Source organism: Cupressus sempervirens, chromosome 10 (assembly GCF_028749045.1).
Source record: "Cupressus sempervirens isolate cs-2001-9-10 chromosome 10, ASM2874904v1, whole genome shotgun sequence".
Taxonomy (NCBI): domain Eukaryota; kingdom Viridiplantae; phylum Streptophyta; class Pinopsida; order Cupressales; family Cupressaceae; genus Cupressus; species Cupressus sempervirens.
Genome location: NC_143127.1, coordinates 376,208,692 through 376,280,780, shown reverse-complemented (window position 1 = coordinate 376,280,780; position 72,089 = coordinate 376,208,692). Strand labels below are relative to the sequence as shown.

Here is a 72,089-nt window from a genome sequence, read left to right as displayed (position 1 = left end):
GTCAGAACTATCAAAGTGAATTTTTAGGATTGTATAAACACAATTAGAAAATGGATTAAGAAGATTTCATGTCTTTCTCATGGCAACTTTGGTTATTATGTGTAAAATTGGCCTCATTCTTTTAACAATTATTTTCATGTTATCCATAGAATTTTTTTTTTTCATTTAAGTTTCTTGTTCTTGCAAGATGAACTACGAGCTGCAATGTTATTGGTGTTTGCAAATAAGTAGGATATTCTCAATGCAATGAATGCTGCAGAGATCATGATAAACTTGGGTTGCATTCTCTTAGGCAATGACACTTGTGAGTATTACATTCTTTATAATTTTCAGTATTAAAAATCATAGATACTAATCATCTATTATGCTACAATATCTCTACTTTGCATATAGTTTATCATCACTCTAGTAAACAAGAAAAAAATTGGAATGTTTAGTGTTGCTTGTGAAACAGCTTGTATCATGTCCTAAGGTATATACAAAGAATCTATGATAGTTTGTTAGAAATAAATTCTTTTATTTTATTTCTTATGGCTTTTTTTTTATTTTGCAAGTTTGAAAGATTACAGTTGAATAGGGTTCAAGAATTTTGTATTACTAAAATGTCTTATTTCTTTATTGATACAGATAGATTCAGGAGGTAAAAATTCAATTTTGATGCATACTCATATGTAGGATGAAAACTTATTTTGATGTGACATTATGTGTGTTCTCTTTCACATTTTACTATCAATTTTCTATCCAATTTAATGACCCAAAACTACTGAGAAAAACTGTGAAGGTCACAATTGCTATTAAAATCTTGTCCTACCTTTTTATGTTTATTTCTTACCTATCTGCAACTCCACAATTGATATTGACAGTCTCTTGCCCTCACCGTGCAACTGAATTACTTTAGTTTTATTGGTGCAACTAAACTATGAATGCCTTTTGTGTTCTTGACAAATCGTAAGCTTTCAACTTTTGTGAAGCCATTACGGATGCAAATGAACAACTGGTGAGGTTTCAATTTTAAGGCAATTTTTTGTTTCTATAATGTATAGTTCAATTGCTAGAAATATTTCATCTAGATTCTTAATTGATAGATTGTTAGTGTTTCATGTCATTTTCTACTTGGGTTGGGTAGGTTCTCCTTGCATTTTTAAATCATAAATCTTGTTGTAGTCTTTAGCCTAATGACAATTTGGTATTACATCCAAGGTGATAACATAGTTGACTCAAAAATTTGCATTAAAGAAAACATCAAAGGATAATATTTGAATTGTGGATATTTGTAAATTATGTTGGTTTTAGACATAGTTATAGTTATATATGTGCTCTTGTGATGATGTGATTGAGACTGTAAGTTTTTTTGTCACATTTATCTGTTTGAAAAATAGATGAAATTATTGGCTTTCATTCCTGATAAATAATTTTTTCCTAATTTTATTCTTCCCTGCAGGAACCAAAATTTAGACGTGTTGTGCCAATTATTGCAAAGGCTTTGCTCTCATAGGAGCCTTTTAAACTACACAAAATTTGAGTTGTAAAGCATAATTGCTCAGTGGAGACTCAGGATATTGTGCACATTTCTTCCTCCTTCTCATTTTTTTGTATGAAATAAATCATGTGACAAACGAAACAATGGTGTGGAGGTAGAAATGTGCATGATACCCTAACTCTCATGCACCGAGCAATTATGCTTTAGAATCAAGTTTTCTGCAGTTTAGAAGGCTCTTATGAGAGCAAAGCTTTTACAATAAATGGGATAGCTCATCAAAATTTCTATATATCTTGGTCTCAATTTCGACACAAATGCAATATTTTTGTCAAAATTTTGACGCAAAATTGGTCCACTTTGGCGTTGCTTGTATGGCATCGGTAGAGAAATGTAAATTGCTTTCATCGCAATTTCGACGCAAATGCAATATTTTGGTTGAAATTTTGACACAAAATTGGTCCACTTTGGCGTCGCATGTATGCCACCGGTGGAGAAATGTAAGTTAGATTCATCACAATTTTGATGCAAAATTATGAAGGTTTACGTCAAAATTTTGACGAGCACCGCTAGCAAATGAGGAAATACCACTTCAGCTTGGACTAGGGAATCGACAAAATTTGTGTCGGTAAGTCCACCTTTATGTAGTCAAAATTTCGATGTAGAATGTATGTGGAAAAAAATTGACCAAAAAAGATCGACAACAAGCTTGGTCACCTTATCGACCTACTCTCGTCAAAATTTTGACCTTTTTGCGTTGAAATTTAAGCCTAAATTTACTAGTGTAAATAGTTTGAAAAGAAGTTGATATTTAAGAATTGTAAGCTATTAAATTATTTTTGATATAAATCTATAGATAATGATTGTGTAAGTTTGAACTAACTAAAAGCCTATTTATATCAGGTTGTTAAATTATTAAATTCATCCATGAAATACAATTAATTTAAATTATTAAATTATATATATTTTTAATAAACTAATGATAACTAAGAACTTATGATCGTACAATTCAAAACACATTTAATTCAAGATGAAATTCAATAGTTTGAAAAGAAGTTGATATTTAAGAATTGTAAAATATTAAATTATTTTTGATACATATCTATCTAGATAATGAAATTGTGTAAGTTTGAACTAACTTCTAGCATATTTAAATATCACTTATTGTTAAATTATTAAATTCATCCATAGTACAATTAATATTATAGTTTTCTAATAAACTAATGATAACTAAGACTATGATCATACAATTAAAAACACATTTCATCAAAGTTGATATTTAGATTATTATAAAATAAATCTCAAAGGTCTAATCAACCATGATGTACACTTATAACATGTAATATATTTTCATGATCTTCACTATCTAGTCTCCGCTTGCGATGTACATGCTTAAGTTTGATTGGATGTAGACAGAGCGTAGTAGTAATGACCAAGCAGCTGTATTGTAAAACCTTGTTGTCAGGTTGATAATCAACAAAGTGTATTCCATGTTGGACTATTTTTTCTTGCTTCAAATATGTTCCCTCTATCACAATAGAACCTGCAACACAAATTTAAGTATTTTAAAATTTGATAGATATAAAGTTACCTAGATATATATTTATTTATTTAAATATGTATGTGCATACATGTATGTGTATAATTTACCTATGGGGAACAACATTCCATCACTTTCTTCAAGGTCATATAACTTTGTCCTCTCTGCAGTACATTGCAATAAATAATAACTGACACCTTCATGATTTCCAATCTCAGCAATCACTGCAAAGACATCTCCTACATAAAAAGTATACATGAATGTACATGTACAATATATATAACACAATTGAAATCAATTGATAATTAATTAACAAGTTGAGATTTTTTTTATGATACTCACCCACTTTTACCAATCCAGAGATATGATTATAATCATCAGAAATCAATGGAATATCATCAAAATTTTCATCATCTTTATCAAATGTGTCGATAACATCAAGTGGTACTGAAATCCATGCACCTGTATATCCACGTGTTTGATTGATGCATTTTTCATAATCTTCATCAATGCAACTGTCACAAAAACATGAGTATTCTCTTGTCTTCAATGTCCAATTGCAATTATGTATACTCGTGACTGAATGTAAGGAACGTGTCTTTTCTATCCTCTTGCAACCATGCATGTTTTTTCTATTAACACCTAAAAGTTTGAATTAAATTGAAAATATAGAAAAATTGAATTTAAACTTCAACAAATTGAAAAATAAAACTTAACAATAAAATTTAATAACTTAATTGCATAAAATTTAAATGGACCATACATCCATACCTGTTATCTCCCAGAAGACTCTATATGATACCTATCAACTCGTGGTTTATGATGTCCCAACCTCATCTAATGTAAAATGAGTCTTACACCATTCAACAACATCATGTGCATCATTTACATGAACTCTCTTATAATTCATTTGATACTTTAACAAAGCACGTTTGATGCAAGCTCCAGCACCATCATGTTCACCTTTTCCATGGCCACTCTCGAAGAAATTCCATATGTATTTTATATTCTCATTGTGATGATATCTACACAATGCATAAAATGGTCTAGATGATTTAAATAGTGCGGCACATCCATCAAACCAAACATAATGTTTATCAACATTTATGTTTCTTTCATTCAAATAAGAAAAGAACATATTGAAGCAATGTTCTACATAGTGAATGTCATGTTCTTTATCATCACTTATATAAAAATTATATTCCTTTATATAAAAATTATATTCCTTTATAATTACTTGTGCTTGAACTGTACTCTGAACACCATCCAAATCTAACTGTGCATGTCTATAACAAACATGTACCATAATAGGACTTGGTTATTAAAGTAATAATCTAATTGAATTTCTTTCTGATGAATGAAGGAATAGTTCTCTGAAAATCAACAACTGATACAATTGTTCCAAGTGGGAAATTATCTCTCAGAGTTTGAAACTGTTGTGCTTTCCACTTTGCAAAAAATGCGTGACGAATATAAGGTTGAATTCATTTCTTAAATCTGTCCATAAATGTTAGAATAGGCAACTCCTCTTCAACATATTCAAACATTTTTGTTTCTTTCCCCAACTTTGTTTCATTCTTGACATACTTTCAACTTTTGCAATTCAATATTTTTGTTAAATTCAATATTTTCAGTTTTCAAAGGAAATAGAGCCAATTCACCACATGTTTCACATAATCCTTTGATGCAATTTATTTGACCAGCTGGATCATCTATGTTTTCACACAAAATGGATGATATAAACTCACTTCTCCTACTAGGAGGAGCAGCATGAAAACCATATGTGTCTTCTACAAACTTTTGAAATACCTGATAGTGGAGATCAAACTCAATATGATGATGACAACAATAAGTTTCAAACACTTTGTTTGACCTCACAAAGTATGGCTTCAATTTTTCAAACAATGTTTTCCCAACTTTTACATTAGGATGTTCACTGCAAAATGACACATATATCTCATGTTGTCTTGTGTCCAACCAATGTTTTGTATGATGTTCATATTGACCAGGTGCAATCCTATGCCTGATAACATCTCTACTATTTGATGAAGGAAGAGTGTTATCAATCCAAAATGATATGACTATATTTTTTAATAACTCTTCAATCCTATCAGAACGAGGTGCTCTACACATGATTTCCCAATTTCCCTCCATAGTACTATCATCCACAATTAATCTTCTCTTAACATATTCTCTCATTGTTTTCCAACTAAAACCCATTTCAGACGAAATTGAAGATATTTGTCTATTTTGGGTCATATTCTTACTTACAATAGACATCAACATCACTTTTCTTGCTGCAGACTTATCTTTAGTTCGAGAGTGTTTTCCTATATTTCTCAAACCTTGTTTAACATTTTCAATCAGATCAGTTTGGATGTTAGAAAATCTTCTCTTTTTTGATGTTGTGTCTACACCTAAGATATTCAATACCTCTTGCAACTTCTTTTGTGTAAGAAAATGTGAAAGCAACTAAGCTTGTTCAAGTGTTTCAGTGTTATCAAATTGAGTCATAATTTCTCTTATCTTCTTATTCATTGACCTTTTCTTAGACAAACTTAATGATTGAGCACTAGCTGCAAGTTTTCTCAATTTATCCACATCCATTTTAAGTAAATGATCTAAATTCTTATGAGAAATACTATTCTTTATAGATTGGGCAATATTTAAGATTTCATCCATACCAATTCCTACACTTGATCCTGACCCTTCTCTGAATTCTGTTACTGGAATTTCTACAGGGACCGATCTTGAGCCTTCTCCAACATCCATTGTTTGAGATTCTGTAGGGAAAGATTCTAACCCTTTTCTGACTTCTGTTATTTGAACCTCTATAGGGAGTGATCTTGAGCCTTCTTCAATATTCATTGTTTGAGATTTCGTAGGGAGTGTTCCTAAGCTCTCTCCAATATGCACTGCTTCTACTTATATTGAGCCTTCTTCAACATTTCCTTCACCTTGTTTAATTCGATGATAACGTGTCGTAGTCTTCTGAATATGTCTTTGTTTTGCTACATCAAATATTTTCCTTGCATTTTTTTTTCCTTCCTCTCTTGTTTCCCATTATAAAATCAAAAAATAAAATAAAATAAAATAATCCCTTGCCTCAAGATAAATTTTGAGCAATAACTAGATTCAAAAATCATTGTACAGATTTGTTTCACTATCAGTACTTTTAAATTGTTTGATAGAAATCAAAAGAATGCAGTCATCTACAACAAGGCATAAATATTCTTCATTATATGACTAAAATTTGTGAGCCGCATTCTTTACAAGTGGCAAAGCACCAAATCCTTCTTAAGCCATCATTGAATCACAAACAAATAACAGGGTATGAATACTAGAATGTTTCTCCTAAAAAATAATTTTTTCTTTCTTATAAAATATATAATTGTTCTGTCTCTTTAATTTTTTTGTTCTTATTGTAAGACTAGAAAAATGGGTTAAATGCATAACATACTATGAGAAATCACAAAACTCAATCAACATACATTAACACCCACTAGTCTACCATGAAAGCCAAACTAATCAAAAGAAGCAAACACAAGGTTAGAAACCCCCTCTTTTGTTTGTATCTCCAATTTCCTTCTTTCTTCTCCAAATGATGTAGCTCCAAGGTTGCCTAAAATGCAAATTTTGAGTGTTTTGAGTGATTTAGAGTGTTTCCTAAGATCTTGGGATGCAATGCAAGGTGTGGAATTATAGATTAGGGTTCTGGAACCTAGAATGAAACACCTAATTGCCTAGTGCACCCTAAAACTACCAAGTGCACCCTGAAACTACAAATTGCACCCATGAAGTGTGAAGTTGGTAAAACAAGGTTGCAGTTGGTAAAAGAGGTCAAAAGTTGATAATTAAGATGTGGGTATGCAAGATATGAGTGTTTTTGGGATTTTTAAGTGTTTAGGGATGTTATGCAATGTGAGGAAATGCTAAATGACCTAGGGTTTTGATATTCAAAGTGAAAATGTCCTAGGGATGTTATGCAAGTGCAAATCCAAGGTGTCATTTTGAAGATATGCAAGATGAAGATTATGATATGAAAAATGAAGGTTAGGGTTATGTTTTGGACTTGGTAAGGATGCTAAAGGTAGGTGTATGAAAAGTGGACTATGCAAGGGATGGTTTCCTTAAATTTAATAATGACATTTAAGCTATGCAAAATGAGGATAGGTGATCAAGAAGACAAGTTGGTTCATGGACAATTTGATAGGATTTGATAGTGAAAATGATGCTAGGGTTTGAACAATGTAATATGAGGGTGATATACCACTAGGGTAAGTCAAAAATGACATTTAGGAATATGATTATGCTAATGATAGCTCGATATACATAAGGTTTTTTGAACTTAGGTGAAATCTTTTCAAGGTATTAACCTAAGAGTTTAACGTTATGACAATAGACTTTGGATCTTGACCAAAATAATGACAAAAAAAGATAAGATCAAAATGACAAAGCCAAATCTACCTTGACCATGATTAGTTTGGCTTTCATGGTAGACTAGTGACACAAAAAAATGATAAAAGAAAATGATAAAATGACATGACAAAAGAAAATGATAAAATGACCATGATCAAGATCCATCATCTGTTGACACAATGTAATACTCTAGAGTTCATACTTTTGTGTAGATTTTTGACTAAGTTCAAAGGTTATGGGGTTCAAAATGATGTTAAGGCAACTCAAAATGGTGATGATGTTGAGCAGATATGTGATATGCAAAGGTCCTAAGGTGCAAAATGAGATTTTGGGTGCAAGATGCAGTTTTGGGTCAAGTGCGGAATGAGGAGGTGCAGAGGCTTTCTAGATGCAGTTTTGGGGTCCTAAAGTGCAGTTTGGTGGCCCAAAATGGTCATGCAGGTGCCTAAATGTATTTTGGAAGTACCAAGTGCACTCCAATAGTACCAAGTATGCCCATGGTGTAGTTGGGGCTCAGAAGGGCACAGTTAGTAGTTTTTGGGCACAGTTAGGAAGCTAGGATGAATGTCTACTAATTCAGAATGGTATGGTTGCCAAGTTGATATGCCAAGAAGCTAAGATGCTAGGGTTGATGTTATGATGGGTTGGAAGATGTAGAAAAAATTTTATGACCTAAGGAATGATGTCCTAAGTGAAGACAATGAAGACCAGGAGGTGCAGAATGCAAATCAGGGCATGTTGATGCAAGGGGACCTATCTAGATACCTAAGGACACTTCTGAAGCCTCAAAATGTTGTCTGGAAGCCCAAACTAGGTTCTCAAACTACCAAGTGCACTCAAAAAGTACCATCTATGCCCATGGAGTAGTTGGGGCTCAGAAGGGCACAGTTGGTAGTTTCAGAGCGCAATTGGGAAGCTGGGCTAAAACTAAGGCAATTCTAAGAGCTATGTTTTCCAAATTGATGCCACAGTGAGGTAAAAGATAGAGGAAAATGCTCAGACCAGAATGAATGCTCAAAACGATGTGTAGGACATCAAAAATGATGGTTAAAGTGGTCAAGATGAGGGTAGGGTATGCAAAGATGCAAGATGGAAGATGCAAAGTGATGATTTTGGAGGTGAAATGTAAAGGATGCAAGCTTAAATGCTAATGATTGCAATGTGAATATGAGGGATACTAAAAAGGTGCAATATGAAGTCTATATGATGCAAGTATGAGGCTCAAACTATGGAGAATGCAAGTGGATGCTATGCAAGAGTGAAATCTATGTTTTGTCAAGCACATTTAGGAGCACAAGTTGCCATGTTTTCCAAGGTTTAAATGTATTGAACCAAAGTTTGTGATGTTTTGACAAGGTTTTGACAATGTTTGATGTTTTGACAAGGTTTTGCAAGTTTCCAAGGTGTAAATTTGAATGTTAGCTTTTCTCTTGATTATGTTTTACACACACGCAAGACACATTAAGAAAAGAATAGCTGTTGTTAAAAGTGAATAGTCACACCACAACCTAGGCTTTAGGACTGTATCCATTGAATTCCCACTTGAACCAAAGTTAATTCATGCTTATCCAAAGCAAACAAATTACGACCTTGGCACCACAAGCTCCCCCTTACAGCACACTCACTTCTCAAGGCTACCAAGATCCGCTTCCCAAGGGGCATGACTTCCCAAGGGACTGTTGTCTCTACTAAGGACTACGAGAATGTAGGATGTCTTCACGGGCATGGGTGACCCCTTGAGCCAGTGGATAGAAAGGATTTTGGCCACTAAAACATGGTTTTTAATGAGGGAATTTTGTTTAGCAAGTGAGTGATAAACTTCCTCAGAAGGTCTCCCAGCCTCGAGAATCGAGGTTTGATGCACCACAAGGGTACTAGAGGAGAGCTATCACTCAGCAATACTGCCAACACGACTTTCACCATAATTGAGTTTTATATAGTGGCTGGAACATTGACCTGGCTTTTGGCCCGTTACCCCTCTAAGGTCATCCCCTGGCATACCCAATATCAAGTATCTTGGTCCAAGGCAGGCCTCTTATAGAAGTTACATGGATTTCTGTTACACCCAAGATCCACGAATGGCGAGGGGAGAGGACATGTCCAATGCAACTCCTAGGGATTTAAACACTGTAGACATGCCAGGCAAAAAAATGAAAAGTTCATTTTAAGCACCAAACGAAGTGTTATTTAATCTAATAAATCCACACACATGGTTTTTGACAAACATACAATGGTCTTCAACAACGTCCTACAAAGCAAGCATTAGTAGTTTGTTATGATCATGTCTTCATCCCATGATTGCCACATGTTGCAAGGAGACCATTAGTAACACAAAATCATCTAATCTATGTTCTAGAAGAAAATGAAAACCTTAGATGCAGATTCTATGTTATGTATGTGCTCACTGTGAACTAGGTGTTACACCCCAAAAGGCCAAAATGGCTTAGAACACCCCCAAGTGTGCCCAGACAGTGCAGACTGCATCAATGACATAGTTGGGGCCTAGTTGGGCATAGTTGGTAATGTGAGATGCTAAGTTATTTAATATTCAAATAAAAGAAATGTACTTATAAAAAATCAATTAAAAGGAAATATAGGTTTACATTTGATCTTCCTCCAAAGAAAACTTATATTACAAAATTTGAAACATTAAATTAGTTTAAGTTCATTATTTTTTTTTAAATATATATATATATATATATTTTAAATGAACCTTCTAAAATATAACACCACATATAAATACATACGTAGCATTTTTTCCTAAAAGAAACCTTACAAAATTTAATTGAAAAATAGTTATCTCTTACAAATATGTTACTTTTCATTTCTTATAAACACATAATTGAGTAAGGATTGTGTTTATATCCTTTAAATTCTCTCTTTTTAAAAAAAATATGTTTATTTCTATCAAGATTTTTTCTTTATAAAGATTATTTCTTTATAGAAATTGAGAATTCATAAAGAGTTATGGCACATTTATTTTTATTGAATGAATTTGATTTGAAAATAAAATTAAATACTTTTCATTAATTCAAGTTGTAAATTAAAAAATTCAGTTGAATGTAACTACCAAGATAATTAAAGTGAGATAAGTAAAACTAACATGTAACCACACTTTAAAAGTATCTAGTTTGAATCTATTTAACTCCAATGTATGCTTTAAACAATTTCACTAATGAAAGAACGAAAGAAATTATTTAGATGTTCAATTTTTTTTTAACAAATTCAATATTTTAAAAAATGAAAACATCAATAAGAATATACATTTCTTAACACAATGAATGTGTTACTAATTTTTAATTTAACTTCAATGCATCCATTAAACAGCTTCACTAATGAAAGAAATAAATAAATAATTTAGATCTACAATTTTTTTACCAAATTGTGAACGAAGATAGGAAATATTGATGGAAGCGTGAACAAAGATAGGAAGATCATTAATTTGTAGATATTGAGAAATCTCTCAGTTGCCTTTGATTTGACTTCTGTGAATGAAATTTCTGGCAAAGATAGGCAATGCACTACCAAGTTCATGGAAAATAGCTTTACAAATTGATCTTTTAAAGGTTTTTTCACTATTCACACAAATACAATGGATCTAGGAATGTTCGCCCGAACTAACCCTTTAAATTTCTCAGTGGCCATGAAATTTTAATGGGCATGTTCGCATGAACATATGTTCACACGAACATGCCTAATATGTTTTCACGAACACCTTGTTTGGGCGAATGCGTAAAATTAAGAAAATTTTAACCCTTTTTTCATTTTATTTTTTGGCTCTTTTAACTCCCATAATTGCAGGAGAGTGATCTCCTACTATAAAATAAAAAATGTCAAAATGTGCTGCTCAGAGCAAGCTTTCCAACGACTATAATTGTAATACATATTTTAGTCATTAAGACTTTCAAATATGAGTTTGACTCATTATAGGTTCATTACCAGTTCATTACCGATTGAACATCAACTGACTTCAACACCTAGGGAGAATTAGTAAATCAAGTTAATTTTTTTTTGAAAAATATGTAGGAGCTAGATTATTGAGATACCTTTCTATTCAAAAAGGAAAAAAGGTTTATGATAAATTGACTTCAAATTATCTATGTCAAATGGAATGTATGTCTGAATTATGATTTGTATCACTTCAAAACTTCATAAAATATACAATATTCAACCAAAATAAATCAAACCAAATGCATCCTCTAGATATTGATGTTACAAATCTAACGCTGAAAGAATTACTTCATTATCATTTCTAAAAAAAAAGTTATGTGTGTCAAACAGACTATCACTCTTCAAAAATATTGAATTTTATTATGTACCACTTTTCAGAGGAGATAAAAAGAAATTGATATAAATAATTCTTTTTTTAGATTAAAAAATATGGTTACAAAGTAGGAACAAAGTACTCAAAATCACTAGTTTATGTCATCTTGAAAGTATTTATAGTTTTGGAGATATAGTCACTTGAACATGACGTTTGTTGCAAAAATATTGATTTCAGTGTCAAAATTGGTCAAAAAGTGGAACCCATTATTGTGGGATCACCCCAAGGCTGAAATCAAGTGCACCTCTCTTGTTAACTGAGGGAAAAGGTGATGATGTTGAGGAAGTAGAGGATGAGGAAGAATCTAAGAAAGAAGAACCTTTGAAGAAGAAGGGCAAGGTGATCATCACCAAGCCATCCACTACAGTCTTCATAAGGAGGTCATGAAAGAAAGCTGAATAGGAAGGAGGTGACATTATATTCAAGAGATCCCTACCCACCTTCCAGGACAGGCTGAAGGAATTGAAAGATGGAGCCAATATAACAAACTTCAAGGCATTGAAATATGAGATTAGAACTAAGGCTAAGCAAAAAAAAATAGAAGATTTGGTCATGGATAATATGGGACAATGGAAGTACTCCCTTGACTAGCTAGCTTCTTAGATTCCTAGTGTCTTATTGGATAAAATTAGGCCAAGATGGGAACATGCCAAACAAACACTCAAAGACATATATGCACAAACCTTGAGACAACTATTACTGAGCATATCAGATGTAGAGGTAAAAGAGTCACTGAATAAAAATGAAGATAAGATGACTCTCAAATTCAATACCTGTTTGATTTTAATGAAAGATATTGAGTATGTTGTGAAGAATGCAACAAATACTTGGAAAAATGTCTATCATCTTCACAAACCAAGTGAATTTCTAGTTGAAGTAAAGTATGATGATGATGATGATGATGAAGACAATGATGGAGAGGATGATGAAGGATCAACTCAATTTGTTACAATTGATTATGAAGAATACAAGGAGAAAGAGGCTATCGAGGAAGAAAAGCAAGATGATGAGGAGATTGACCCAAACAAAATAGCTATAGTAGTCATTGCCTCTCTTCCTCACTCCTCGAGCAAACCATTGACTACATCAAGTATGGAGATAGCTTCAACAAGTTTGATTGTGACCACTAGTGATATATCAAATGTCCAATCACTCTTTACCCTTACTTAGCTTAGCACATCATTGATAGAAGTAACATCCACTTCATCTACTAAGTTGCAAACTCCTCCTTCATCAACTGAGTTGGCATCGTCAACTATGGATACACTAACTACTTTAGTTTTGAGTACATGAGTGGTAAGCACACCAACTTTAACTACTTCAATTTTGGGTACTACAATTTTGGCTTCATCAATTTTGGATTCTTCAAGTATTTCTATAAGTATTCCCTTAGTGCAGTATCAATTTTTACTGCAACCCCAAGTATGTCTACCGTTGTTTGTATTTTGAATATAAAAGCAATAAGTGCAAGGATAGTTGAGCCTAAGGTTCAACCGAGAACAAAATTTTTGGGGAAAGGACATGAGATGGAGAAAGACATTGATTTAGATGAGGAAATAGTAATCCCTAATTGGGATATTTAGAAGCTTGCTCTAGACCAAATGCAGACATTTAGTGAACTCCAGAAAAAGGCTAAATGACAAAGACTAAGAGAGGAGAGAGATAAAGAGTATAAGATAATTGAAGATGTCAAGAACATTTTGACAAAGGAAATAGGAATTGAAATTGATTCTTCTCAACCTATTTTGTATCAGCTACCAAAAGTAGTCTAAAAATTCAATGAGGAAACTGATGGATAAGATAAGCCAGTGTAACGCCCCGCTCGGGAACCCACGAGAATTAAACCTAACATGTTACAATGTTTACTGAACTATTTTTTTTTTTTTTTTAAATTTTAAACAACATCAAGATAACATTAATATCAAATACACATTTGCAATTACAAATATAGCTTCAATTCCTCAAGAGTTCCTTTACGTTGAGTCACATTTAATAATTTTAAATTAATTAGTTTAAGTTCCAAGTACAATGTCTCAAGATCATAAAGAAATAACAGATACATAATCGCATAAGCAAAGAATAAGTATATCTAATACAATGAAAGTACATCCAATAAAAACATCCACTGCACATGTTGCAGGGTATGTGAGAATAGATACAATACATCATGATACATGATAACGTATATACATTATTTGAAAAGAAGTCTTTGAGATAAGAAATAAGAATGATAAAGTTACATCTTCTGCAACGAACATCCAACAGCTAGCAATGTGAAGGGGGACCCAAATGGTAAGAAGGCACTACCTCCCAACCGTGTGGTTACCTAGTCAGGCTTCCACTCTCATCGTGCAGGGAAGATAATGAATGATCCACATATGGCTAATCAAACATAAAAAATTCCTAGGAAAGGTACCCCTAATAGCCAAAACTACCTCAAAGGTAACACATCCTACTCAAGAAGATAAAATAATCCAAAAGTAAGAACACTCAATCCAATATCGATACCACATAACCAAACATCATTCACAAACCAAGTATAAACCAAATACCAAGATCACAAGATAAAGTCAACAAAAGATAATCATCTCAAGTCAAAAGCCACATGTCCAAAGTACAACATCCATGAATCACCAATCATCATCAAGGAAAGTAAATAGCCATAATGAACATATCCAACAATAAATACACCACTAGATGTACACATAATCTACAGAGGAGACTCAGGCTACATATTAGGGAGTGTCATCACATGGCTGCTTGAGTTACCTTGGACTGATCTCTTAAGAGACCTTGGACCCTCAAGCGTTGAGTTACCCAGGACTGGTTACTCTGAACCCCAGACCCTCAACATCACACATATGGAAAACTAGAAAGCCCTCTCAAGAAGATGAGGCACTCATCTCATTCCCATCCTTAGTCTATAAAAGCACTAAAGGCATGGGTAGATCAAATATCTCTAACTTATCTTTTTAGTGTGTTTCCCCCCATAAATTTTAATTACTAGATTATCACTTAATACATAACTTGCATTAGGTTACCCTGGTACTGACCACTTTGGGTCCCGGACCCCTATGCAAGCCACTCCCAAGTCACGTACCTAGACAACCTCTCCTAAGCACATAAAAACACACAGTTGTGTCCCATACCACAACACCCATAAAAATCAAACTCGGTTCCTTAACAGGCAACCTGATAGTAAGATGGTTCTCCCATCCAAGAACACATAAATGCTTCTAAAAGTAAACCTCATAAATATAATCTCCAATATGAATCAAAAAACACATCATGACATCCAGCCACATAAATGGTATAAATAAAATTCGACAAAGCCTCTGGTGTACATCCTAGATTGGTCAACATCTAATTGACTCCAAAATTCAAAAGCATAGACAATACATGCAAAACAATATAGTCTCGTAGTTTGGATTTGATTTGAAAGCATATAATTGAGTTGAAGTAAGGTTTTATTTTCCAGTGTTTGTGTTCAAGTATTAAGTTTTCGCAATTAACCCTTACAATTGACCTATTTTATAATCGAATAAAAAGTACAACTACCTTACTTTTGATTTTAAGCCAAATAAATCAATATAACCATAAAGGGTAATTATTTATTTAATTATCAAAATAATACCTAATGATTTTTAATTAAAATAATTACCTCTTTATTTAAACCCATAATAATACAATAACTGATAATCTTTATTATTACACCTAATTGAACTAATTTTAATTACAAACAATTAAAATTATAAAATTATCTATATTAATATATAAAATATTCATCCCAAATCTAAATTCATTACTTTATTAATAATTTAATTAAGAATTAAATTAAACATTATCATAATTTAAATCAATTAATTATATTAATAATAATAATTTATTACAACATAACTTAAATGATTAATAATAATAAATCATTAACATTTTTATAAATGAAAAACTAATTAATAGTTAACACATATTAAATAACATTTAAAATTTAATAAAAACATATACTAATACTAATTAACAAATATATATATTATAAAACTATGATTAAAACTTTATTTAAAACTTTATAAATGTCCATCAACCTGCAAGTGAATTTAAATCGTTGTAGGGCGCCACTTTACTGGCCACTTTATTTAAATCGCTGTAGGGTGCCACTTTACTTGGCCATTTTACTACAAGTGAATTTAGCCAAGATGCCATGCGGCCACTTTACTGCCCCCCCTGATCGTAGTACCCTATGACTTCACAGTGCACGTATACGTGAATGCCGCTTGTCGAACAGGTAAGTGGGGGTAAGTTTGTTTGATTTAATTTTTATTTTTTTATTTTTATTTCATTTTAAAATTTAATACAGATTTTATTAAAACAAATTTAAAATTATTAAATATAAAGATAAGAATTGTTTTATAATATTATAATTTTTATTTGTTAAAATTCATTATATTCATTTCAACAAATTTCACAATTATATAATTTTATGTGTGTGTGTGTGTGTGTGTGTGTGTGTGTGTGTGTGTGTGTGTGTGTGTGTGTGTATCACATTATTAATCTGATAGGAAAACTAAGTTTAATTATTCGAATTTATAATTCAAAATTTTCTTTTTATTTCAAACCCTTTTCTCAGATTAATATCGTTCTTAAAGTCTATTAGAAAAAGGACAACATTTATCTTCTAAAACTCAAACCCGATTTCAAAATCCAATAGATTATTGTATTTGTTGGATTTCTTATTAAATCTTATTCTTATTAAAAATACAACCCTCTAAAGTAAACTCAGCGATGTATCCATCTAAGTCCATGTACAGATATTTCTCAATCAAGAACAAATATTTGCATACCAGGAAAACAACACATGCAAAAGACACAGAGCAAACAGAAACTTGAAGGGTGAAAACCACTATACAGTCAAGCCACGAGATCCTACCTGGATCTTATGCTAACCTCTGACAACTAGATGCAAAATCCTACCGCAAGCAAAATCTTTCAAGCCATGTAAAATTCCTTCCTTTCCAAACCCTTCGAGTTGCTCTCCATAAACCTGTGTGCGCCCTGAAACTTGTGTCTAAAAATTTGTGTCCCCAATAATGACCCGAAAACCCTCTAATATAGAATCTAATTACCTTTTAGGGTTTCTGTCTCCACAACTCTAAAATTATAATTATTTAATTTAATTAATTCTTTCATGCACAATTAATTTTCTTTTTAATTAAAATATTCTTTTATTATTCCTTCATGCACCTTAAGTGAATTGTTAAATTACTTTATTTAACTTTCCACTTTACTTTACTTTAATAAATTTATAACTTTAATCTCATGCGCACTTTAATAAAATATCTTAATCAAGTTCACATATTTTATCTTTTAAATTAATCTCTTATATTTTAAACTCATTCATGCGAACTTAAATCTTTTTCATAATTTAATATCTTTCTCCTTTTAATATATTTTTGAACATTTAATTTGATAATATTTATTAACTTAAATAACAATAATATTTAGCATTTATTTAAAAATGAACTCTAAATATATTATTATTAAATTAAATAAATATTATCACGTTCTAAATTTAATCTTAAAACTTTTATCTTCAATTTAATTCTTTATATTTAATTAATTTCTCAATTAATTAAATATAATTAAATATTTAAAATATCATAATAATTTTCCATTAAATTAAATTATTAATTTAATCTATTAATTAGACTTAATTAATAGAAATTCATCAAAGACTCACAAAACAACATACGCACAAAATACTCACGGGTTTAAAAAGGGTAGACAGTCTATTACGAGTCCTCCTTGCAAGACAAGTATTTTAGGTTATGGCTAGGATTGGACCTGATCATTACCTTCCCATTCTCACCATTTGAGTATTTCTAATAGGGCACGCTCATCCTGGCAATTCAGGGAAGTCGATGCCCAGTACCTGCATCCTACAATAAAGACGAGCATGTACATGTATATAATATATCTAAACTAAACAGGCAATGGCAGGGAGTGGTGCATCGTGTAGATTCCGACTAGCAGGTGACTACGACTCCCTCCCTTAACCACATCAAACACTTCAGACAGAAAGATAAAATAAACACGCGCACCATACACATGCAAGTATGGGGTAAGCATCGTAGAAATCACAAGTTTAATATCAAATGCATACATATAATAATGCATCTCTATCAATACAACATAATCATTATTAAAGACATCCTGTTAACATTTTTATAAAAGAAATCACATTTACTAACTAGGATCATTAAAATATCATTAACAACACATGAATGAAATCAACTAAGCAACAATAACTGATACATTTGTGATCAAATTCATGAAATAATATCATAATATTACAAATCTAGTATCTCTAAAACTAACCAATGCATAAAATCAACCTAAAGAAAATTGACAATGATAACAAAAATGCAAACTAGGGGCAGGCACTACAGCTAGTGGAAAAGGCTGAAAAAAAATTTAATAATAAAGTGTTGGAGCACATTGCTCAGCAAATAGCCATTCATCAAGTAGAGCTTTCTACAATTTTCGTCAATCTTGAAATGTCCTATTCAAATGTGTCATCACTTTTTGGGAAACTATGTGATGTCTTTGAGTTTACAAAGGAAATAAAGGACAAATTGTCCAAAATAGATATAGATCTAAAGGCTAGTGCTTAGCTACTACAAGTTGAACCTAGTTCAAGCTCTACACAATTCAAGAAAATTAATATTTTTTCAGACATGCAAGTTGAATTTCTAAGAGAAGAAGCAAGGTTTAGATCAACATTAATGACACACAAAATATGATCCTTCCAAACATGGATGCAATGCAAAAACATATTGTATATTTAAAAACTCTAATCCATGATAATAACTTCTTTATTGCAGACCATATGAATGAACTATCAGCAAAGGCACAAATTGCACTTCATGCATGCAAGGTCTTGCAAGAAAGTTGGGATAAAACCTTGGAAATCATTCTCAAGGTACATTCTAAATTCTTATCACATTTTGGTGTTTCTCTGTAAATAATGTAGAATAAATATTTGACATTACTATCAAAAAGGGGGATTGACACATAGTATGAGGATAAAGATAGAAGACAATATGGGGAAGAAATATGCTATGGGGGAGGACTTGTAACAAGTGTGAAATGATTAGTAAGACATACTGTATATAGCAAAAGATGTATAGTAAACTATATATACCTTACAAAATAAATTTTGAAAAATATCAAAAAAATATAGTATACTCTACAAAGCTAGTATCACGTGGTGATGAATACAAGGTATTAAATTTTGGCTAATAAATGTTTTTGTCACTAATGCCAAAGGGGGAGATTGTTGACATATCAGTCAAGTTTATTATTAGTGACACACACTTATTCAGATTGTGTATAGCTACTGAGCTTATTGAATAGTTTATAGTGTTTGCCAAGTATTTTAATTGTTACCAAGTTCTACTGTTGCTACCGAGTCTTTTGGACAAATCCCAGTGGTTCCTAAGTAGATTCAGTCAGTGTAAAGTCCAAAATTTTAAACTGTGCATTTTAGTATATGCCAAGTTTATCAGTGGTTACCAAGCATTGCAATGCTTACCAAGTTTGCAATTCATGTGATGCAAAGCGAGTGTTAACCGAGCTACTCTATGCTAACCAAGTGATTTAGTGTTTGCCAAGTTGCACAATATCTACCGAGTCACCAGTGCAGATCAAGTTCAAGACTACTTGAAAGTGATTAGTATGGATTGACCTTCTATGTCTACTAAGTGCATGACAATGCTGAGCATTGACAGTGGATGTCGATTATCAAAACCTTATCGAGTCAGTCTTTAGAACCTGTGTGTCTTCATGTGGGCTGAATTTGTGATTATGTAATTTGGATTGGTATATATATGTAATGCATTGTACCATATCAATGTAATGTGAATGTGTATGCATAAATGCAAGTTATGAATGTCATAGAAAAAGAGAAAATTCTAAAGGCCATAACAACATGAGTAGTAGAGACATATCTATCACAGAAAGGTGATCAATACACAAAGGAATCTCTTTCAAAATCCCCAGTTGTAAATTAGAGATCTACTACTGCTTCATCCTAACAGGTGAAGTAGTCAAATCCTTTAACAAGTTAGACCTAACATTCTTTTATAAATCTCTTTACCAAGTGCATACTTCATTGTATGTTTGTAAAATCCTCTAACAAGGTGGACCTAGCAGTCCTAATTGCTTCTAATAGGGCAGATCATCAGAAGTGATCAATGTAAGCCTTAATAGGCCAACTTTATGCTACAATGCTAAAGTTTGTGTGTATCATCCCCATCCCAATTTTACTTTCTATTTGGAAGGTTTTTGGGTCATCAAATCTTTATGTCAAACTGTTATGGATGCTTTCATATTTTCAGTTTCTCATGCATGCAATTAGATAAGATTACTAATTGGATTATTGGATTAAGAGTTGAAATTGTTAAAGCTTTAGAAGTTACTGATTCACCCCTCCCCTCTTAGTAACTTAGCATAGTCTTGAATATTTCCAATAGTTCCAAGGATCTCTAGGTGGGGCATTACATGTTCACATCTTCATGTTGATGGAAATGAATCATTGTTATATTTATTTTAGTATTTTAAGTTATGAGTTATATGATGTATGATCTAGACTTAAAATAGATTATGTGGTGATTACAACTAAGTGATTTTGAAGGTCAATTTTTTTGTGATATTGATTCACCCCCCTTCTCCTCTTAGTATTTCACGTTCCAAATAAACTTCCAACAAGAATAATGGACATCAGCAACTGGGAATTATTTTTGCAAATGGGCCTAACAAGTATTGTGTCACTAAATGACCTTGGTATGCTTGAAAAGAGTGAGCTTCATACAAACAAAAAATTTGATCATATTAATTTTGCATCACATTTACATGAATTATCTACACATTTTATAACTATCAAGAAAAATCTATAAGTCTAATTAAAATATGCCAACAAGCTCTAAACATGATGTCTCTATGTTATCATTAGAGAAACATCTCACACACAAAATAATTGATAATCATAGCAAGACCCACTCTAATAAACCACTATACATGACTATATGTGGGACTACATGTACAAGGAAATCATATCTAATTTCTTGTATTAGAGAGGTGATGAACAAATATACATTCCAATAGAAAAGTCAATTATTAAAAAAAGATGCAATAGGGGTTGTTGTATTCAACATGCATGATTCAACAATACATTCAAAGCTCAAAAATCCTATTAAAGAAATGCAACAAATATAAAACCAAGTACTAACCACACTCTAGGAAGAATTGAAACATGTTAAATATATCCTTATCTTTGAGATCAGATTCATGGGATCAATGAAACTCCTCAAAAAATTAATAGAAAACTACATGAAGGATTTCCCTATCAATAACATAAATATTTTGGTGGAGTCTCCATGATACTATCCGAGGACTCACTGCAACTATTACATGTTATGGATTAACTAATAGATACATCACACTCTAATATTAATTTTTTGTGGGATCAATTAAAAATAATTTTTACTTTGCAAATGATATTTTGACAAATAGAGGATAGAGACACACAAGAACAATTTTGTTAAATGTTATAGAATGTTAAAGATGTAAATCCAACAAATTGAAAGCTATTAATAAATAATACCTACATAAACCTTATAACATCTAAAAATAAAGCATTTGACAATGCTAAAAACCATTTTACTATTGAAGTTGATAAAAGATCAACCACACAACTCCCAAGAATCACCTGCATGCAAACACCTATCATAGAAAGAGAGAAGAAAAAGCTATGGAGGCTAGAATTCCCAGATACATAGATGAGACATTCTTGATGAGCAAAAAAGGAGACTGTTATTATCAAAAGTGAATGTGGGAAATAATTACAAAGAGTGACCATCCTTATAAAGGAGATTGAAACCCTAAAAATTTCTAACCTAGGTTGCATCATAATATTTCATAAAAGAATTAATTATTAGATGCCTAAAGTTTAGCTTAAGCAAACTAGAGTTAATTAGGAAATATCTAATTGTTCTAACATTTACAACTATTGATTTAGTAAAGATATAGAATAAAAGATGTTAATATCAATAAATTGCATAATCTCTCTAAGCATGACAATGTATTCTACAAGTGGAAGCAATAATATCATAGATGATGAACAACTTGAAAAGCATGTACTCCTTTGTAGGGGACAACATATCATGCTTTAAAAAAAATGGATATAGGTAGGAGTTATTAATGGAGCTCTTAGTAAGTTTGTTGACAATGTTTATGGACTAGTTTGTAAGCCACTAATTGTCCCCATGTACGTTGTAATACATTTTGATAATTATTGTGGTCCATCATTGAACACACATGATCTAAAGAAAGTACCACTTTTTCCCATCACATTAGGTAGTCAAAGAGAACTCCAACTCATCATGCCATGGGCTATTACCATATAAATCACATGGCTAATGCTACATCAAGCAATAATTAACATTTGTAAAATATAGAGATAAAGAATGACATTTACAACTATTTCTAGAGTGAAGTCTCTCAACAATCTTTGTATCGAACCTTTCTTTACCTTTAATAGGTATGCTAAAATGCAAAATAATACATATACAATTGAATGAAAAATAGAGGAAACTTGCCTAACTTAATTAGCGTTGGAAACTAGATATAGGTATTTTTCAGATACAAAATTATACACACACACACACACACACTGTGTGTGTGTGTGTGTGTGTGTGTGTGTGTGTGTGTGTGTGTGTGTGTGTGTGTGTGTGTGTGTGTATGTGTGTGTGTGTGTGTGTGTGGCCCTTGCAACCTTTAAAGGTGCATGTGATAGTTTTATAATGAAAAATGCTTCTAAACTATAATTTTCCTATCATTTTATAATGACTTTTATGAATCTTCAAAGTATATTTTCAATTATTTTCACTTCAATTGACAAAAGTTTTATATTTGCATTCAAGACCATCTTAGCCATATTTATAACAATTTCAAGTCTTAGAATTGCATTCTCTTTACTAGTTTTAAGAACATTGGTGTCATCTTCACCAAACTCAAAGTCAGCCGCTACACGTACAACATTGACCCATTTCTTAGGTTTCTCAATTTCTTGTGATATTAGATTTATTTAATTCTGACCAATCTTTATTTGTTGAGTTTAGTGTGCAATATTTTCAATATTATTTAATAGAAACATGTATTAAAAAACACAATGCTTAAGATCTAAATCATCCAACACATTTATCATCATTCACCACTATACTTTTATCATACTTCAAATCACTCACATTAACTTATGTCAACACCATTTTATAGCCACCATTTTTCTTATATTAGATTTTGCATCAATAAACATCAAATGCCCTTATTACTTCATTCATCCATTGGTCAATGTGTATCTCTCAAAATTTTATTACACAATTGTATCATTATTTTTTATTTAAATGAAGCTAAAAAAATAGGTGGCTAGCCCATGGTTCAACATTATGGATAAACCATTCACAATATAGTCCCATTAATTAAACTACCAACGCATTCACAGTCATGCCCATTAATACCAAAAATAGATTCCCCAAATCGATACTACTAAACTAGAAATTATCTAATAGAGTATCACACCCACTAGTAATCAAAACAAAATAATTGGTAGCTTGCATATTGTTTTTCACTTTAAAAACCTTATAAGCATATCTATTAAATCTACCAACAACATATCTATTGTAGTTACTTAACCTCAAAATAATAATGTTTGTAAGGCCCATTGGCCAATTCAAGCAATTTAATGCTAGTGTATACCAACAACCACAAGTCTAAAGAAAATAACATAATGTTAAATAAAATAAAGGCTTAAACTTTATCCTTTTCCTTTCCCTTCTTTGCTAACATAAATTTAGCCCAATCCTTGGCAAGGAAATCATACAATTTCTTTGAATCCTCTATGTCGAATCCATCACCTTCATCTTCTTGGTACAATAGCTAGAGAGTAGTAGTAGTAGCAACATGGTCACCTTCAAAGTGAACTTAGAGAGAGTACTAAAAATCCTATTCAAAGTATTGAATTAGCCATTACGAGCCTCCATCTCGCATTTTGTGTGCTTAACCAAACTGGCCAACTCTTGGTAACCAACACAATTTCCTTTAGCCACCTTAGACACCTAGACCTGCATCACATTATAGTGAGTAGAAAAGATATTTTTATCTTTTTTCTCCATCCTCATAGGGTGGGTAGCCATCATCAGTGAGATATATTTTGCAGTAATGTTAGAAGGATTAATATTGGAATTGAAATCAACAATGTTCATAGTGAAATTGCTAGACACATATGTGGTGTCCTAACTGACCTTCTTCCTTTTCTTGGTTTTAACCTCCACTAAGCTAGAATTATTATCTTACATCCCCACCTCTATATCCTCTTATTCCTTCCCCACTCTCATTTTCTCATTCACCTCCTTCTTCTCACTAGTTTCTGACCTTGTCTCCTCCTTGTTAATCTCCAAATTTATATAAGTCTTCTATCTAGCCCTACTTTGGGCCAACCTACCCAACCTCTTGCAACCACTATCAACCTCATATTCATAATCAACCAAGTCAATTTCCACCATTATTTTCTTTTTAACTTTTGCTTGATCTGGGTCCCATCCAAAATTGTTTTGTGTTTTTTAGGAATTACCCAAAGGGATAGAAGAATGGGAAAGCTAGGGAGTGGGTGGCATAGAACAAACCCCACCTTCGGTACCATAAGATTTTGTCAACCTTGGTTATTAACTAAGGAAACACAACAGAGAGTAGTAAGGACCTATTGAACATTATAGAGACAAATGGCACTAGTAATAAATTTATATTTAACAAGGGCATCATTGTTAAATATGTCTTTTTGTATTAGTTAAATCATAACAACTTATTCCAACACCGTTTTACAACCACCATTTTACTTATAGTAGATTTTGCATCAATAAACATCAAATGCCCTAATCACTTCATTCATGCATTACTTGATGTTCATCTCTCAAAATTTCATTACACAATTGCATCATTAGTAATCACTACTTTTTGTTGTAGTTAGATCATAAAATTGACAAAAGGATTTTGACAAAGATATACAACTTAATAACAAGCCTCTATGATGTCCTTCAAATATACAAAAGCTTCAGTCTATGCACAAGCATAGACAAAAGTTATATTATATGTACTATGATTCTATAACCTTAGGTTTAACACTATATCATTCTTCATAATAAATTTCAACATAAATACTGCTCCCATAATAATAAGATTATGATTAGTTGGACATTAATATCTTCATCATTATTATTATGATTAGTGGCTAGCCCATGGTTCAACATTATCAATAAACCATTTACAATATAATCCCACAGATTACTACCAACACATTCACAGTCATGCCCCTTAATATCAAAAATAGATTCCCAAAATCGATACCACTAAACTAGAGATTAGCAAATAGAGTATCACACCTACTAGTAATCAAAACAAAATAACTAGTAGCTTGCATATTGTTTTTCACTTTAAAAACCTTATAAACATATCTACTAAATCTACCAACAACATATCTATTGTAGTTACTTAACCACAAAATAATAATGTTTGTAAGGCCTATTGGCTAATTCAAGTAGTTTAATACTAGTGTATACCAACAATTGCAAGTCTATAGAAAATAACATAATGTGAAATAAAACAAAGGCTTAAACTTTATCCTTTTCCTTTCCCTTCTTTGCCAACATAACTTTAGCCCAATCGTTGGCAAGGAAACCACACAATTCCTTTGAATCCTCTGCGTCGAATCCATCATCTTCATCTTCTTGGTACAATAGTTGGAGAGTAGTAGTAGCAGCAACATGGGTCACCTTCAAAGTGAACTTAGAGAGAGTACTAAAACTCTTGTTCAAAGTAGTGAATTGGGCATTACGGGCCTCCATCTCATGTTTTGTGTCCTTAACCAAACTGACCAACTCCTAGTGACTAGCACAATTTCCTTTAACCACCTCTGACACTTGGACCCGCATCACATTACGATGAGTAGAAAAGATATTTTTATCATTTTTCTCCATCCTCATAGGGCAGGTAGCCATCATCAATGAGATATAATTAGTAGTACCATTAGAAGGATTAATATTGGAGTTGAAATCAATAGTGTTCATAGTGAAATTAGCATACACATATGGTCACTGACCTTCTTCCTTTTCTTGATTTTAACCTCCACTGAGCCAGAGTTATTGTCTTACGTCCCCACCTCTATATCCTCTTGTTCCTTCCTTGTTCCCATTTGCTCATTCACCTCCTTCTTCTCACTAGCTTCTAACCTTGTCTCCTCATCATTAATCTTCAAAATTTATGTACGCCTTTTGTCTAGTCCTCCTTTGGGCCAACCTGCCCAACCTCTTGCGAGTACTATCACTCTCATCTTTGTAATCAACCATTAATATCCACCAATGTTTTTCATTTTAACTTTTTCTTGATCTGGGTCCCATTCAAAATCTTTTTGTGTTTTTTTGGAATAACCCAAAGGGGTAGAAGAATTGGAAGGATGAGGAGTGGGGGCCATAGAACAACCCCCACTTTTAGTACCATAAGATTTTGTGAACCTTGGTTATTAACTCTGGCAACACAACATAGAGGAATAAGGGCCTATTGAAAATTATAGAGAAAAAGGGCCCTAGTAATGAAATTATATTTAACAAGGGCATCATTGTTAAATATGTCATTTTATATTAGTTAAATCATAACAACTTATTGCAACACCATTTTACTTATATTAGATTTTGCATCAATAAACATTAAATTCCCTAATCACTTCATTCATGCATTGCTCGATGTTCATCTCTCAAATTTTCATTACACAACTGCATCATTGTTAATCACTACTTTTTGTAGTAGTTAGATCATAAAATTGACAAAAGAATTTTGACAAAGATATACAACTTAATACCATGCTTCAATGACGTCCTTCAAATACACAAAAGCTTAAGTCTATGCACAAGCATAGACAAAAGTTATATTATATGTACTACGGTTCTAAAACCTTATGTTTAACACTATATCATTCTTCATAATAAATGTCTACATAAATATTACTGCCATAATAATAAGATTGATGTAAAGACCATACTCACTCGATGAAGATCTCAAATTCCAATTTTACACCTCTCATCGATCTTCAATCATGGTCAAATCAATTGTCTCTACTCTAAAATCCGCATAAACATTTCATTTCAATCTTTACAATCATAAAATAGATTAACTATTTGAAAAAGTATGCTACCTTTACTTCTTCAACACACATTATGATTAGTTGGACATTAATATCTTCATCATTATTATAAAGAAAAGAAACAAACCAACTTTTGCAAATCATGAGGCCCGCCCTCTTTCAAAGATGGACACAACACTTTCAAAGTTCAACTCAACGTTGTTGAATGAACGTGTTCCTCACAATGTTTCAAGGCCTTCAATTTGGCTACATTCATAATGGATAAGACATTTTCACCAGTTTCAACTTTGACGGGCGTCATGCTTTTTGACTTTCTTAAAGTACGGAAGACCACCGATTTAGCTTTATTTTGTCGTTACGTGTAGGTTACATTTTCATAAATAAATGCGTAGACATTTGTCAGCAATTGTACAAATGCGAGTGGACATTTTCTAGATGCTCTCGTCTTTGCTATTATCAACATTCACCTTCACTACGACCTTGAGATTTGACATTTCTAAGAATTAATTTCAACGTTTCCTTCTCATAAGCCTTTCCTTGTCATGGTATATTTTCATTTATTTATTATCGAGTCATCAATGTAGTTGGATTACCAAGTTTATAGTTGATTTTGTACAAATTCAATGTCAATTAATAATAATAACAAGTTTGAGTGTTTGTTGTAATGATTTTGATATGTAGAATTTTTAAATTTGAGTCAATTTCTCTTCATCTTTATAATAGTATGGAATGTAGAAGAATCATTAGTAAAAGTGACATAAGTTTAGTATTTTGTTGATGTATTCTTAATTGCTCAATTCTAATACAATTGCTAGAAGATGGTATATATTCTAAGATGTTATAATGAGATGATTTTTTAGCATCATAGAGACTTGTCTTTCAGTATTATACCTTGAACATCAAACATATTTTGTGGAGAATTTACATTGTGATGCATAAAACATTAGTTTAGATAAAAGATATGTAATCTCAAATATAGTTCTACTTGAATATTTAGTCTATTATTTAAAAAATGTATGAATTTGATTAATCTAAATCGATAAGTTTGAAATCTTTTGTATGCCATGTTTTAACCATTATAACAAATAATACAATGAATTGAACACAACGTTAAAAATATGGTGATAGTTTTATTAGTCTAAAATAGAATATTCTTTGATGTTTAAGGAATTTCTAAGAAAAAATATTTTGAATTGAACATAATCAAAGTATCACATGTGAAGACAATAATAAAATGGATGTAAAATAATTGAAGAAAATGGTGAACTATTCTATAGACAATTTATTGGTTATCTTTTAACAGTTGCAACTAGATTACATTTAAATATCAACACCATCTCTATATTACAATTAAAAAATTGAAAATGACTATATTTATTGATTTGATGCACGCAATTGGATCAAATAAAATTTGAACAAGCACCTCTCCATTACAAAAAACCAAAACCTCCTTCATGAAAATTGCTACTACAAATTAAAAGAACCAATGAACATAAAACAAATAAAATAGAAGGAGCACCTTAAGAACTTTTTTTTATTCTTTTGATGATTAAAAATATAATGCATATAAATTTCAAAATCATCTTTAGATTACAAAAAATTATATCATAGAATTTTGAAAGATTTGTTTATATTCTTTTGATGAACACAACTAGATCACATTTAAATATCACTGACATCTCTACATTACATCAAATTATATAATATTAAGCAAATGTTGTGCACTTGATCTTTATTCTTTTGATGAATACAGCTGGATTCCATACATATACCAACATCATCTCTACACTAAAACAAAATATAACATATTAGTAAGCCTTCTAAGCTTCATTTTTATTGAATACATCTGGACCACATTTAGATATCAACATCATCTCTACATTTACACCAAATTATAACATATTAAATACTACCTAATCACTTTATTTTTATTCTTTTGATGAATACAATGGATCACATTTAGATATCATCAAACCTCAACACTTAATCTTTATTCTTTTGATGAACATAATAGCGTCAATTGCATTACAATAAACTTATAACATATCAAGTAGAGCCTAACCACATTATTCTTACTCCTTTAATGAATACAATTGGTCACAATTGTATATCATCATCATCTTTGCAGCACAACAATTTATAACATATTTAGGAAATCTTTTACGCTTTATCTTTTTTCTTTTGATGTGTACAATTGAACCACATTGGAATATCATCACAATCTCTGCATTGCAACAAATTCCAACACATTAAGTAAACTTTCTACACATCTTTTTAAATTTGTTGATTACAACTGAACTAATATTTAAATATGAGCATATGCTTTCCATTAAAACAAATTGTAATATATTAAGTGGTGTGTAAGGACTTTTTAAAATTCTTTTGATGAAACAATTAGAGCACATTCAAATATCATCGTCATAATCTCTGCACTACAACAAGTTTTTCTAATTCTGTTGCTAAATATAGATAAATTAACATTAAAATATTACAAAAATATCATTATAACATATTAAACAGACCATATGCTTTATCTTTATTCTTTTATTTTATTCTTTTATTGAACACAATAAAGAAACATCTCTACATTACAACAAATCATAACCTCCTTTACCATAGATCAAGAGAGCCCCTCCATCAAAATCACCCAAAGATATCCCTGACCCACCTTCAAACATCCAACCCTAAGAAATGGCCCTTCCACCCTCCCCCTCCCTTTCCCTTAGAGAAGGGAAGCACCACATTGAGAGAATATTTGTATGCATTCAATTTCCAACACACTTGTGAGGACAATAACATTAAAATATACATATTAAACACAAGAGGACATAATTTGCTACCTGCTACCCTCGTCTATTATTGAGGGGACCAATTGTCACTCTATGCCTAGCCAATAATATTTTATTCCTTCCAAAATAAACACACAAAAAGACAAGAAGACAGTTGACCTGACTCTTTTATACCGCCCTAAATAGAATCTGATTTGTCGCCACGCGTTCGACGGGGAACGGTCGTTGCAGGTTCGAACCTCGGGAATACCATTTCATCACGGTACTGTCAGTTGACGGCAATTAATACCAGTGAGCCTCTTAACGGTATTATCATTGGCCCTGAAATTGGCAGCTCTTATTCGTCCTCTACACGCTGGATCAGGATCAGATCCTAATCTCATGGCTCAGATCACAGTAAAATGAACGGGAGAAAATGATTCCAAGTTTTTCTGAATCGATCTGCGCCGCCCCGTACGCTGCCTTGAAGCGGACGCCAAACTGTTAGAATTCCGTTCTTCAAAGTATCGTCAATTTCGAGAAATTAGATAATAAATTTAGGCGTGCGAATGGACAGAATTTCTAAAATAGGAAACTGTGAATCGATTTCCCTGCAGATATCATAGATCCCGCTCCTTCTGGCACGCTGCATCTGCGTCGCTGCCAAAACAGGAAAGGCATCGAATCGAACGCTGCCTTTTCCGAAAGCCTGGCAAATTTACAAATATTTTCAGAAAGCGGGGCAGATTAAGGGCCTATTAGCAAGTTTTTTCATAAAGCGTGGCAGATTACGGGCTTGTTTACAAATATTTTGAGAAAGCGTGGCAGATTATGAGCGTATTTAAGATTTTCATCAAAAGCGTGGCAGATCGGGGGCTTATTTAAGATTTTTTGCAGAAAGCGTGGCAGACTTCAGGCCTATTTGCAAATATTTTCATAAAGCGTGGCAGATTATACCTATCTAGAAATATTTTCAGAAAGCGTGGCAGATTACCAGCGTATTTACAAATATTTTCAGAAAGCGTGGCAGATTTCGAGCCTACTCACAAATATTTTCAGATAGCGTTGCAGATTACCAGGAATGATGCTCTTTGCTGGCGGTGACACGTAAAAGAAGATTTAATTTCTCTCAGGTGAGATCCACTACACGTAAAAGCGATTTCATTTCCATTTCTCTTTAAAATCCGTGATTTTTCTGTCATGTAATGCTTAAAGATAAAAAACAAGCTCTTTCCCCATGTTGCAGGAAATTTGGAGAATCTAAACTTCCTGCAATTGGAGAAACTGTCTGTGGTCCTCTAGGGTTTTGGTGGTCCTGTGGTCCTGGGATTTGAACCGTGGTGGTCCATTCCAAAATTAGGGTTTTTATTTAAACGATGAAGATCATATCTCGTAGCTTTTTAGTGAAAGAAATTTTGCGCCGGCCAGCAAAACAGTCACGCGCGGATCTCCAGCATTCAGAATAATAATGACGCATTAGAACTGTATTAGTCACATACATAATTCTATTGTGGATCCACATGAAAAAGAAACTCTGGATTTAGAAAGTGGGTGTTTAAGGTTGCAGTGCCTCTCAAATACCTCTCAAACCCAAATACTTGTCTACCATGTATTATTATTTTAATGGATTTGGAATTCATTTTCTGCTGAAAAGTAGTCAAATATTTATTTATTTATTTATTTCCTCTTTTTCATGCTCATATTCTGACTGCTTCTCCCATTATTGGTTCTCAAATGCTACTCGTTCCACCAATACATGTTTGGAGGTCTAATCAATTTTGATTCTCTGTAAATAGTAAATGAAAGGTTGCCAATTGAAGCAACTGGGCAAAGGCAATATATGGTGGAGGTAGCGCTTGCATATGTGGATTTAGAAATTCATTTCAAATAGATATAATTAATAATTGAATAGCTTTTAGTTGGACAATTAGAATCATTTTTTTATATTGTCCTTTTGTCCCTAAGTTTTTATGGCCATTGACTTTGAAATTGGAATTATTTTATAATGAGTATTGATTTTTTTTTTTTATTTTAAAATATTTTGGTAATAGAAGATTAAATGTAAAATTTAATGTTTCATGTTATTGTCATTTAATGTTATTCTCAGCATCTTTGAGTGTACTTTGCTACGGCCTTGGCTTATCATAACTTATCTTTCTTATAGGCATGCTATATAACTTGAGAAAGGCTTGAATTCTTTCCAAAAACTCTAAAAATCCAATAAAAAAGAAAAAAGAAAAAATGTGCCTTGGTGAAAACCTGGAAACAGGCGCCTTGGTAGCAAAAGTAAAGAAAAATAAATCCATCCTATGGTGAAAACCACTTCTTGTGGCACCTTGGACAAGTACCATGATGAAAACCTGGTAAATAGGCATCATGCATAATTCTTCCATCCATGACATCCTATCATGATCTTGCTTATTCTTTAGATGTCCTCATTCCCAAAGTCATTCACTCATAACCTCCATAACAAACTTTGCTATCCTATTCACTTAACCCTTTGGTCTTGATCAATGAAAGAAAGAAGAAAACTCAGTTCTTAGCAATCTCTTGACATGGTCATTTTCCCTAGCTTGGGTAACCTTGTGAAGACTTTCCTTGAGGGTAACATTCACTGCTTCATACTCCTGCCTATCCATCTCCACTTATCCACCAACTTGCTAGCACATCTCATCCTACACCTTGTTAGACACTGGAGCAAAATCAAGGTAATCCTTCTTGTGAGCTAGTAATCTCTGAAAAAATCTAAAAATTGCAAAAAGTCCTGAAAAAAAAATCTATTATCTTGGAGAAAACCTAGCAATAGGCACCTTGGTAATAACAAAAAAATAAATTAAAAATTCCAAAAAATGCAAAAAAAGAGAAAAAAGAGAAAAATACAAAAAATAATTTTGAAAAAACAAAAAAAGTGCCATTGATGAAAACCTGGAAACAGGGATCATGGTAGCAAAAAAGAGAAGCTTTGCCAAGAAGGCGAAAACTTGGTAAACAAGCACCTCTTGTTCCCAATGCTCCATCTCACATCACATCTTCTAGCTCTCTGTATAGTTGCTTTACTGCTTTTCCTGCTTTCTGCTCATGTATCAATGGATTGACTCTTGTCACAGCTCAGGGGCATTCCCATTTAAGTGTCACTCCTTTTGAGATTCTCCTCATAGAATCTCTTTTACAATAGTCACTGGTCATTCTGGTTGTGTCTACCTATTGTCGCTAGTGTCACTCCTTTCGAGATTCTCCTCATAGAATCTCTTTTGCAACAGTCACCAATTGTTCTGGTTGTGTCTGCCTACTATCATCAGTATCACTCTTTTCAAGATTCTCCTCATAGAATCTCTTTCGCAACAGTCACCAGTTGTTTCAGCTCTATCTGCCTACTATGGCTCGTGTCACGTTTTTAGATTCCTTTATGGAAGATATCTTTTGCATCAGTCACTGGTCATCCTGGCTATGTATGTCTACTATCGCTCAGTCCTCTTTAGGTTCTTCTTCTTGAAGATTCCTCTTTGACCAGTCGTTCTAACTGTGTCTGCCTACTATTGTCCCCTTTTGAAGAGATTTCTTTCATCCATGTTCTAGACATTGATACTTGACATCAATCCTATGACACAAAAATGAACACAAAATGACATACTTGTCTAGATATGCTGAGCATTTTCTTTGTTTGCTATTTTTTTTTTGCTTTATCATGTCTCCTCGAGCAACTCGATGATGTCATTTCTGATTAGAGAAATAATGAATGGGGGCATGATCTTTTCTTTGCTTTTTGTTTGCGGTTTAGTTCCAATTAGTTGACAAATTCCTATAAGAGGGGTGTCTACTATAAGAGCCTCCATCTTGTATTGGATGGTTGAGTGTACCTCGACTCCTTTTATATGAATACATCAATAATGTTGGTTCTTCTCCTTGTTTGTTAGAGTGAACTCTTCATGCTATAGTACATACTGATACTCGTCCTGCTAAGTGAATGTACGAGTCAGTGCGAGTATACCTAGCACATTTCTATCTCAGGTTATGAACGCAAAGGTTGTTGCAAATAGAATACTTACTAATTACTTAGAATAAGAGTGATCTCCTATGTGTCTAGTGTGTTTGCTGTACAAGAAACATTCTGGTCATCCTAGTGTTTATGCTTTGATGCTTATATTAACTTGCTATATTAAAAGGGACAAATGTTCTGGTCATTCTGGCTTCTTATGCCTCTAATGCTTACATTTAATCCCGAAAAACTTATAACATATGTCCTATTAATATTCTTATGATTGCAATGTTAGTGGGAATTGTATGACATATAGGATTTTGTCCTATGCTCAGTGATGATAAATGGTCAAGGCTTGGTAATCAGACCTAGGGTTGCATTTAACATAGTCTTGCATTGCATACTTCACTTGCATAAGCACACAATTCAATTGCAACTCTGTTCCCATCCTTTGTGATGAGGAATTGTTGGCTTCTTCAAAGCATCATGTTCTTCACGACTGCACAAATGATCAATTAATCACTCTCTTGGCTACTTTGGTTGCTCTGAATTCATTTTTGGGATCGAATTCAAAATCTGACACACCGAAGCCGCTCAAAAATGCATTTTAAAATTTTGGGACCAACACGATGGAACACTTGTGCAGTCCAAATTTTTTTGATACTTTTTTATTGTGATTCTTGGAATCTTTTCAAATCAAATTTTTCAAATTTTCAAAATTGATTCTCGAAAAAGTCAACTCTGGTCAACTATTGGTCAAACTTGGTTTTTTGGACCTCGAAAACATTTTGGATTGACTTCCAATATTCTTGAGATCATTCTGATCTCTTCATTTTTCTTCAGATCATTTTGATCTCTTCATATTTCTTCAGATCATTCTGATCTCTTCATATTTTCTTCTAACCATTTTGATACTTTCTACACTCTACTACATCTCGTATTTCTTCTGTATCTCTTTGTATACTACTTTACATCATAGTTCTAGTGTGTCATCTTTCGATTTCACTCTCGAGGGAGTAGGATGATTACATCATTGAACTTGAAATTCAAATCAACCTGAATCTTTATTGCTCGGGGTATCTTGTTCCCATCTTATGTCCTTATCATTTGAGGCATCCCATCCCCCCTTTTTTGGCATCTTTGCTATGTATCTTATCTTTTAATCAACTGATCAATCTTATAAAAACTCTTCTCAAAGTTTGATGGACAGGTATTGGGACAGTCTAAACCCTGATCCTTGAGGATCAAGCCTCATTCTGGGGATGATTCTATCACTTATAATTTGATCTTGCTATCTTTTATCAATTTCAGGTATCTAGATGTTCTATCTGGATCCTTAAAGATTAAGCTCCATTCCAGAGATAGTCTTTTAAATGCTATCAATTTCAGGTATCTAGATGTTCTATCTGGATCCTTAAAGATTAAGCTCCATTCTAGAGATAGTCTATTTAATGCTATCAATTTTAGGTATCTAGATGTTCTATCTGGATCCTTAAAGGTTAAGCTTCGTTCTGGAGATAATCTTTTAAATTCTATCAATCTCGGGTATCTAGACGTTATGTTTGGATCCTTAAAGGTTAAACTTCATTCTGAAGGAAACCTTTAAAATACTTACCAATTTAGGTATCTAGGTGCTCTACTTGGATTCCTTGGGATTAAGCTCTGTTCTAGAGATGGTCCTTAAAAGCTTATCAATTGGTCTCTATATCATCAACTTCAGAACCAATCTTATCTCTTGATCTTCACATCATGATTTCTGATTTTCTTTGAATCAAATGTGTTGCTCGCACATTCATTCAAAGAGGGGTAAAATGTAATACCTCAAAATTGGCTCATTTCCATTATACCAATTCTGGTCTATCCTGACCAATCCTAAGACCTATTCTAATAGGCAATTCTCATTCTAATTCTCACTACTTGACTTAATTGTCAAATGCAGAAAACTATAATCTGCATTCATCATAATTATTATTTAATTCCTATAGTATTTACTCATATCAATCGCATTGAAACCTACTATTTGATTTAAATTTAATTTAATCTAAAGTATTTATACTGTATTAAATTAAATTATATCCTAACACTAATGTACTAGGGATTAAATTTATTTAATTTAATAATTATGCTTTTTTTAATTAATTGAATAGAAAATGCATTTATGAGATCATATCTCACTTTATTAAATTAAATAATATCTTTAAAATCTTCTCTTCGGTTCCAAAATGGAAACTCTAAGTGAACTATCTCTCGAATTGAAATTAATCTAGTTAACTTTTTCTTACACTCACGAAAAGCTCAATTAACTCTCCTTTCTTAAGGAAGTTTCCATTAAATAGAAAATGCATTTATGAGATCATATCTCACTTTATTAAATTAAATAATATCTTCAAAATCTTCTGTTCAGTTCCAAAATGGAAACTCTGAGTGAACTATCTCTCGAATTGAAATTAATCTAGTTAACTTGTTCTTACACTCATGAAAAGCTCAATTAACTCTCCTTTCTTAAGGAAGTTTCCATTTTAAATGAATCTTTGCTTCAATCCTAACTGTCGATCTGAGTTGATCTCGCCCATTGATGGATTCCAGGAAATCTATTTAAGGGACTCATAATTCCTCATTACAAAGGTTGAATTCTCATGCTATTGAATTGTTGTCAAATTGCATACTCACTTTCACAGATTTATATGTGCTTTTTCTTAATATCTTAGTATCATTTAGATTAAACAATGCATACATGTAGCTTAATTTCTTCTATTCCTTTTTAGATTAATGCTTGCAATTCATATAGATTAATTTGCATAATCATATATTTGCATTCAAAACCCTTCATTCTAGATGGTCTGATTATCTATACCTCAAATCTGAGAGCATAAGAAGGTAAAATCCACTTAGATAGAAGGCAACAGGTTGTCTTGCAGGAGTCCTCTTGGGTGAACAATCTCATGTTCATTCTAGGATGGATTCGCATATAAAGACCATCTTGAAGTGTGTGTGTTAAATAGAGGCCAGAGATTCATGCATACAACATCGACCTTCCTCAAACTAAGTTGTGATTAGATCATCAAAAGACTTCTCAATTGTTAATTCGTAGTATGTTTCAAGATTTATACAAAAAAGAAGGGATAGCTTTAAGAAACTCTCCCTGAATAATTGAGTGTAAAGTTCTAGGGAATCTAACATTAATTTGGGGGAAAACCTTTAACACTGAAGGTAATTTTTTTTCTCAAATTAGGAAATAAATTTAATTTATACTAATGATTTCTTCCTACGATATGAAAATTCCATAAAATTGTGACAAATAATACATTAAAGGTGGGGATAAATATATATTGTATGAGGTGAAAGTTTTTCTTAGAAGGAAAGAAAATGCAATGTATGAAGGGAATGCTTTTCTTTTGAAGAGATCAAAAATTAATTGTACTAGTATTTTTTATCTACTAATTAAAAATTAGTTAACTCTATTGGCTAATTATTTGCTAAATTGGAAAAAGTAAATATTTTATTGCATAGTTTCAATATTTGCTACTCTTCATGTAGGGCCAATGCCAAATAAAAATTGATAAATGATACAATTATTACAACATCGCATCTAGTTAATATCGCCTTTATTTGTTGCCAAGTTGTATATCTTCTCTGATGGTGTCAATAACCCAACCACATTGAGACTCAATACATACCTAACATCAATCACTATATAGTTTTAGTTATAATACTTAAGATCATTTGATGATTATAGATCAATGAACAATGTTTCATTTTTGATTTCTTGAAAGAAGTAATGTTCTCTAGGATCTCTTGAGAATGGAGACATGTATAAGATATTAACATATTCTTAACTATGATCATGGATTCCCACAAATCACTCATTTACTTAGGTGATGGATTATAATTTATGTTGCATGGAAACTTGTATGAAATAAATTTCTTCTTAGTGACAATGACTATGTGATTCTTTAATTTTCTTCCACTCATCACACATGACTTCCATTTTCTTACTAGTATAGACTAGATTACAAATTTCTCACAATAGTTCATTAATGGGAAATATTTACTAGGAGATATGAAAGATTAAAAATATTTAAAGGAAATTTTATAATAGTATCATATAAGAAGTAGTGAATTTATAAGTATCAAGCATTGACTATTTGTTGATGATATTAGTTCTTTCTTCTTTAGTTTTCTTTCGGTAGATAAAGAATCTCAGCTACTAGTGGTTTGAGTTCTAATTTTTGCTTCTAGTTTTAAGGTTTAGATCTTTAGAATTTATACTTCTTCTATGGAGTTAGAGATGAAAACTCTAATTTAAATAAGAAGAACAACTATGGAGAAATAGAAGCCTTATTTTAAGAATGATCCCAAACACAATCCTCACTTCATCCTATAAGGAGGTTGGGATTTTTACAAATGTTATTATTTTCATGGTTTTCAACCAAGGGTTATTTTGAAATAATTATAGATATGTTAGCATAGTCATTAGTCCCAATTTTTATTGCCTCTTGTCAACCTTGGAGGAGAGAAGCTAGAAATGCTCATGTTGCTATGGAGGATGTTTAAAGAAAATATTCTAGCACTAACATTCATCCTACTCAAATAATTCTCTGTGAGGCCTCACCCCGACCCATCGTAGCATAGTGATACATTACTATTATTTTGATACTCATGACTCAAGATGTCAAGACATTATCTAATGCTTAGAACATATTATATTATTTCATGCTGTTTGATGTTACTTCCAGATATTTGATGTTCATCATTTAAGGTTTTATGTATATGTATGTTGATGAATTAAGTAAAATGTAGGATTAACACATGGATTTTGGAATCTTTATGATTAAGGATATAAGTAGGATGAAAGAAACCATGATTGATGTATGTTTCAATTTATGTGAACTTTTGATACATATATACATATGTACGTGTGATTTTACGGGGCTACTAATGTGTGCAATGAGTGTGCAGGATATTTATTAGTTAGGGAATCTAATGGAGAAATGAAACTGATCCCTATGTGCCATTCGTGGAAATCTTGTTGTTCATAACTAAATTTCATTGTGAGTTGTATGAATGTATCCTTCTGTGATCTGTAAATGTTAATGTTTGTAACTGTGTTCTTATAGTGTTACTTGACACTCATGAGTTGTTTATGCTTTTCAGCATGCTAGCTAGGGTTAGCTGTGTAACCTTTGGACCTAAGTCAGATTAAGTTAGTGTCTTTTTTGCTAATTTGGTTCTTAATCAAGTTTAGTCACCCTTAATCTGGGTTAGTGCTTAAGCTGCTTTTTTGGAGTTGTTAGATGATCCTAATTTTTTCTAGCTTTTGTTTGGTCCCAAACCTATTCCTAAGGCTTTAAAACATGGAATATTTATACCCAAGGGGTATGGGTATGGGTTGGGGGTCTTTTCCAACCCCTAAGCCCCTTTTATTGACTTTTGAGATCACTCAAAAAGTCTCTTTTTGACTTTGTGCGAAAATTGACTATGGCTACCATGAGTTGCATCACCTTAACTCCACTTAGTGGTTAACCATAATGTGGGTTGAGTTAGGAACTTATAGATTTGTAGGTGGGTGGGAGAAGTTATTATTTTTTTTGGTGGTTGTGTTTGAGGCTTATTTAGAGGCCCTTCTTGGAGTAGTTTAGGTTGTTACCCAATCTCTACTTTTAGAGAGGAGACTTAGAAGATTGAAGGAAGGAAGGGAAAAGCTCTACTTAATTTTTCATTTTCCATTACCTCTTTGTGAAGGTAGGAGTTCTTTATCTCCCTTGTTTAGATTTTCATGCTTGTTTCATGCTTATGCTACTTTGTTGTTGTTTGAATGCTTGTATGTATGTTGGGTATGTTGGCAAGATTTGAAAACCATGTTTTTTTTTAATGTTTTCGTTTCATGTTTATGTTTGAATTTTGAGGTTTTATTGTAAGGGTTTTTTGGTATTATTCACCCTTGGATAGGGCAGAAGTGACCAATTTTGGGAAAGGTCTTTTTAGTTAGACTCCAACCAGTGTAGAGTCTCTTCTCAAGATGAGAAGAGGGAGAGAGGGTAGGGTATTATGGGCCCCTACCTGTTAGCACAAACCTCGTATGAGTATGGCATGCTAAAATGGAAGAATGGAAGTTCTTGGTTTATAGCCCCAATTGGGCATCTATTTTGGTGTTGTGTCTAACTTCTCCTGTTGGAAGAATCCACCTTTCCCTAGTTTTGATTCATTGTGAATCCTATTGTGAAAACCTTGTTATGACTATGCACGTTTTATTTGTTTCTTGGTCATGCTTGTTGACACCTAATCAGATTTTGTTCTCTCCACGATTCTTAGAAATGAGTTGCAAAAATTGTTATGGAACCCTTGATGAGGGTCATGAAGGAAATTCAATTACATTATTGTAAATTTTGGGATTGGAATCCTATGTATTTTGTATTTCAAAACCTTGTTGCAATGGTAACGACGTCGGGTTTTCTTCCTAGTTCTTTTTCGGCTGAGCCTTTGAATCAGGTTTGCCAATAAAAATGGTGATTGAGTATAATTGCTTATCATGTGATTTATTCTTAATTTTTTTTTATTTGAATGCACATCAGAAAAAAAAAAAAAAAAATGTTATGATGATGGTGTAATTAAGCAAAATTTTCAAGTTTCCTTATATGTTCAAAAATGAAAATTATGTTAAGGAAAGAAAAATGGATATGGTTGATATATTTTAATTCAAATTTTTTAGGAGATCAATTAATCTGGTATTAATGTGACACAAACTATTGAATCTATGTGTTAAATCTATTCAAATAATATACCCTTAATATATATATATATATGCATGACTTTGTAAATCCATACTTAGAAAAAAATTGTCAAAAAAAAAATTGTTTGCCCAAGAACAAAAGCCCTCTGGATTTTGTATGGGCTTGGAAATTAAATGTCTCCTTGCAACAGAGAATATTCCTAAGAATATTCTTATATTTAAAATCAGAAATAAAACAATTAGAAAGAAAACATAGATATATATGGATATTGCAAAACAACAATTAAATAAATAAATCATAGAACTTACCTTTTCAAAAATATCCAAGACTTACCTAATAAACTTTATCTCTTAACTGCTTACCCATCTCCCCTTGGGCGTCAATTCTGAGGATGCATGTTAAAAAGGGTTATTTGTATAACAAAGTCAAAAATGAGTTGTTAGGGATGACGTCACCCCTATACTACCTCCTTGATTTTGTGCTTTTAATAACTTCCTTAGGAAGCATTGGGGTTTTTGGAGGAAGGAGATTGCATGTTGTTTTAAACTTCATACTTACCTCTTGTTTTCATCCCCACCTCACGTGGCAGGTTTGTGTCAGCCTTTTTTCATCCTTGGCAGCAAGTTGCTTCCTTGGGAAGTGTTGACCCATTTTGCATTGTTTTAGAATGCAATAAAGTTTAAACCTTTTTTTTTCACCCTCAAACTCCCTTGGATCCCCATTTTTATGGGAGGGTATGCGCTTGTTCCCATTGGGCAGAGCATTGTACCTGTATCAGTGCTTGGGATTGCACAGGGATGTGATGGGGGTTTGGGTGGGGGTCGATTTGACTTGTGGGATAGGTAAGAGTTAAGGATTAGTGTAGGTGTTAGTAATAGGTTAGTAATAGGTTAGTAATAGGTGTTAGTTGATGTGTTAGTTTAGTATAGTTTAGTAATAGTTTAAAATTAAAGTTTTAGTATGTTATTTTCTTTTTTTTAAAATTTAGTTAGTTTTCATTAAAGTTAGTTTAAAATGTAACTAAGTTTGGATTATAATATTAGTAGTTAGTTTTAACTTATTAAAGTTTTAAGTTAGTTATTAATTTTGCTATTTGTTTAAAGTTTTTTAAAAAATATTTTAAGATATATTTATAGTATTAGTTTATTAGCGTGTTTTAGTTTGTTAGTTTTATTTTATCGAATAAGTTTTAAAGATATGTTAGGTTAAGAAAGTTTTAGTATATGTCTTGTTATTTGTTAATAATTTTAGTTAGTTGTTATTTGAATATAGTTTTGTATAACTTTGTAAATGTAATTTAGTTAGTTTTAACATTAATGTTAATTTAATTTTTGAGTATTAAGTAGTTTTAATTTTAAAGGTTAATTGGCTATTTAAAATAGGTTTAAATGGGAGTTTTATTTGATTAGATTTTACAATTAATCTAAACCCGAATTCAATTAAATTGTTATTTAAATAATTTTCACATATTGTTGTAAGTTAATGTAAGATCATAACTTTTGTCGATATCAACTTAATAACGAGAGTATTAATTTAACAGTGTAGAGAACCTATACTTAAATTGTGATCATAACCTTATCAACTTAGAGTATTTTAATTATAAAACTTAAAAATAAAAAAAATTGTGTGTTTTGCCTCGTAGTTTGGGCATGACATTCTCTAAGGTTATCATCTCTTGATAATTCTTCTTAGGTAGACATAGAGAGGAAGATTCTTTGTAGTAATCATGTCCTATGAGTGTCACATTGTTCTTTGCTTCTAAGTTTTTGAATTGGAGGGTTTCCAATATGTCCTTTTGTCATCTATTGGGGGGACGCTATAATGTAATACCCCTCCTTTTCTATCATTGTAGATTTCATTTTTACAGTTTTATTTGACTCTTATGTTGACATGTTATCTCTTAATTAATAATTGATATGCAACTACTTGGATTTGAAAGATAATTAATTATATTAGACAATAATGATTACTTACTTGCAATAATGATGCTTTGATTTCTCCTAGTTAGTAAATGTAATTGATTTCATGATGATGTTATAAAATATTTCTTGGATGTTGATTATTGTATCTTTATGATGATGACGTGCTTATATTTGAATAAGATGTTATTTATACTCATGATTTATTTAAGGTATTTACCCGATACTTGCATGTGTATAGTGTGTGAGTCTGTTCTACATTTCTAGCTGGCATACTTGATATGGTTAAGGGAGGGAGTCATAGTCGCCTACTAGTTATGATCTACACAATGCACCACTCCTTTCCATTGCATGTTCAATTTATATATATATATATATATATATATATATATATATATATATATGATCATCTCTTATGTAGGTTTGTAGTTCCCTGACATTGAGTTTCATGAATTACCTAGATGAGCGCACTCTATTGCAATAACTCAATGGTACGAATGGGGAGATAATGCTTTGAATCCTAGCCATATCCTAATTAATTGTCCTGAGAAGGAGGATTTGTATTCAATATTTCCTACCCTTTCTAAACCCATGAGTTTATCTTTGCATCTATTGATTTTGGATTTTGCTTAGTTTTGCTAATGTTGTTTCCAGATGAATTTGGCTATGTGATTTAATTGGTAAATAGTTTAATTATAATATTTGGATTAATTATATAATATTGGGTCTAATTATTAAATATTATTTAATTAAAATGAAAACTAAAAAATATGAGAATATTTAATTAATTAGAAATTAATTAAATATGTGCTTTAATTTAAAAAGACTTAATTTCACAGTGTAATTTAGAAAATTGGTTAAAGATAATTTTAAATATTAATGATTTAATATTGATTTATTATAACTATTTAATTAACAATAATAAAATTTGAGTTGCACTTTAATAGTGAGCTTTAATTATCATTATTAATTGAAATAAAATATTATATTTTTAAAAGTGCTTTGCCTAAATAATTAACTGGAGAAAGGAAAATAAAAGTGTATTTAATTAAATGATACATTAAGTGTTCATGGAATAATTAATAAATTTATTTATTTAATATTTGATTAAAAGTGAGTTTCTTTTTGTTATATTGGAGTTTAGAAAATCCTAGGTAGGGTTAGAGCTCTTTATCAGAGGTTTTCTAGTCATTTGAGAACACACAGATTTTGGGAGAGTAAATTTGGAATTAGAGAGAAAGAATTGATGAATTTTTTTGGAAGTTTTGGATTTGAATGCATTCATAGATAATCTCATAGTTAAGCTATGTTTAGAGGTAGGGTTTGAAACCCCATTGTAGAATTCCATTTGAAAGATCTCTCTACTTTGCATCTTCCTAGGTGTTTGTAAAATGATTATTGATTTGTATTGATTTTTGGATGAAGAATTATGTTGTGGATTTTGGGAAAGAAAACATGATTGAGAAAAATTGTACAAAACCCACATTAAAGTTAGAGGAAATTAGAAAAGTCTGATTTTTATATTCATCTCGAAACCCCTATATTATTTGTGATAAATTAGAAGTAGAAAATTTATGGTTCTTATGTAGAATATTAGGAGGAAAGCTTAAATCTAGAAACCCTTGTAGTAAAAATATTTCAAAAATATTGCATGAAACATGTTAATATGCCATGTTTTTCTTGAGAAAATTTGCATACAAAAAAAATAGAAAATATGAATATTTATCCAATTTGAAGTTTGAATTAAAATTCATTTGTAAATGATTAATAAGATTAAACCAAACTAAAATTCAAATATCAGCTAGGCATTATTATGAAAAAAATGTCAAATTCAACAATTGAAGAAAATCTTTTACCTTTTAAAAGTATATGTATAGTTATTAAAAAGATGCATGCCTTCTAAAAAGATAAATAAATTTCTATTTTGAGAAACATATAATATGAGTATTTAAAAAAAGGAATTTGATATGAAGAAAGTAAATAAAATAAATAATTTTTCATTAATACAAAAGGAAATAAATAAACAAATAACATTTAATTATTTGAAAGATTATGAAAAAACATGGTGTAACTAAATGTGTATGAGCACACGTGTGTGTGAAAACAACTATATTCAAGATACAAAAAATGAGTATATTATTCTTGCATGTTTTAAAAGATCATAGACATCTAAAAATAATAATAATTTCTTATTTTTTATTTTTATTTTAAATACAATTTAATTTTTTATATTTATTTGAAATATATATATTATTACTAATTATTAATTTAGGAAATTAAAAAATAAATTAAAAGCATATTGATTATTTATTTTTAAAACATAAATGAATAAATAAATGTTACTTTTTATTTATTTTATTTTTTTGAAAAAAGAGGGGTAAAAACTTTATTGAATAAGAGATCAAAGCAGTACAAAACAGAACAGGGCCTAAACCCCAGGGAACACTAGAAACCACAGAAAAACCGTAGAGGAAAAATCAACTCTCCCTGATTCCACTTACATCCTCTAACAACATTCTCTCCAAGTCTTGACGTAACTCACCTGGCAGCTGCTCCCACTCATCAATCCGCCAACCATCTACATTTCCAAATGCCCACTTTGCCAAACTATCAGCTGCCCTATTCCACTCCCTTGGAATATGGGTATAAGACATTGAATCCATCATAGAACTAACCTGTAAAATCTGTTGCACTATCAAAGACAACTCCCAACTAACATCCGAACACTTCCTCTCAAGTAGAAGATTCACAAGAACCTGAGAGTCAGATTCACAAATCACCTTGCACCACCCCAAAGCATATGCCCTCTACAAAGCATAAAGAATAGCCAAACCTTCCATTCTATTAACAGTTTGCATCCCTTTACTGACTGAGAATATAAAAACCAACCTTCCATAAGAGTTTCTGCCAATCCCACCTATACCAGCAGGCCCTAGGTTTCCCCTAGATGAACCATTAGTATTAACTTTCAAAATGCCCTCCGGAGGGGACATCCACTTCCCTATCCTTTGGACTTTATGTTTCACCCTTCTGCCTCTCCTAACACAAGCAGAGTCTGGAGAAATTCCTTGAATTCCAAACTTGTCAACCATTACAACATCGTCCCTCTCGAGAGGCATTACCACCTCACTTTTAGCTAAGACTGTGTCCTGAATCATTCCCAGAATTCTAATCCAAACCTGCTGAATCCCCAAAGCTTCTCCCCGAAATATTCTCCAATTTTGTTTCAGCCAGACTTGCCATAGCAAAAATGTAGGACCAGTATACCAAACATCCTGCAAAAAGGAAGCCAGGGACGGGGGCCTCCCCAGTCTCAACCAAAAATCCATCAGAGAGGAGGTGTGAATGCACGGGCATTTCCAAACCTCCCACCAGAAATGCCATAACTGTAGAGTGAAAGAGCAATGGAAGAATAAATGCATAGAGTCTTCTTCCCCACTACTACACAGGATACATCTCGACGGGCCAGAAAAACCCCCCTTCCAAATATTGTCCCATGTCAGGCACCTGTTCCAAGCCAAGGTCCAAATAAAGCAGTTACATTTTGGCCAATAAAATTGATTCCAAACTTTCTTCCACCAATGAACCTCCCCTCCCACTAGCTGTTGGGAGAGCAACTCTTGATAACCAGAGGAAACAGTATAAATGCCCTTGGGATTAGGGGACTAGGCCAACACATCCACACCCCTAAGGTCATTACAGTCCTGCCTCGAAAGAATGAACTAGAGCTCAGCCCGCTTCGCTTTTGAGCCAAAAATAGGCCACTCCTCCGAATTCTTCCACCTTGCCTCCACTAGCTGACCCTGAGGGGAAAAAGATTTAAAGTCGTACACTCTTGACCATCCAACATCACAGAAACTCTAAGCCAACCTGTGCAAATGAGGATACTGAAAAACCAAGGGAGGATACCCATCTCAAGCATCATGCCAGAACTGAGCCTCTGAGCCACTTTTGCAGAACCAATGTAAGCCACCCTTAATGAGCGCCGCTCCTTTCTTGAGAGTACTCCAAATCACAAAGCCTTTCCCACACAAGCCATACCGAGGAATATCATTATGGGGGATCCCTGGAAGGTACTTCAGAGACAAAATCCTAGCCTAGACCTATTCCTTTTCCACACACCAACGCCAATACAATTTAGCAGCCAGAGCAGTACCAGTCAGCACTGATTGTCGTAAGCCAAGATCACCAAACCGTTTTGGACTACAAACAACCTCCCATTTGACAAGACTCCACTTGGTTGAAGATAGATTACCAACCCATAAAAATTGTCTTGCTAAGGAATCCAATTCCCTAACAAAGCTCAATGGTGCCACCTGAACCATACTCCTATAGAGAGGAAGAGCTTGAACCACAAATTGAATCAGTTGGACCCATCCTGCAAAGGATAGCCAGCGGTGAGTCCAATGAGTAACTTTGGCCTGGAACTTATCAAGAATAACCTGCCATGATTCCTTAGAATGCCTACCACCAGAGATAGGAATGCCAAGGTAGAACATCAGAAGACTTCCAATTTGGAATCTGAGAATATGAGCGATTCTCCTCTGAATAGAAGGTGGCGTATTAAAGAAATGAATGGAAGATTTGTCCTCATTAATCATCTGACCTGAAGCAGCAAGATAAAAATCCAACACTCTGTGTATATTAGAAGCCTCCTGAATGGTAGCCATACCCATCAAGGCTGTATCATCCAAAAACTGTAGGTGAGATTGCACAAGGAGACCTCCTCCCCATTGCCATCCCTGAATAAAACCCCCTTCCACATTGTTTTTTATCAATCGGCCTAGACCTTCTGCCAAAAGAAGAAACAAATAAGGAGATAGGGGATCGCCCTACCATAAACCCCGAGAAGCACCAAAGAGATTAGAGTGTTCCCCATTAATCAAGACTGAGAAAGAAGTCGAATTCACACTACTCAAAACCCACCGAATCCATTCCTCCTCAAAACCAAAGGCACCCAAAATCCTTTGGAGAAATGACCAACGGACTCTGTCATATGCCTTAGCCATGTCCAACTTAATGAACATAGCCTTCTCTTTAGAATTGGCCATAGAATGAATAGTCTCAATCGCCACAACCACCCCATCCAGGATCTGGCGCCCCATCACAAAGCCACTCTGTTCTTCAAAAATTAACTTGGGAAGCCACCTTTTAAACCTGTTAGCTATCAACTTAGATATAATTTTATAAATAACATTGCATAGAGAGATAGGGAAAAATTGACTAATTTGATCAGCCCTTCCTCCTTGGGGATGAGAGCAAGGAAAGTAGAATTCAGAGCCCGAAGCATTTGCTTGTTTCTTTGGGATTCCTAAACAACTGCCAGTAAATCTATCTTGATAATATCCCAAAATTCTTGGACGAACTCAATCGGAAAGCCGTCTGGACCTGGAGCTTTTCCTTTCTTCATTTGGAAAATAGTCCCCTCTAATTCCTCCAAAGAGATGGCACTCATAAGATGCTCTTTCATTTCCAAAGAGACTAAAGAAGGAATACAAGAAAGGACCTGGGCCTCTTAAACCGAGTCCCCTTGTGAACCCTCCCTAAATAAAAACTCAAAATACTGTACAGCTTCGCTGAAAATATCTTGAGAAGAAGAGAGCATCTCTCCCCTAGCATTCACCAAGGTTGATATGGAGTTACCATGTTGTTTGGCCTTAACTAAATTGAAGAAGAAAGTAGTATTCTTATCACTTTCTTGAAGCCATATAATACGAGCTTTTTGTTTCCAGTAGATTTCCTCTCTCAGTTCCCACTCCTCCAAAGTTTTCAGAGCCCTAGCTTCCTCCTGCAACAAATAATCTGACACCCCCTCTTCCCTTAACAACCTAGTAATATCATTCAACTCAGCCTGGGCCACATATTTGTCTTGGAATATATTACCAAAGCAATACCTGTTCCATCTTTTAAGCTAAAATTTAACATATTGAAGGAGTTTAGCAAAGATATACATTGTTGTACCAAAGGCAGGTCTACCATCCTTCCACCACTCAGCAAAATAGCCATATAGGTCAGGGTCCCTTAACCACATAAGCTGGAATTTAAAAGGTGGCTTCTGAGGCAACCGGTTGGAGGAAATAACTAACTTAATGGTCTAGTGATCCGACCCTCTCCAATCTAAAATCTCAGACCTGGATGACCATAATCCACCCACCAAAAAATAGGACACCATGAAGCGATCTAGTCTTTCTGCAATGCAATTATCTCCTATTCTTCTATTATTCCAGGTGAACTAGCCATTACTAGGCTTGATATCAACAAGATTGAGTGCCAAAATGTTATCCTGAAGAAGCACAGAGGAGGGCTCAAGTCTTGCAATACCCCCCCATTTTTCAGAGAGATCTAGAATAGCAAATCTCCAGCAATAATCCATGGCAGATAAGGAAATAACCCATGAACAAAATGAATAATATTCCATGTAAGGATCTTACCTTGGAGCTCAACAGGGGCATAGACGTTGGAGAGAAGAACAGACTCTCCTGATTCGTAGCATAGAGAGACCAGGGAAATAGAAGATCTAAAGGATATCCACCACATAGGCTGGATATTTTGTGGGTTCCAGAGGCAAGCTACCCCCCCTGAAGATCCCTATGCTCCAATGCACTGACATTGACCATTCTTCCACAATTTAGGAGCTATACTCATCATACTCTCAACAAAAACTTTGGTCTCCTGAAGAAAAAGAACATCAGGAGAATGAATTCTAACCAATTCTCGAATAGCTTTTTGTCTAGGGCCGTTGTTCATGCCCCTTGCATTCCATGAAATAATGATCATTTCTAGGAAGCCGAGAAATGAGAATCCAAGGTCTTGACAGCTCCTGACTCCACTAGATTCTCACCAATCATCTTAATCTTCTCCATGTCCTTGTTACACCCACTTTTACCACTTTTCTCAGAAACCCCCTTCTTGCCATCCTTCTGAAGAATACCCAAGTGAGGAGAAGACTTGCCACGCATATCCATATCCAAAACTACACTCCTTGCAGGAAGGGTCGCACCTCCTGCTTCTTGATCCCAACTAGCATTTAACCCCAGAGACACCTGAGCCCCTACCTGCCCATCAGTGACCATAGGCATAGCAGATTCAACCTGTGGAGTAGGAGGAGGGTCGGAAGAGATAATCTCCTGATCAGGCTCCACAACCAATTGAGTCAAGCTACTAGATCCTAGAATAACTTCTTGCTGCCCCAGCTCATCTAGGACTTCAAATCTATTAAAGGTATCCTCCTTTTGTCTCTCCATCAAAGTCCTCTTTTGACCTCTATTACGGTTGCGAGCCTTGACTTGTATAAAGACCTCAGCATCCTTTTCCTCTCCTAAATTTGGCTTCTTCCCTTTATCAGCCCTAGGATTGTGATGAGGAGGGGGTGGAGGCTGCTGATCAACTGGCTTGGCCTTCGGGCACCTACGCAGTAGGTGGCCATATTCATGACAAAGTCGACACTGGAAGGGAAGGGTCTCATAATTGAGTTGTTGCACCCAAGAATGTGAACCCATGCACAATTCAACTTCATCTGGCAATGGTCTACTCAAATCAAGCTCCACACAAATTCGAGCAAAAGTCATAACCCTTTTCCCAAGGGTTTGGGTTGAGGACCCAATCGGTTTCCCCAACATCGAAGCGAGCATATGGAAAACATCCTCTTGACAACACTCTATTGGAAATCTGGGTAGCCGAACCCACACTGGGACCCGATTCGGAAGCTCCTCAGAGGGGTTAAAGCCTGCATGCCATGGCTTAACAAATAGCCCAACCTGGTTGTAAAAATAGGGCCCGCCCTCAAAAACCTTACTACGATCTTCCATGTAGGTGAATGTAACCATGAAAAAGTTGTTTGCAAGCAACGTGACATCCATTTCACCCTCTAGCTCCCAGAATCTCTAAGCCCAGTTTTCTAGAAATTGAAGGGATACTCTTAAACCCAAAAATTTATAGTACAATGAATGCTTTGAATAGTATTCCACATCCTCAGCAATCATCTCGTAAGGGATTACCAATTTAGGTCTTTCTTTGCATCGCTCCAAGCACCCGTTAATCTTTGTGATCTGGGAACTGCTAGACGGATTTGATGCTATAACTCCTGAACTCTGAGAAAAAAGGGCATTATCAAACACCCTAACCCCTTGATTTGGTGGATGCATGTCCTCCGCATCATGCAAAACAATGTCAGGTGAGACCCCGGACAACTCACCCCTCGTCATTCTACCCCCGGCCTGGAGAAAACATAGTAGGGGACCCCAAACCAACTTTTTATTTTTTTATCAGTAAAAGCTCGAGGTTGTTAATTTTTTATTAATAATAAATAAGGTTTTTACATAGTTTCTCAATTCAAATGTGCTTTGGTGGGAAAGAATGGAATCAATAAACCTCTAGTGTTGCCCGGGGACTTATGTCTGTTATAGATATAGACAATAATGTAGGGGCATTCCCTATTTATAATGCAATTGTGAAAGTTGTTCCTTGTTTTACACAATGTTTACTTCTTGATCTATCTGTAGTGCCTACCCTCGTTTACATTTTTCTGGACACAGTGTTGCTATTATTGCCGAACTATGTTAGAATAGTCTTATGTTGATGGTTAGTAGCATTGTTTTGAGACTATCAAATATTGTGCTATGGATTCAGTTGATATGTGATGAGATTACTTAGATTCTACATTTCATATATGCAGATCATGATTATTACATTATTTCCAGTTATTGATGATGATTAGTTAGATGGTTATTATTACATGTGTTTTTTTATGGACACTAACCCCATACTTGCATGTGTATGGTGTGTGCATTTTTTCTCTTATTGTATGGCATTTTTGATGTGGTTAAGGAAGGGAGTCATAGTCACCTGCTAGTTGGGATCTACACGATGCACCACTTCCTGCCATTGCCTGTTTAGCTTAACATATATATATATATATATATATATATATATATATATATATATATATATAGTATGTACATGCATGAATTTTATGCAGTTTGCAAGTACCGAGTATTGACTTCCCTAAATTGCCAGGATGAGTGTGTAGACACCTAAAAATCCTTTAAAAAATAAAGTATTTTTATTTTTTGAAAAAATCCTTGATGACATCATCATTTATTAATTAATTATTTAATTAATTAATTAATTAATTATTTAAATAATTAATTAATTAATTTTTATGCCATTAAATCCCTTTATCTTAATTAAAAATATTTAATTAAGGAATCCCTCCCAAAAATGTTTAAATCTTATTTAAACATTATTTCCTTATTTATTAATTATTTAATTAATAAATTGACCAAAAATCCTAAAATAAATAAAAAATTTATGTTTTGCCCAAAACTTGACCAATAACCTCTTCCAAAATCTTCTAATCCTTCTTTAATTTCGATTAAAGGCTAATCCCATCATTTCCTACCCCTAATGCCAACTCAAAATATTTAATTAAGATTAAATATTAATCCTCATGTTTATTAAAAAAGTTTTAACAAATATCTCCTCCTTCACCCACCCTCATTAAATGCCATCTACTTGCCTATCCCTAAGCTAATCCTAAACCATCCTAATCCATCCTCTAATCATTTGCACAAGCCTAAACAAGCTTAAAACCTTCCTAATCAAGTCCAAGTCGAAATTGCTCTCATCACCCTCAAAATATCTCAACCATAAAACTTTATGAAGTCCACTAGGTCATAAATGACTCTTACAAGCCCTTTTATTGCTCTTACAAGTCATTATGAGGGTCTTTATGAAGATTTTATCTCTTGAGCCTCCTTTGTTGACTCATCCTTCCCCTTTCCTCCATCCTCTCACCATGTGACATGTGTCACTCCTTGATTGGCTATAAGGAAGCACAATCCATGTGCTCTCTTCTCATGCAATCTGAGCCCTCCATGAGCTTTTTCCCATCCTTGCATCTTAGCCCTCAATCCCTCAAGCCTCTTGCCTATAAATTGGATGCTTACCCTTTGCAAAATAACACAATCAATGAAGTAAAGTTATAATGCTATTTTGAGAGCCAAATCCATACTAAAGCCATCTATCCACACCAAAAATCCACACTCATCCATTGAAGCCTTTGGAAGCATATTGAGCATACATCCTATCCATTTAGATAAAGCTACTCAACAAGAGAGCTTCTTATTGAGAGAGTCCATTAATGGCTCATATTCTCAATTGAGAGCTCATCTTAGTCTATCTTGAAGTTTATGAATTTTGTTTAGTTTTTAGAAGCTTTATTTAAATTTGGTTTCTATTAGGATACTAACATTGCTCATATACATTTTGGCACACCCAGTGGGACAAATCTTGACGTGGAGGGCCTCTGGGCGCGCGCTTGAAATCGAATCTCACACACCTTTGTTTTGGGCTTAAAATAAACTCACACTCAATCTTGAATGCCTTAAAGAAAAATCAATCGATACTTGACGTGGATGGCCTCCGGGCACACGGGTTTACCTTCTTGTTGACCCTAACTCTTCTTCTTGTTCGCATTCTTCGATCAATTTTATTTTTGTCGACGCTTTAAAGTTGGAATAAACATTGTATCTTAAACATGAGTGCTTGCAAAGTCTAGATCAGAAAACTTAAGCATCAGTTGGTAAAATAACAAGCGTGTTTTTTAGCCCAAGATCATCCAAGTCTTCTCTCCCCTTATCGTCTTTCGAGACCATCTTGGGTGCATAAGATTAGGATCCAAAATCTTGTCTTAGCTTTTTAGGAGGCCTGCTTGGGGATTTCATCACCCCTTGGGACGACCTCAACTCTAGCGTTCTGGCGGAGTATAAAGATCGGGAGGTGAATCCAAAGACACCTCTCTTGGGATCAAAATTTTGTCACTCAGGCTAAGCCTCAAGGAACTTTATACCCTTGAGAAGTGAAAGAGGAGAAGTGGGTTACCGCTCCTCTCGGCTGTGTGACATCTTTTTGGTTTCACCTACAGATTTGGGCCTCACGTACCTTGTGTATATCGAGGACTCCCTAGCTAAACCAAATTTCATCCTTGTAGAAAGCTTCCTAAGATGTTGGTGTGTTTGACGTGCTTGCTCAAAACTTTTTTCTGCTTGTTTGTTCATAGCTTTTGAATGAATGTTTTCCAATTTTGGTCAAAATCCTAGAAAAGCAGAAATCTCCCAACTCAAGGCATAATTAGCGTAGTCACTGCCTTATCAAAAAATCATCCAAGCTTCCCCGATGCAACCGAATCTATCTAGTTCTTTGCCTTAGAACAATCCCAAATCCAAAGTCCATCCAAATCATCCCCCCAGCCAGCTAGCAACCCAATCCAAAATCACCCAAGCCTTTAAAGAGTTGTTGTCACTTTGCTAGATTTTGCTATCCAATCAATCCTACCAATCAGCCAATATCACCAAGGTTATCCCTTTGATAGAGCATTGTCTAGGGTAATCCAGCTTTGTCACTTGTATCCCTCATCAACTTGAGCTAAAGGTTGGGATCCATAAGTGGTCAATCTCGTGTCATGCCATAGGATCACTAGTCTATCCTTAAGTTGACACAATCACCACGAATCCTGCACATAGGAAAGCAAAACTCTCACTTTTTGATAGCATACCCTTGAAGTCTTCCACCCACAAGAAAGCCAAAAATCTCCAGCCAATCCTCCTTAGGTCTGTCATACAGCTTTGACTCTCCCTAGGAAATCTTTCATCAGCCAATCCAAAATCTGTGCTTAATCCAAATCCAACCATGAGCTTCCGTGTTCATCCATATGCAAGACCCCATCCCCATCAAACTCATCATCAAAGCATGAAGTACCAATCCTATCATGATGTGTTTGGTCGCATTGTCCTTGCTCCCGCCACCTCCTATTCCAATGATGATGAAAATCTTGTTGACTATGACGGGTATATTGAAAGCCTTAGAAACATTCCTCCAAGCATCCCCCAAAATCCAAGACTTATTCCAAACTATCTAGTCATGCCATCCAATATTCTAGCTTCCCCTCCATCACCCCATCAACCAAGCTTCCAATCTTCCACCCCCATCACACTAGCTATTCCTGGCAATCCACCTCCACCGTTGACACACGAGTCTCCAAGGAATCTCCTAGAGGAAATACAAGAAAAGTTGCCTCCAACAGTCGATAAGCCATGTCATCTAATCAAACCATGTGAAGTAGTCAGTGATGAAGCTTCCCCATCTATAATATCACCTCCATCTCCCATAGCTATCATCCCCATACCATCCATCAAATTGCTTAAAATCCTTCCACTTCCCGCAAGCATCAAAATCCCACCACCTGTCAAATCCCTCCAAATCCTATCCACATCGCCTCCAAGAATTTCCCAAATCTCTTGTAATGACCCTTATGCATCCATCTTCTACTCACCCATCTCCACTACTGAATCTCCCATCTATCCATCCGCTGCCTTTGAAGAATCCATCCCTTCACCTCCTATCGCACCATCCACTCCAAACCAATCCTATCAAGATCCTGCCCAAAATCATGTTGACATCCCCCACAGCATAAATGAAGATATCATCGTACCATTTCTTCCATCCATAGTGCAGTCACCATCTCCTCCATCTCCAAAACCTCGTGCCATATCTCCTCCACTACAAGATATCTTGTCATCCCACCAGCTACATCAAGATCCTATCCTTCCATCTCCCCCGCTCCATGCTTCCATCTTACCACCTATCCAAGCTATTCCACCATCTATAATCTACCCTCTTGGTTCACTTACATTCATCCACGGTGGCCCTCTCTCAGCAGAAGAATTAAGAACAGTATCTCTCCATTGCAATACACCTAATAAATCACTTCTACCATTTTCTGCAAGCAAACAGTTTCCTCAGCTTGTTCAAATGCTCAATCGATGGCATTATCAAGGTCAAGGTTTAGGACCACAAGAGCAAGGAATCAGAGAGCCTATTATTGCACAAAAAAATCTAGGATTTCATGGTCTTGGATATGTATCCAAAGGCTCACCATCTAAAGGTGTTGGTACACCACACCCCTAAACCAAGCCTATCTCCAAGCCCACCATGCCAGCCTCCCGTCACTCCTTCAAGAAATCTTATGTCATCCCCCTTCTGCCATCTTTGCAACCCAAAACAACCTACCATATCCCCCCTTCATCCGCTAAATCCATTTTGGGTGCCTATGTCCCAAAATCTACCATCCTCCATCCTCCTATCAGCCATCATAAAAATTCTATTCCATCCATTTCTATGCAAGATCAACAAAGGCACATATCAAGTCACATCATCCATCATCATCCCCCTACATGCTCTTTCATATCCTCTCCATCTCACAAAGCTTCTCCTAACCATCTTCCCACAACTTACCACAGCAATGTGAATGCCAACTTCAAAATGCATAAAGCTAAAAATCCACATCCTAGGCAATCATATGTCTATTCTAAAAGACATACTCCAAAAAGGAAAAATCCAATCAAAGAATGCAAAACAATGCAAAAGCCTATGAAAAGAAAATCCAAAACCATGTGGATCCCCAAGAAAAAAGTTGAAACCCAATGCATAATGGCATCCACCATTGCTAATCCCCCATCTAGTGACTCATGTCCCCCATCTCCTAACTCCATCTTGGGTGCCTATATCCCCAAGCACGCTTCCAAAAATCCTCCATCATGCCCGCATCTACCATCTATCCCCCATATGCTCTTTTCACACCCGTTCCAACATGTGCCAATGTTGCTCTTGCAAGCATCCCCATCTCATGCTCCTTTCCAACATTTTCATCCCTCCATCTCCTACCATCAATCTCATCTAATTCGATCTATTGCATAAATCACACATCCGGTGTACCAACAGCTAGCAAAAAAATTGAACATTCCAACAGCCAATGAAAAATCCCAAAAAAGCCAAAATAGCTGAAGAAAGCCAAAATCATTCCAGCTAAGTCCAAAGTCAAAAAGTCAGAAAAGAAAAGAAAAATAAAGCGTCCACTGGTGAGAACTTGGCAATTCAAGTGCCTTGGACAAGTACCATGATGAAAACTTGGCAAACAAGCGTCATGCGTAATCCCGCCATCCCTAGCTTAGCCTATCACCCTCATGCTTTTGGTCATCTCTTGACATCCAACTCCATCTTCCAAATCTATGCACCTATCCTCCATCCTCCAGCTTCCATCTCACACCATCCACTAATCTTATGTAGCTTCAGCCAATCATCTCAGTTATCATCCATCTCCCTAGCCCCTTCAACTTTTTCCATCCTAGCTTCAATCCTATCACATCCATCATAAGACCTCCTTTCGCATGTCATCTTCTGATTGGGGGCACTATATTCCTTGGAGATCTTGTCTTGTCCATCCTCCCTTGTCATTGGTATCTAGCTCTAGGCTATCCTCATGCAAACCCAATGTCATCTCTTTATATCCATCATAATCCTAGCTATCTACCATCCTATCCAGCCATCTCATCCTGCTCCTCTAGCTATCCTTGGTCACAAAATCTCTCATCATCATTGGATGCATCCTGCCAAATCCATATCTTTCGCTATCACCCCACCCTTAGCTTTCACATCTTGCACAACATCGAACCATCCCGCTATCATATCATCCTGAGCTTTTGCCTGCTTGTAACTATCTTGGTCAGCTTCAGCTTGTAAATATCTTGCTCCGTCAGCTTGTACATCCTCTTTAGCCTAGTACCATTATATCTATCCAGCTTTTGTGTCAATTCCTCCTTGATCAGCATCTTGCACACATCACACAACCCTTGGTTAGCTATCCCAATGCATCCTTTAGCTAGATCTCCTGTCACCAAAGTGTTATCCTTCTTAGTTCAGCTTGCCAGATGCATCACTCATCTAGATCCACCAGCTTAGGTGCTCTCCGATAGATCCTTGTAGGATATAGCTTTCCTCATGTCTGATCTTGGTCTGTTAGTACCTTGTCCTACCCATCTCATTGGCAAATGTTTCTCTTTTGGATTTTCACTTTCTTTTGATTTGGAATCTTCCCTTTTGGGTCTTGAAGTATCTTTTCCAAGAAATCTTTTTGTTCCCTCCTCAAAGTTGCCATGATCTTCCATATCATGGTATACTATGAATGGGGCAATTTGGGCATAAGGTCTTGATCAAGTCTTTTGTTTATTTTTCTTTTCTGCTTGTGGGTTACCCAGTGTCGATTCCACTCTGATTCTTTCGGGAATCATGTGTGATGCTGGGGCAATCCTTGCATGTTTTTTTTGAGTCAGTTCGTCAATCCTTTGGATGGTTGGTGAAAAGGCCTTGATGTTCTTGGTAACCTTGGCAATTAACCAATAGTCCTATAGCAAATCTAGTGCTCAACTACATGGTGGTACTTCTCTTTGAAGTATCCCCCTGCTCAAAAAGCTTCAATGGTTTTCTTTCATCTCCATTATCCCCCATCCATATCCAGCATCCGTCTCTCCTACCCCAGCTGATGCATCAGTATCTCTTTGAATCACTCATCACTCTTAGCTTTAGGGATCCACAATCCTAGTCTTAGGGATCCACCAATCCAAATCAACCCACCAAGCCTCATCTTTCGAGATCCACAATCCTAGTCCTAGGGATCTTCAAAACTCATCTTCTGCCAATCTAACTCTTTGAAATCCTATTGCATCAGCTTTATAATCCCCTCATCCATCTCCCTATCCTAGATTCTTTTTTATAGCACTCTGCTCCTTCATCCTCCACCTTCCCTAAAGTCTTAAGCTTGCTTCCTCTTCTGCATCGGATTCTCCTTTATCATTCTCCCATAGTAAGAGTTTGAGCTAACTAAACCTCTTCTCTTAATCCAATCTGAGTCTCCTTGCTCATCCCAGATTCTTGTATTTTTCACGAAGCCACCAAGCCTCGCTTTCTCTCCCCGCTGCCTTCTTGAGGGGGCATCTCACAGTCCATTCTCTCCTCTTCTGCTCTAGCCTTGGGCATCTTATTTTCTTATCTTTGATGCCATGCCACTTGCGGTATCACATCAAAGAGGGGCAAATGTAGACACCTAAAAATCTTTTAAAAAATAAAGTATTTTTATTTTTTGAAAAAATTCCTGATGACATCATCATTTATTAATTAATTATTTTATTAATTAATTATTTAATTAATTAATTAATTAATTTTTATGCCATTAAATCCCTTTATCTTAATTAAAAATATTTAATTAAGGAATCCCTCCCAAAAATGTTTAAATCTTATTTAAACATTATTTTCTTATTTATTAATTATTTAATTAATAAATTGACCAAAAATCCTAAAATAAATAAAAAATTTATTTTTTGCCCAAAACTTGACCAATAACTTCTTCCAAAATCTTCTAATCCTTCTTTAATTTTGATTAAAGGCTAATCCCATCATTTCCTACCCCTAGTGCCAACTCAAAATATTTAATTAAGATTAAATATTAATCCTCATGTTTATTAAAAAAGTTTTAACAAATATCTCCTCCTTCACCCACCCTCATTAAATGCCATCCACTTGCCTATCCCTAAGCTAATCCTAAACCATCCTAATCCATCCTCTAATCATTTGCACAAGCCTAAACAAGCTTAAAACCTTCCTAATCAAGTCCAAGTCAAAATTGCTCTCATCACCCTCAAAATATCTCAACCATAAAACTTTATGAAGTCCACTAGGTCATAAATGACTCTTACAAGCCCTTTTATTGCTCTTACAAGTCATTATGAGGGTCTTTATGAAGATTTTATCCCTTGAGCCTCCTTTGTTGACTCATCCTTCCCCTTTCCTCCATCCTCTCACCATGTGACATGTGTCACTCCTTGATTGGCTATAAGGAAACACAATCCATGTGCTCTCTTCTCATGCAATCTGAGCCCTCCATGAGCTTTTTCCCATCCTTGCATCTTAGCCCTCAATCCCTCAAGCCTCTTGCCTATAAATTGGATGCTTACCCTTTGCAAAATAACACAATCAATGAAGTAAAGTTATAATGCTATTTTGAGAGCCAAATCCATACTAAAGCCATCTATCCACACCAAAAATCCACACTCATCCATTGAAGCCATTGGAAGCATATTGAGCATACATCCTATCCATTTAGATAAAGCTACTCAACAAGAGAGCTTCTTATTGAGAGAGTCCATTAATGGATCATATTCTCAATTGCGAGCTCATCTTAGTCTATCTTGAAGTTTATGAATTTTGTTTAGTTTTTAGAAGCTTTATTTAAATTTGGTTTCTATTAGCATACTAACATTGCTCATATACAGAGTGTACCCTATTGCATTATCTCAATGGTAAGAGAGGGGAGATAAATTCTCAAGTCCAAATCTTAAACCCTTAAACCTTTTGTCCTAGTGAGGTAGGACAAGCATCTGAGATGTTTTACCTTCTGAATGTGTCAGATGACATAATTTGTGATTTTAACCCTTTAGACTAATTTTGTATGGATTGTTCTGTGATGGGTTTTCATATTTTATCTTGGAGGTCTATGGCGAATTTTTTATCAATTAAGTCTTAAATTAAAAGATTTAATTAATAATTTAATTATTTTGGAAAAAATTAATATAATATCATGATCTTTTGATATTTTGATTTTAATTAATTAAATGGAAATTAATTGAGAAAAGAATTAAATAAAAGAAATTAAAATTTATAATAATAATAAATAAATAATAATAAAATAATAATTAAACAATGATAATAGAAATAATAAAAGAATTAAAATAAAATTTATAAGTCTACCTAGGAGTAAATGCACATCTTGATTGCACATATGTCAGCAACATAGGAGTTAGCGCACAAATTAAGCACATGGTGTCTATAACCTTGTGACTCATCTAGAAGGTTGGAAAAGACTCGTGCTTAGTTGTCAACACCTTCTGGTTGTTTCTAGAGACATTCTAGGTGCTTCCTGAGAGTTCTTTATATTTAGGCACTCCTAGAAGCTCGAGGAGCATGTTTGGAGGACCCGGGAACATTGGAGAAGGAAGGAGCTTGCTCTGCAGAATTCTGAGGAGAAGTGATTTAGCATCAGTGTCCAAGTAGGCACTTGTGATTTTGGCTTATGATGTTTCGCTTCTTGCACTTCTTGTCTTCTTCGTGTCTTCTGAATGCTTTCTGATATTTCATGTGTTGAGTATCTTGGTTGTATGCAATCTTGTTATGGGTAGTTAAATTTCTATATGAGAAAATCCCAGATGCATAGATCTAAAGAATTTATGGGGCTATGGTTTTCAGAGGCTATGGACAAACCTATTTAAAAGAATTAATGGGTAAATTTAGAGAACAATTACTTTTTAGGAGAAATTCTTAATTCATTGAATTGGAAGCTTTTTTTGTTTAAAACTAGGTATATGTTCTCTTTTTATATATATAAAATCTGCACACACACACACACACACACACACACATACACAAATACGTATATACATATATAATACACACACACACACACACACACACACACATTTTTAATTTTTAATTTAAAACACTGATCATTAAAATCATGATGGAAAAACATTTATTAAAAAAAAAAAATGAATTGTGAATCGCATCGGTGGAAAACGTTTTTAAAAAAATGATTTTTTAAAAAAATTATATATATGGGGGGGGGCGGGATATACCCCCCTGGTACCCCATGTTTATGTTTGCAGGCTATGCACCGTACCTACAGTTGCAGGTACTGCTATAGCCGTCAGCAGGGTCGCATGGCCCACTGCCCAAAGGCGATGACTTTTTTTTATAAAAACAAATGCCAACGTTAATATAGTTTTTTTTTTATGTTATGTAATATAAATTATGAAATCAATTTTTGATTAATTCGATTTTCATAATTAACATTATTAATTATTATTACGTTTTAAATATTGAATATTATAAATTCTATTATTAATAATTAATAATTATTATAATTATTATAAATAAAAATTTAATTAATAGTTTTCTTTCTTAATAATTAATTTTTTTTTAGATTATTAATATAGATGTAATTGTTTAATTGAATCCAATATTGTTCTAGAATGAAAGATAATAATGAGGAGATGTTAATAAATTTATTAATTAATTAAATTAATTATATAATTAATTAAATTAATTATAGAATTAATTAAATTTTAATTGATAATTAATTTATGCAATAGAGATTTATAATTGATATGAATGTCGATAATATCGATTTTAGAAAATTATTTTAAACTAATGGAGGGATAATTCTATGTTTTAATCAAGGGGATAGATGGGTTGACTTGTAGATTAAATGAAGAACCTTATACACTTGAAATATACTTGCAAATAGAAACTGAAACCTCCACACTTAATTCAACTATGCAATTTTAGCAAACCAAAACATGTGCTTGCATATCGTATTTTCTCTATGCTTCTTGTTTTGGGTTTTGGGTTTGACTAGTTGTTGACCAGTTATAGGGTGTCTACTAGAGGCTCGGGGGTTATGATTGTGATGTCATGATGATGTCTTTGATCTCGATCTTTTAAACTCAACCATGGTTATTTGATGGCATATTGATTGATATTGTCTTCGGTCTTCTTGTGTAAGCTATGATATATGTAACCTTTTTATGAGATATCGATCAGTTGTATTTGGATTACTTTCCAGTCACTTTGATGAAATTGAATTTTTTATCTGATCTTGATGATGTCATGTTGTGACATGTTTTGACTCAACCATTTTTGGAGTCTTCGATCAGTATTACTTTGAGATACTTTTTGGTTTCTTGTTGAGAACCAATGGATATTGTGATTATCAGTGATACCTTTAGTTGCCAATAGAGAACTGTTGTGGTCATGATTATCTATGTATGCTTTTTAGTTGCTCATGGACATTTGATGCTCTTATTATGGATCACCTATTGGTATTTTTCCAGTCACTTGTACAGGACTGTGATGATTTTGTCATTTATGATTCCATGAGCTTAGGGTAGGTTATCTACTTGTAGTGTCGGGAAGTGGCTTGCAATGGGGGCCGAGGCCCTAAGAGGCTGCTAAGGTAACTCATTGTAAGTTGTCTTAATAAGTGTAAATTTTACACCTAATACTGACTTAAATGAACCTAATAAGATAATTGTTTGTTTTCACCCATGCCTCGAGTGCTAGTATAGACTAGGATGGTAGTAGAGAGAATGCTTGGTTGCGACCTTGCATTTCGTAGTATGCCTCGTCTGTATGAGAGGATACTAGTGGCTGCATAGGGATCAATAGGGGGTCGGGGTCTATTGGAAGACTACCAGGGTAACTCTAGCATGATTCATGCAATGACACTTTCTCACTTGCATAGTAGGTTTCCTACATGTCTTTGTGTGCCTTTGGGATTAGATGTCATTTTGTGTTGGAACCTTTGAGTTAGTAAACTTTTAGGATTCCTAGACTTAGAAAGTGTTTGTGCTATGTGATTTGATAACCTATTTGGGACTTGAGATTATCTCCTCAGTGCGGTGGGAGTGGACCATTTATGTTTGACGCGATCGGGTGGTAGTGCTTCTTCACTCTTACCATTTGAGATCTGTTTGAGACACTGTGGCTGATGCATTCTTTTTTGGCATCTATCTTCATTCTATTCATGGATAATGATGGTGGACATGTATACTTGCATTGATTATTTGCATATGTTAGATGATGTTATCTTATGCTTTACTTTGCATGTTAGATTTCTTTTCTACATGTGATGTAGTATGTTTTAGGAGTGACATTCCTACCTTTATTATATCGATGATCTCTTTCGTGATTTGGGATGTTACACATGGAGGAATGGATAGGGCCCACGATGGTCTAATGATGCTAGTTATGGTTGGGAGGAACCATGCACTTAGTTAGTTATGTTTGTGATGTATGGATATCTTTTATGATGGATGTGTATATCTTCTATGATGATGTATCATGTATGACATGTGGTTTCATTTACCTTATTGCACTTGCATCATGGAATAGTATAGGATGATGATGTACTTTATTTTCACTTATGTATATTATTTTAAGCCTTTCATACCTTGTGGCATGTACAGTGGATGATCGAGCAATCGAAAATATAATTTAAGAATGTTGGACTTTTCATTATTATTTTATGTTAAATGGAATTAGATAGAATTAATATTAGTTGATTTAATTGTGATTCAACATTAAGGGATCCTTAAAGAATTTAACCTGTTATGTATGTTTATGCACACTTATAGTTAAATTTTGTTATTGCTTCCGTTACTACGTGAATAGTTTAACTTTCATATCTCAAAAAAAAAAAAATGCTACCAAACTTAGTGAAACTTTAGGTTAATTCTTTGGATCCCTTGGGGGGGCATTACACTATCATTCTTTTAACAACCCCTGCATTTCCCCTTCAATCAGTGTTCTATCTGTTGCTTTACCTTCTTGTTTGAATTCTAATTTTATTTAGCCTACAAATAATTATCTCTTGACCAAGATCATTATTAGTATTAATTGATAAAATTGAATAAAAATGATCTATCTTAACATGTCATCCAAATTGACATATTGATAAAAGAAATGTTAGTCTATTTACAACATTTAATTTACTTCAACAAGAAAAATTCATGAAATTTTCAATATAATGATTGATTTTTATCATAGATTTTGACATTATGATTTAATTAACACTATAGTAGTTAGCCAATTTACAAAAAATAGAGATTACAAAATAGTATAATAAGGACATCCATATGAAGTGTTAGGATTATTTATCTTATACAATCATACCAAGAGTTGGAGAACAGAGAAGTATTCTCTAGGCATAAGATTAGTTTTTTTGAGGTTATGAATTTCAAATTAGGTGACCTAGTTATTCCTTAGGAGAATTTTTTCTCCATCTATTCCTTTGTTTTCTAATGTATCCACTTCTTTGTTTCCTTCTCGATATATATGTTTAATACTAATATCTTCAAATTTATCAATTAACTTTAATGCATTTTCAAGTTTTGAATTTAATACCCAATTAGGATTGTTTTTTTTCCTTAAGATGTTGAGAATAATTTATGACTCCCCTTCTATGACTAACTTGCTAATTCCCATTTCTAGGCTAAGAATGGATAATGCATCCTAGTCTAATTGGTTGGCCTGGATTACCACTTGAAGCCCCATAAAAATTAAGTTTTACCCATCCTATTGGAGGGGGTTCCCATAGACAATCCATCCTAGCTTGTTTATTTGCTTATAAGTAGATCATAGGTGGGTCAATTAGTTTGAACTAGTTTTTGTGCATTTTTGCATCCCACTCTAAGAAAGGACCTTCTTCCTTTTGAGATTCTCTAAGTTTATTATTTTCCTCCTCTATTATGTGTGCTTCCACTTTTCTAAGGAATAAAGTTAAATCTATACTTTTCTTAGCAAATATTATTCTATTTCTCTGTTTCAATATTTCCCATAAGAGTATGGAGGGGGATATTAAATTACTGCAGACTCTTGAGTTCCAATCTTTGGGCCAAATTTTTAGTAAATTATTTAAATTGTCAGGAAAAGATGATGACCAATTAAGTTTCTGGCATAACCATCACTAAATTTTATTAGCAAAGGGGCATTGGAACAATAGGTGTTTAGCTATCTCAATTTTAGTTTCGCATAGAGAACATCTTGAAGGCCCCTCCAAACTCATCTTGGTAAACCTATCACCTATAAGAATTCATTTTTGCAAATTTTCCCAAAGAAAGATACTTGGTTTGGAAAGACACATTGTATCCCAATAGAGATTGAGATGAATGTTTATCTTTTCCCATTGTTTAGAATTAATTATCATTTCATATCCTATTTTGACACTATATTTCTCTCTCTTTGAGGAACTCCAAATTAATTTATCCCTCATATATTTGTGATTAACTTGTCTATTTTAAAAAAATTGTTCAATTTTTTTCCCCTTGATTTGATAAATTCATCTCTTCAATGGATTTCGGCTTCTAGTCACCATGTTGGTCCCCATTAATTATAAATTTGTAATCACTTACATGTTGTCCCCACAAATTTATTAGAGTTTTTTTAATATTAGCTAGTGGATTAAAACTATCGGGTGAAGGTAATCCATCCCATGAATCTTCCCAAAAAGGGCCTCCTGACCTTGATCAATGTCCCAAGTAAGGTTATTGGATATAAGGGGACGACAATGCATCATGAAACTCCATGTTCTTGATCCTTTAGGTGGGTTTTTAGTTCAAGATAAAGATAAAGGATTTGAACTATTTAGGATATGTGTAGGATCATGGTGTACCAAACTATGGCCTTAAGTGGTAGTGAAAAACCAGCAAATCAGGGTTATGTCAACTTGACACATAATTTTAAAGTGGTTCTGGACTTTATATCAAAAAGTTGTAAGAAAATAATCTATAGGAAATTGAATCTAGTTTCTAAACTACAAGGCTTTATCTAGAGAAAAAATTATTTGATTGGTCGAAAGTTTGGATTTTAATGCAACACTACAAAAATTTCAGGGCAAAAATAAAAAGTAGGTGTATGTCTGACCACCTTAATCATAATCAAATGATAATATTTTTAAATATAATTTTAGATATAAAAAGTAGACTCATGCCTGGATGTGACACATATTTTTGGCAATTTTTATTCCAAATAAATAATTAATTATGAATTTTCTACTATACTATTTTCAGAATTAAAAAACTCCCGCGTCTGACCACCTTAACTAGTTCAAAAAAAATCAAAATTAAGTTTTTTTTTTTTTTTTTTCTTATACTAGTCAAAGCATAGAATGTGACACATCTTTTGGATTTCACAAATCTTATACGGTTTGAAAGTTATAGCTATTTTTCAACCAGTATGTCAATCAACACTTTGTAGCTAACTCCATTAGAAAATAAGTAATAATTACTCACTGAACTCGTAATTTGACAAAACTTACATTGATGAAAAGCTAAGAACATTCTTAAGAAACCCTTTTCATTACATCAAATTTTGGTTAAAAAAAAGTCGTCAACTACATGCTTGAAGTAAAAAACACATAAGAACATGCCAAAAACACATTTTTGGGATGTTTTAAAGATGACCATATAAGGTTGGTATTGAAAGATATAGTAGGAATTATAAAGGTATTAATTTTTTTCATTTAGTATCAGGATGGGTGGGAAAAAAGTGGGAATAGATTTTGAAATTCTTTGAGGCATTTCAGAACTACATATTTTTCAGATCGCCACTTTTTGGCACACCATGATCCTGCACATACCCTTTAGATAGTTGTGAAATAAGATTTTTTTCCATTTTCTTTTGTGTTCTTGATAATTCTCAAGACGAGATTTTTTGCTAAAGCTTCATTTTGTAACTTCAATATTTTATTCCTAGACCTCCATATTCTTTAGGACAACACATCTTGTCCCATTTGACTAATGCTTGTTTCCTCTTTTCCTTTGTTCTTTTCTAGAAGAACTTCCTTAGCTTGCCATCTAGGTCACTTTTTACTTCTTTTGGAAGTGGAAGATATGAAATGTAATATGTAAGAATAGTAGATAAAATTTCTTTAATCATGGTTGTTCTTCCAACTTTAGTTAACATTTTCCCTTTCTAACTTTCTATTTTTTAATCTAATTTTTTAGATATAATATTCTATGTTTTACCTTCTCTAACACCCTCTTCTAGTTGAATGTCAAGATATTTATAGGGGAAGGTTCCTTTACTATATCCCATTTTATTGTAGACATTTCTTTGTATTTCAGAGGAAGTATCAAGGAAAAAAATCTTTGATTTATCTACATTTACTTTTTGACCTGACACTTCCATATAGAATTTTATTATTTGTTTAAAGTTTTGGGCCTCTTCCATTGTACTTTCTCATGGAAGGATGGTTTCATCTACAAATAGTTGATGAGTTATTTTAGGGGCTTCCTCTATTACTATAACTCCATTGATTTCTCTATTTGATTGGACTTTTTGTTATGGCTCTACCAAATGCTTTGGCCATAATAATAAAGAGGAAAGGTGAAATTGGGTCTCCTTATCTAATTTCTCTTGATATAATGACAAAACCTTTAGGCATATCATTAATAAGAAGGGATATATTGGGTGTTGAGATGCAATTATATATATTAAATTGATCCCTTGGTGTGAAAAAACAAAGGCTTCCATGTTTTTACATAAAAATCTCCAATCTACTTTGTCGTAAGCCTTACGTATGTCAAAATTCATTAGCATACATAGTTTCTTATTAATTTGAGCCAAATGTATTAGCTCTTAAATAATAATTATACCATCAAGGATTGGCCTACTCAAAAAAAAACTAGTTTGTTCTTCTGAAATCAGTTTACATAGTACTTTTCTTTATCCTATTTGTTAAAGCTTTAGAGGGAATTTTATAGATGGTATTAGATAAAACTATTGGCCTAAAGTCTCCTAGTTCCTTATGCTCTAAATTTTTAAGGATTAGTGATAGAAAGGTATCATTAATATCAGCTAAAAGAGATCTTGATTTCTAGGTGCCTTAATAGCCTTCCTAAGATCATAACCTATGATGTCCCAACATTTTTGGAAGAAAAAGGCTTGAAATTGATCTAGACCCAAAAAAATTTCTCAGTTGAGGTTGAATATATCTTCTTTAATTTCTTCTAAAGTGAATTTCTTATTTAGATATTTATTATCTTCTATTGTTAATAATTTATGAATTGAGTGTTTCGTCTTGTTCTGAGCTACTAGATTAGAGCAAGAAAAATTATTTCAAAGACCAGTTTAATAATTAATGAAGACTTCTATTATATTTTTTGGTTTTTCTATTTTATTTCCATCATTGTCTTTGATTTTTGTAATTCTATTAATGCTCCTTCTATTAAGAGTGTTGTTGTGAATTTTTGTTTTGTTTTTGTTTCCTTCTATTAGCCATGTTTCATGTGATTCCTATTTCCAGTAAATTTCTTCTTTAACAAAAATATTTTCTTTCTTTGCAAGGAGTTTTGTTTCTCTTAAATATTTATCATTATCCATTCCATTCTCTATAACTTATTTGTTAAGATTTTTTAGCTGCTCTTGATTATCTATTTTTTCTTTAAATATGTTATTAAAATGCTCTTGATTCCATTTTATTATTTTTCCCTTTATTATTTTTTATTTTGATACAAAAGAAAAAAAAATTACCCTCAAACCACCATTTCTTTATATTTTAAAGAAAGTTATCATCTAAGAACCACATTTTCTCACATTTGAATGGATTCCTCATTGTTTTATGTTGCTCTTCTATTTATAATCCAATTGAAAAGTGGTCTAAACCTTTATTTGGAAGAATGATAGAATTAAAAGAGTAATTGAATATGTTGAGATCTCCTTTACAAATGAATCTATCGAATCTATCTACTATATGAAAAAAACAAAAAAATCCCCATTCTTTTGTTGTTCCATGTGAATATCCCATTATTTGTAGGAATATGTATAAGATTGTTCTTTGAAAACCATTCTCTAAAATCAATCATCACCTATGTAATTACTTGAGAGCCTCCATATTTTCCCTCTAATTCTATGAGAGCATTGAAATATCCTCCTAAAAAAAAGTTCTACATTGGGTTGACCTCCATGAAATTATTGATTTCATTTTATACTACCTTCTTTTCCGTTGTTGCTATTTTCACTTTTAAAACTATTAATTTCCCCCACATCTAACTACTCATATTAAATTATTATTATGTGTTGTGATTAATTATTATTATTGTTATTTGTCAATTTCAAGTAAGTTTGAACTTAAGACCATTTGATAAGCTCACAATTTACCATTGTGTTGTAGGCTCTTGCCTATAATAATTGCTTATTATCATTTTTTGAAAAATAATACAGTTTACTATATATATATATATATATATATATATGTATGTATGTATAATTCATTTTAGAAATAAATTAAAAATACATTATTTAAGTTATTTAAAAAAAAAAAAAAAAATATTACTTATTGTTGTCATAAGTGAATTTTATTAATAACGCTTCAAAAGCTCTTGTAGCTTTCTATAACTTATTATATATTTGTTTATGCGAATGAAGTTAAAATTAATAAATATAAAATTATAATTTAGTTATATTTTAAGAGAACGTATAGTGGAGTTCACTATATAAGCATCTAGCTATGATTATTTAATATTATGAGAGAAATTATAAATAATTTAATTATAATTATAATTTCAAGATTGAGTTATCTCTAGTTGTATTATGAATTAAAGAAAAAAGTAAATATTAATATTGGACTTAAATAGAAGTCATATTAATATTTTAGAAATGAATTAATAATAATATTTAATCTAACAATATACATTTATGTTATTTATGGTGTAAGATTATGTAAATTAATAACATGATAACATTATATGGTATTTTATATGCACAATGAGATTTGACATTTAAAAACTTATTTATTTAAACAAGTATATTAGCATCACAATTTATATTATTAACATGTACATTCATACCTTGTTGTTAAACACATTGTTATGACCCAAACCAAACAATATAAAATAATGGAATCAAACCATATGGCTAAAAGCTATGTATTTCTTTATGTTTCATTTAAAACCGTGTGATATTTATTTTGTGATGGTTTTATGTGACTTGTATATTTGGCCAAAATAGGATGTGCACTAAAGGCTTTTGTGATTTATTTTTTAATTATTGTTTGAGTAGGTCTTATGAGATATTTTATGATTTAAAATTGATGTTTATATTTATGAGATTTATTTGAATATTATTTATGAGTTGGGTTTTGAGAACTAATGCATTTTTTGGGTTTCCTATAATGGAATTGAATTCAATTAATATTGTTTGTGTGATATGGGACACATTTTTTCTTTATGAGCTTTGGAAAGGTTCTCTAAGTGCATTCTATGGGGGTGGCTTGCAATGGAGGCTAGGACCCAAAGTGGCTACCAAGATAACTTATTGTAAGTTGTGTAATAAGTGATAACTTAATACACTTTTAGGAATGGGTTTAAACATTAATAAGATAATTGTGTTCCTCATCCATTCCTTGAGTGCTAGTATAGGCTAGGATGGGAGTGGGAGAAGATGCTTGAGTGAGATATTTCATCATTAATTTCCTTATCTATTTAAAAGGATTACTAATGTTGCATAGAGTTACTAGGAGACTGGGGTCTAGAGAGACTATTAGGATAACCTTAGAGTTGGCTCATGTTATAATACTCTCTTGTATGCATCCTAAGTCTCCTTCATGGTTTTTTTTAATACTTATCTCTAGTGGTGTACTTGTTGTTTGGTGTTACTTTTAAATGGTGTATGTGTTGTTAGTTGATACTCATTATTCAATCTTATTTATTGCAAGTGGTGGAAATTTATTGATAAATCAATAAAATTTTAGGAATGGGTTAAAAATTAAGAAGATAATTGTGTTCCTCATCCACTCCTTTAGTGCTAGTATAAGCTAGGATGGCAGTGGGAGAAGATGCTTGACTATGATATTTTATAATTAGTTTCCTTGTCTATTCAAAAGGATTACCAATGCTATATAGAGTCACTATGGGACTAGTGTTTAGAGAGACTATTAGAATAACCTTAGAGTTGGCTCATGTTATAACACTCCCTAGTATGTAGCCCAAGTCTCCTTCATATTTTTTTTAATACTTACCTATGGTGGTGTACTTGTCATTCGATATTACTTTTAAATGGTGTATTTACTATTAGTGATACTCGTTCTTGGATCTTATTTATTGCGGGTTGTGGAGTTTTATTGGTGATGATTATTTGTTTATTTTTTATTATTATTTTGTCACTTGAAATTTGATTTGGAAGTGGTTACTTTTCAATGGTTGTATATCATTACTTTTTATACTTGATTTCTACTTGGTATCTTATTTTTGACTTTGGTATGTGATGATTTTGGTATTGAATGATTTTTTTCAACTTTGGTTATATTTCTTTATCAATAGTTTGTGTACCCTTTAGGTAGATTTGGCTATTAGGATTCTTTTCCTAGGATTGATTTTATGATTTCAATTACTTGTGTGTGAATTGTACATTATCTCCCCTATATGGTGGGAGTGAGGACCTAATTTGGTGACCATGTGGTCAAAGGTAAGGGCTTCTTATCATTTGGGTTCCCCCTTAGATTGACATGTGTTGTATTTTCCTTGATCTAGTTTTACTATTATCATTCTTATTCTTATCATGGAGACTTCTTTTTACTTAATGCATATATGTATTCATGCATCTTGTATTTTGAGATCCTATGAGACGATTTATAATATTTGATGAACTTGTATTTATTATTGCATAACCTACAACATGTGTAATGGATGATGTTATCTGGATGCACTTTATCATATCATATGTACTTATGAGATTATGTATCTTTTATCCATTGTGATTATGGACATTAAACTTAAGATTAAAACTAATTAATAAAACCTTCTTAAACATAACTCAATGTGAAGGACTCCTTGAGGAACATAATCTATATTTGTATTGCATGTCTATATGTATATTATTTCTACATTTATACATTGATGTTATTTAAATTTAAAAAAAAAATAGTTTAGTAAGTTTTGTATCATATTAGGTTAATTTCTCTTCGGTTCTTGAGTAGAGCATTATATCTGGAATTAGAGATCAAGTTTCTACAATATGAAGTTTTGGGATATAGTGTGCCATTAGTTAACAAGTAGTTAAACTTGCAACAAGGCTAAAAAAATATTTAGAAACAAAATTATTCAACAACACAGTTGAAGAACAAAATTGGGAAACATTAGAACTTTTAAAAAGGAAACATGCATTCATGACACTTGGATTTTCAAACCTTTTTAGGTGATTATAGATTTTATTTGTGTTATCCCTTAGATTAATTAGATTTATTTATTTTTTCTTATT

At 33.2% G+C, this 72,089-nt stretch overlaps 1 long non-coding RNA gene across 1 annotated transcript; it reads left to right on the top strand.

Annotated features, from left to right (window-relative positions):
• The first annotated feature begins 30,130 nt into the window (after nt 1-30,130).
• Nucleotides 30,131-31,419, top strand: LOC149534246 (uncharacterized). Its single transcript, XR_016356926.1, has 2 exons — nt 30,131-30,899; nt 31,013-31,419. It is a non-coding gene; the product is annotated as an uncharacterized LOC149534246 (long non-coding RNA).
• The last annotated feature ends 40,670 nt before the right edge of the window (nt 31,420-72,089 follow it).